Raw genomic sequence first — 72,089 nt, 5'->3', positions numbered from 1 at the left:
ATACTGTATCACATGTGACTACTGTAAAATATAACGATACAGACTGAAGAGTAATATTAATACTTGCTGCTGAATTTTCATCATGCATAAATATTAAAATAGTCCACTAATTATGATTATTTATTTTTTTCAGTAAACCGCATTCTATGCAGGGTTTAGCTTCGGGTGAGAAAAGTAAACCAATAGAAGGAGAATGACGCAGAGGGACGATGAGCGAAAAAGAGATGGAAACCAAGCAGGACTGGAGGACAGTGTAGTCTGAAAAACGCCCCCAAGAATGTAAAGAAGAAACAGATGGGCCAATGTCAAATCCTTGCTTGCTTGTGGTAGAGGGAATGTCTGCCTCTTGGATTTTTACCGTGTTTTGCATGCCTTGTCAACTCAACTCGATGGTGATGTCGTGCCCCTTTCTCCTGCATAGCCTAGATGATTTTCTACGAGATTATCAACCTTCGATGGCACGCTCACATTCAGGAGCGCAAGCGCATACTCAACGAGTGCAACATTTTTTGCATTAATATGTGCATTGCTGGATGCTACCAATTGTGTGATTCCCTTCACCCTGCTTCAGTGATGCAATTTGCAAGGGACACTTCATTATGTCAATTGGTCCACAGCCAGGCAAACATGTCATATACTCCCCGGTACCTGCATCTAGACTAGAGGTATTTTGAAAGGATTGGATAGACACTTCAGATTCAAATGCTAGGCCTACTGGTGGGCCAGAGATTTACAGGAGGATTAGTTGAATTGGCGCTGTACACATGGGAGGCAACTGATCCTATCCCGATTGAAGTGGTCCAAACTCATGCATGCAGTAAGTATGTGTGGAAGCATTCAGTTGTCATTTGCTCTAAAGAGAGAGAAAGATGTAGGCGCCAATTCATAGAAAAGTGTGCATAGGCCCCCACAAAGCTTGCGCGATGAGAAAGTCTTTGCGTGCCCCCTCGCACATGAGGCACCTGAACCAAATTGTTTGTTTGTTGTTTGTATAAATGAAAACAATTGAATAATCTCAGTAATAGTACAACATACTTATAGTATGTACAAAAATTAACCTAAACTGTTTGGCTCATTCTTTGAGCTTGTGAAAGTGTGCAGGGGACGAAAGTTCATCCATTAGGAACTTCTCTTGTTTGCATCTTCCACAACCAAGCCAACACCCAGCAACACTGTGTAGGGTCCACTGTAACTGTTCACAGCACCCCGATAAAATACATGAACACCATGTTCCATACCTCAAGTAATTTCACAGTCAATTTGCATGTGAACCCCTGTAAACTGTGCATGCAACCCGCTACACTGCTTGTGCACATCACTGAGTCTGATTGGAACCCCGACTGCATGCACACACCCCTCAATCCAACATGCAATCTTACCTCTGGGTGGTGATTCCTATGTGCAAGTGTCTGTACGCCTGCTTTCAGGTGGCAGTTAGATCGGGAGATTTGCGTGGTCATTTCCCTTATGTGAGTTAGCACGATCAGATTCGTGAACACGATTTGTTCTGCTCAGTTGAGTGGGCGTGCAACATCCTTGCGGCAGGTGTTTCTCGTCACGCCCACATTTTCCCTTGCTCTTCCTCATTTTGCATGTTCCTGCTCCCTATTATGCAATTTGCACAGGCCCAACCCACAGTCTGTGAGGAGTCTCGTGCAAGGTGCTCGACTGCTCGCTGAAGCATGCAAGACCTGCGCGAAGTCCACGCAAGTCCCGGAAAAGTCCTGTGCAGTCGATTCCATTAATTGACAAACAGGGTTTTGCGCACAGAATGGCACGCAAAGTCTTGATTTTCTGCACAGATAATTCCAAGAATCAGGGTCTTGGGAGTAAAGGTGATGCACTTTCTCCTTTTCACAGCAGCCACAGTAGGCTGTGCAGACTGTCACTGTGTTTGTGCTGCATCACGTTCTAGAGGTGATTGATAAGATAGAATAGGATGTATGTTTCCATAGGCTAGAGATGAGGTTGGCAGAATACTTTATAATAACCAGGCATATGGAGTCTGCTTTTGAATTGGCAAAGTCGATTGGATGGATTTCTGAGAGTAATATATTCATTTTCAGGAGAGATAACTCTTGATGTGATTCACTGAATTTGAGGAGGCACTGTGTGGCATAGGAGTGACTGTGGATGGTGAACAATAGGACCTTTAAATTAGGGGCTAAATGGTGGACATTCAACTGTGTCTGAGTTGTGCCATGGAAAATCAACCAGGAGAGAGACCGATGAATCTGGTATTGAAAGGCAAAGAAGGCTCATTAAACCACAAACAATATCACGTTCAATGAGAACTGCACATTAGAGTGAAGTGCAATAACCAAACTGAAAGTTTCCAAAAATACTGGAGATTGGCAGACCTTCACAAAGCAAAACTGTTTCAAGCCTATATAAGCCTGTAGTGCAAAGATTTAGAATCGAACCTGTGATCTTCCAAATGTTATTCTATATATTCCCTTCAAACAGAGCAAGCAAAGTCAACAGTGGGGAATTATGGGTGTTGTGGGTCATACCATCTGGAGTGAGGGGGGGGGCAGCCCCTGGGCTAGATAGCATTGAAGTGCACACTAACAACAAATCATATAAGGTAGCAGCAGAAACACCACCATCAAACCCCCCCTAATAAAGAAATTGCGAAAGTCTGAGCCAGAGACACATCCCGCACCGCGGTGAGGTAAGGCACTCCAATAGAGCACTGCTCTACTTTCTTTGCACGTTCATCGAATGGCTCTGAAGAGGTTACCATGCACACGCCTTGCTTTATACTCAAATACTTATTTTTTTGATGTGAAAACAAGTTGGCTTGCTTTGCTTTTTTAAAAAAAAAACTGGTAATTGCACACTTTCTGTCCTCGAGCAATTATCCCCTTTCACCCCAGCATAATTTCGTCAGTAGTCATAGGTGTGGAACTCGTCCCTCATGAGACGTAAATGCGCAGCATTCATAGTCATCAAGGGATTATAAACGCAGAAAAAGGCCCCTGAAAGCAACCTTGTAATTCGAAGGCATCTATGGCTTGAAGCACTCTATGTGCTGGTGGGTCAGCTTTGGCGGTGACATGATTTCAGACTCGCTTTTCATCAAGTCGAAATGGAAAACCCGTGCGTGTGAGGATGAAAAATGAAAGCGTTGCAGACGAGACGCAGTCCTGCAGGGACTGTTGTGGTTGGTTTGCAAATCATAAGGCGGGTACCCTGTTAAAACCAGTTCTTCCTGGTATGCCAATTACGCACTTTTAACAGTGACACATAGTACACTGCAAATCACGAAGATTAAGATGCTGATCCAGTGGTGCCTGTTTCACTCCGGAAGGTTTATTGGGGGGCAAACATCGTTTCCCTTGGACAGGTGAGGTGATGCACATGAGAAGTGTCTGTAAGTTTTGGTTGAAACGTCACAGTGTATGATTCTGTGAGAACAACCTCTCAGTGGACCCCAGGCACTAAAATCCTTTCAGCATACTCACCTCCTGCCCATACACGTTGTGGTTAGTCAGCGTCTGCCATTACTCATCTAACGAACACGAACGCAGCCACCGAATATCGGCTTGACATTTGAAAATGGTGGCCATGTTTACTTTCTAAAATCCGGTTTGACAACATTGTTACTGCTTGGGTGGCATCAGTAGCTCTGTACGCGGGCACGCTTACTGTGGTGATTGTTATGTCTGCGTGTGTGTGTGTGTGTTTACATTTGTGATGTGTATCTGTTAAAGATACAATATCGGTGATTCTTTCATCTTTTTCTTGTTGCACAATATGGCTGCCAATGTTAAGCCTCGGGACATGTTTCAAGTAGAATATTTTTAAAATAGCAGTTCCAGGTGCACTCCGAGTTGCCTAGAAGAGTCTACAAAACAAAATGCACTGTTCTTTATCAATCGGTTCTCCTTGTCCATGCAGAAACAGTGTTGGTAACATTCCTCAGAATGTGGTGAGACAATCCTGTTCTTTAACCTCTTCAGAATGTCCCTTGAAATGCGCAGGTCATGCTGCGGCCCTACTCTCACACTCCCACCCCTCCACTTGCCTACAGATGTCACTCCACCGTCCGCCTCATTACCCCTCCCACTGCCCCCTCCTTTTATCCATCACTGTCGTCCCCTGTCCGTTGCCCTACGCCCCTTTCCTTCCCACATAGAATGTTGCACACGATTAGCGTCCAGGTCGCCTAAGGTACATCAAACGTTCTGAAGAGGGTCATACAACTTGATGATCTGTTTCAATTGTATGAAAACATTTTCCATTAAAAAGTGTATTAGTCAAATAGTTTAGTACACACATATATGTTAAACACACTCATATATGTGTATATACATGTATATAATGTATAAACACAAACACACATATGACAGTGTGGTACTGAGGTCTGGTGGTTCATGTGCCAAGCTGACTCAGTTGTGTAGTCACAAGTAGGTTTATTGAAGACCAGGATAACAGGTATTGGATTCCAGGTAGGTAAGACAGGTAAGTAAAGAGGAGCATGAGAACCTGGAATCCATCACCCAGGATGGCGAGATGTAACTGCCCCACAGTTTTCGGCCATGCCCACACTCAAATTGTTTTAACACTACAACCTTCGACCATGCCTAACTCTCTATTTTTGTTCACACTAACAGGCCACTTGGGAGTATAGCTCAGGGGCAACATGCAACACAGGTTCGATCCCCGGGTCCACACTTAGAAACCTCTGGGTATTAAACGTGTTATAAATAACCTATCATATCATATAGCTGTATAAAGATATCATTTTTTTTAATTTAACGTTTTTTATATAACCATGGGTACATTACAAAGAACTACAGATACCCTTGGTTATTTGTAGTCATTATACCTGCAGTTATAGGGAAAATTGGCAAAGGATAAATGCTTCCCGGTCCATCCAGACCCTCATCAAGTGCCCCCCTCATGTGTGCCTGCTCCGCTCACTCCCCTGATGGCCTCCTCATATGGTCCCCTGCCATCTCCCAGTCCCCTTACAGCACCTGTTGTTCCTGTGACACTGTTCCAGTTGAAATGTAGGGTAGCTGCGGTTATACCCGAGGTTATGTGAAAAATGTTTGAGACTCATGTTGCAAACTTGCTCCATAGTCCCCCTCCACTAGCCTGGTGGCATTTGCATGTTTGTATAACTGCAACTGGCCTTTTTCTGCATTTTATTTTCCGATACACTGGGGTATAACCCGGGTTATAACCACGGCTATCACTCACATTGAGAAAAAGAATAGATGGTGGCTTTTTCATTTTGTATCTGAGTTTTTACATCTCCCCTATAGACTGGGTCTACTACTCCTGCTAACACATCTAAGCCATACCTCCATGCTAGTGCAGATTTAGGTGTTAGTCAGATGTATGTGCCCACTGGTGGAGTTCAGATTAGGCCAGTGGGGATTATCTGTCTCTCTCCTGACCCTGTCTCTAAAGAGGTTTCCCACTAGCTAATGAACTGACAGTGTCAGAATGTCCCAGGGTAAAGTTTGCCATCCTGTGTCCAAATCCTAACCTATCCCTCACAAGCTAGACTTAGTATAATGTGTTAAGGGAAATGTCTCTTTGCTATCTGCCCGTAGCCCTACTTTGCAGTGCACAATACAAATATCCAAAATATGTAGAAATCTAACAGAAGTTCCACAAGACTCAAGGGTTTGATTCCCTTTCCACAGAGTCTTTCCAGCGTCATCTAAAATGGTAGAAAAGAGGATATAAGTTCCAAAAGACTCCAGGGGTTGATTCCCTTTTTCCAGTGTCTTTCCAATCTTCTTGATAGTCCTGACTCCCAGGAACTGTGAAAAGGTAGAATGGTCTTGACACCATTCCAAGCCATCTTTTGGGTCCCAGTCCTTCATGAGCAGACTGTGACGGGTACAGGTACCGGTACTGTGACGAAGAAGAACCACCTGGAAGCCTTTTCTAAGCTGTGTTTTGGCTCCCAGACCCTAGTGAGCATACCCGGCTTCCAGGTACTGCGACAAAGAACAACATGGATGCCTTTTCCAAGCTGTGTTGTGGGTCCCAGACCCTTGTTCAGTAACCCCTTCTTGGTCCACTCTCCTGCCAAGTGGGGTACTCCACGTATTGGTTTTCACCATCTTTCCTCTCTGACTTCACCTCCACCCACACTCTTGGTTTACTCTCCTGCCAAGGTCTCTGCGTGTCAATCATGCTTATAGGTGTGGTTTTATCCTTAGAACTATTAGTGGTGCACCTCCCCAGCAGGGGTCCCAGGCACAATTCACTTGGTTATCTTCACAGTTCTCTTTATGCTACAGTCTTTGTTTACTTTCCTGTCACGGTCTGCGAGCACTATTTATGAGTGTAAAGTTTGTGTCCCTTCTTATTGTTACTTGGAATGTATTTTCCCAATAAGGGTCCAAGACCCCTTTCACCTTGCTGCTGTGCATCGGTAAATGTTCATATTTGTTAACCTCCTTTTACTTCAGGACTCTTGCCTTCTCTGGGTATCCCGAACCCCGGGATTGGCCACCTTAATACCCACATGGTCTTGACTATGCCCTCCAGTTGCCATTGGGTCTTCCAGGATCGTCTACGACTTCTCCAGCTACCCAGATCCTTTTCTGGTCCTTTGCAACCCTCTCCAGCAGCCAACAGTGAGTTTTCCTTGCTCTTCCAGTGTCCGTTCACAGCGAAAGTAGCTCCTCCTCTGTGGGATGCTTTCCACTTTGTAGGACCTTTGCAGGTAACAGAGGTAATCCTTAAACTGTACGCTCCTATTTCTTTGTGCACATCCCATTTTGTCTGCTTCTTGGATCTGACCTTGTTCACATAGCTTACCGAGCTCTGGGTTCATGCCAAGATCGAAAAGACACCATTAGCGGGCCAATCTGTTGATTTGAACAAATGGATTGCATGCCTTGGTTCTCAGCATTGATACTCATTGCTCTTGGCCTCTTTCTCCGCGTCAGTACTATCATTGAATACCTTATGGGTGTTTTCCTTCTCAGTGGTCTCTATCTGAGATATGCAACAAATGTATATGGGGCAGCTGCTGGAAGGGTAAGAGAAGGTTTTATAGGGAAGGTGGGGGGAGGGCTTAAAGGGATACTGTGTTCTCCCAAGATGATCACTACTCTCAATGGGGTGCTCCCTCTCCATGAGATTCTCCCACCGAGTACCACCCCCAAGGTGACTATCGGGTAGCGGCCCCACCTCTCTGGTCTCATGGAAAGGGGCTCTCCCATCTAAAGCAGTGACCCCACCTCTGAATTTGTCACAGGACCTAATTTCCTCGATTTCGGAGCAGAAAAAGGTAGCAAGATCTGAGGCAGTAAGAGATGACAAGCGTGTGGGGTGAGAGGAAGGAGGGGTGGGCAGTTTATTCATAGTAGAATGCAAATGTTTTGGGAAAGAACTTTGGCCTTTAATCAGAGATTGGAAATAATCCACTTTAGATGCTTATAAAAAGATTGCAGAAGCTCAGAGAATATAGAAACATTAGAAGGGCACTTAAATTTGATCCTGCTATGTTCCGTTCTATGGAGTTGGATCCTTCTTAACTAAAGGGACTCTGAAAACCAAGGGCAAGGAGGATTAGGATAGAGGACAAAGAATATCAAGAGATGAAGTAATGGCATGATGCAGATCATTCACAGCGCCATCAATGCTGGAAGAACAAAAATCAAGAGAGCAAGAAACATGAGAACAAATTGAGTTATAATTATAATTATGAGATCAGAATGATGAAGATTCTGGAGGTCACAAAGAAAGACAGTGACAGAAACTGGTGAAGAAGTAGGTGGAGGCAAAAGCGAAGAGATTGAAAAGGATAAGAGAAAATGCTCTGAAGGGGGAACAATGTGAGACTCAATAGAGTTACAGAGGGAGCAATCTGCCAAAAAAAAAGAACATGTCAAGAGCCCCAACCTTAACATGCGTGGGTGGGGAAGAAAGCAGGTTTAAGTTATAGGTAAGAGATGAGAAGACCAGAGCCCAAGAAGAAGGATTGACCAAAAAGATATACATGTTAAAATCACCAAAGACAATAAGAGGTGTGACAACATTAGAGAGTATGGAGAGCAAAGTAGTGAGTGACCTAGCGAGGGTGAAAGAGAAGGACAGTCCACCCGCCAGGGTGAGATGGGTGCAGAGTATGTTAAAAAGAGGAAACAGATGAAGCAAGAGCAGCTTCAGCTGTAGTATCAAAGCGACGGATCCAAGTATTCATGATAGCAAATAAATGAAAATTGTGAGAAAGAAATAAGTCAAGAACAAGCCCAGTTTTAAACACTATGGAATGAGCATTCCATAGGCCACAGTGGATAGGGGTAAGAGAAGTGGAATGAAGATCAAGGAAGGTAAGATATGAAGGATGAGATAAACAAAAAAAAAGTGATGACGAGGATAGGAGAAATGCACAGGGGTGTTGATGAGTATGAGTAGAAGCAGGGAAGTAACAGGTAGCATCATTGTAGATAGGTAGGTGAATCAAGCATAACCAGAAGAACAGAGTAGATAAGAAAAGGCTGATAGTGAAAAGGAGCAAACATGGGCAAACATGGAAAGCCAGCTCCCTTAGAGCATCCCCCCTTTGATTACAGATGTGCAGTGTAGGGATGCCCTACAGAGACTGCAGAAGAAGGACACAGAAGTCACGCGAGCTAGTCACGTGACCGGCCCTTAACAGCTGGAGTAAGTGTGGTGATCAGGAGGCCAAGCCAGCAGCAGTGAAATGGCTGAGGGATTATGCCGGGGTCTTCTTCCCAGGCAGGCAGAACGAGAGTCCAGATGGCAGGTCAAACCCCAAGACCAGAAGGTCCATGTAGGGGTGGACAGGCTGTGATGGCCCCCGTAAAACAACAGTGGCAATTCACCATCAAACTTCCAACCCACATACTGCCCACAAACCCAATTCTGCATGCTGCTGACAATAGAAACTGGAAGAGTCTTGATCTGGAATCCCTAACAGAATTGATGGAATCAACCAAACCAAACATCTTCCAGCTAAACAGAATTACTCCTGACTCAGAAGAACCACCAACAACCAGCACACCACCAATCGCAGGAACACTCGACCGAGTCAAACCCATAAATCTGGAAAAGAAACTGGAATAACGTCAAAAGAAGCAACTTAAAAGAACTAGAATCCCAAAAACAATCGATCACAACCTTGGACGCAACTGACCTAGAGGAAAAAGCAGACCTAATCCAAAATGGATTGCAGAAACAATTGGTAGCATCTCCCTGGAAAATCCCTCATCCCATCACAGAGGAAAGCAGTGGCAAGATGGTTTACACCAAACCTCAATTCAATGAAAAAAACAAACTGGAAACTAGTACATGAATGGAGGAAAAACTAAAACCAACCCAAAAGAATAATTTATCAAAAACAAAACCGAGCATACAAAAAAGAAACTCTTAAAACCAATAAAATACTATGACAATAGGGTCACAAAAGCCTCCAACACTCGGAAAGAACTATTCAACATTGTAAACGAGATGAGAAATCCCCCTGGATGCAATAACACACCAGTACCTTGTGTAAAAGTATGTGGTTATCTTGCAGATAATTTTAAGGATAAAATCATGGACATACACCAGATCATAAAAAGTAGACCGATCAACCAGACTGTGCTCCATCCGCTACCTATGCAGGGACCAGAGACCAGGCTGAAAGCTTAGCCCAAATGTCAAGAGAAAAACTTCTCAAACTGGTGAAAAAAAGCAGGCGATGTGCAAGACCTCTCAAACTACAGACCGATCTCAAACATTCCCTATCCAACAAAACTATTAGAGACCTATTTCTACAAACAAGTGCAACATGTGGAAAATCATCATCAACTACTGGACCAGGCACAAGTTGGCTTCAGACCCATGAGAGAGACAGAGATGGTACTACTCTCTATATGGGACAACCTAAAGACCAATGCAGACGCCAACACAAACTCGGCACTGATGCTACACAAACTCTCCACAGAGTCAGGCATAGCAGCCTCGAGACCGGAAGAAATAGGGATCCCCAGCACGGCACTGCTCTGGATTAAATCCTTATCTGAAAGAACAGAAACAGTATAGATAAAACCATTCAAATCTGCCCCACGGGACACCACCTGTGGCGTACCACAAGGATTCTCACTGTGCACATGTTCAATCTCCAGATGATGCCACTAATCAACATTATCAAAAGACACAACTGCACCTGCTACAACTACACAGATGAAACCCAAATCAACTACAAAATGGGCAATGCACAAGAGGAGAACCCAACGCTAGTAGACTGTCTCAAAGAACACTACCAATGGATGAACACTAACAACGTCACAATCAACCCGGGCAAGACAGAAATCATGATTACATCCAACAACCAATGAAGCAACCTGTACATCCCGTGGCCCACTGACCGGGAACAGCACCCACACCATCCAATGTTTTAAAAAACTTGGGAATCCTAATGGACATTGAGCTAACCCTAGAACCGCAAGTTAACGAGAAAATCAAGAAATGTTCCTTCCATCTACGCAAGATCAAAAAGATTCTACCATTCCTCACCTTCATGCTCAAAACACTGGCCATAGACTACACCAATAGATTATACCACGGAATGCCGGATTATTTACTGAACAAACTTCCAACATATACAGAAAGCAGCAGCCAGACTTCTTCTCAAACTGTCATGAAGGGACCATATCACTCAGGCGCTAAAGATGCTACACTAGCTGGCAGTCAAAAAACAAATCACCTTCAAAATAAGGTGCATAACACACAGAGCAATCCACGGACTAGGAGCATCATTTATACAAAAGAAAATCATCATTTACCAGCCAACTGGAAGACTTTGATCCAGCAATAACATCCACGTAGAACCTAACCCATACACGAGGGAAGAAGTTGGCAGATCAGCATTTTCTTGCCTAGCTGTAAAACTTTGGAACTCCCTCCCCAGTGAAATAAGTACCATGAAGGACCATCTAAACACCTCTCTCTTCCACTCAGAATGGGACAAAAATGAATGAACAACACCTTCGCCCCATGATATGAACACACAACTGAAAAGGACTGGGGAATAGGCTGGACCAGAGTGAAGTGCAGGGAATTAGAGAGTTTGAACAGGGAGGATGTCAAACCTTAGAGGGTCAAACCGAAAACAGGAGAGAGATATGGGCCCGAATGAATTGAACCTCGGATAGATGGCCTTAGATAAAAAAAAGGGGAGAGAGAGAGGTTTCCTGAAATCGGAAGTGATGGATCGCGGGACACATGGTGCACGGGGGCAGAGGGGTGGCTCAAATGTGGGTGTCTTATCACTCACTGCTGTATCTCAAATAAAGGTGTTACTGTGTTCACTGTTGAGTACCAATCTGGGCAGTTCTCCATATATTGAGGTAACTATGGTGGTGTAACCTTATAAAATGTATTTAATAATTGTTGCCATACTTTTCAGTCTGCGTTGCCCAGACATTCATCACGGTCTACCTAATTTCATCCAAATCTGTCCACGAGTCAAATATTATTAGCAATTCATTTTTTTTTAAATGTCCTATGTAACTCTGACTCACCTTCACTATACGGCAGCGACCGCCACCCTCTATATATATAGTATTCAAGTCTTTAAACCCACCATAACTTGGCTGGAACTTACTCAACATGCCCCAATGCTCCAACCATGGTAGCAGTTGTCTGAATCCTTGAGAGCTATATGTCTTAGGTTGAACCATGTCTCTGTCTATAGGGCACTGCTATTTTATATATATTCACACACATATATATATATATATATACATACATACATACACCCAACGAAGCCTGATTAGGGTGAAACACGTTATTTTTCCTGTCTGCACTTTCTGCTGCCCTCCTGTCAAAGGATGTTTGATGAATAAAGGACTTTTTACAGCAGAATTCGCCTCTTGGAATTTGCCTTCCTTTGTTTCCGTTTTTTATATTGCCTGAGTGCCGCTGCTACTTCTGGACTGCTAGTCAGCCCGTCGTGTTTCCCAATATATATTGATAAGCACGGAGGGCTGACTAGCAGTCCAAACATAGCAGCGGCACTCAAGCAATACTAAGAAAGTAAAAATCGAGGCAAGTCCCAAACGGAAAAATCTGCTACAAAAAAGTCCTTTATTTTTTAAGTGTCCATGGACAAGAAGGCAGCAGGCAGTGCAGAGAAAGTGACTACGTGTTTCATCCTATTTGGGCTTTGTCGGGTATATATATATACATATTTATAAAAATAGCAGTGTCCTATAGACAGAGACTATGGGCCTCATTCCGAGATTGGAGGTAGTCATGGCGCTATTTGCGCCATGACTGCTTCCAATAACGGGTCCGGCACCGGTATGGTTCAATGGGGACTTACCAGTCTAGTCCGACCTTTGCGGGACCAGTAAGTCCCCATTGAAAAAGCCATTCCCCATTCTCGTTTGAGCCCCCATAGGGCTCAATGGGAATGGGGAAGGCGCTAATAACGGTACCACAAATTGCGGTACCGTTATTGGCTCTGAATTCCCTTAACGGGTCCCGTCCATAACGCCCGATTAGACGAGTCGTTAAAGGAGGGACCCGCTAAGGGAACTCGTAGTAGGGCGGTAAGGGATTTCCAGCACCGGTCTCCTTACCGGTGGCCGGTATCCCTTACCGCCCCACTCAGAATGAGGCCCAATATATAAAACAGCCCTGCCCTATGAATACGAACAGGGCAGCGGAAGGCCAGTATGCACACGGTCTGTATGCGGTCTTTAGAATCCATTTCTTGGATTGCCTCTTAAAGAGACCCTGCATTTAGAAACTCTGCCCAAATGAGAGCATGCCTGAAAATGCAGTGCCCACAGTGGTCCAGAAGAGGGAAGTTACTGGAGCCTGCAGAGGAGAAGGTAAGTTTATGTAGGAGGCATCAGGATTTCGCGGTGTGTCTTTGCTTCTGGCAGGGTGGGTGTACATGCACACCATGGCCCTACTCACAATAAGTGAATAAGTCCCTAGATAACCATAGTTTGAATGCAGGTTTTGTACATACAGCACTACATGTTCCTCATTTGTTCTGCACGTATCCTTAATACTTCAGTCCAATATGTTCAATTCTAGATAACCATGCATTTGATCCACAATTTGCTCATATTTTTTTAAGAGTTATTCCTAAATGTTTTAGACTCACACAATATCTTATTTGATACCCAAATGTGCAACGTGTTTCTACTATGTCAGTTCTAGGCTGACACTTATTTTAATTGTTGTGCTCTATGGTCCTTCATGTTTCCACATTTCACTCTACTTTTCATTTAATGTTCTCTCCCTTTTTATGCTCACACAGCCCAAATAAGCCAGGAATGCTTAAACCTTGTTTACCATTTTCAAATTGCCCACAGAACCTAAGGTTATGCAGCCAATGGTGGCTAGCTTGCTACTTTAATGACAGCAGCTGTGTCACACACCACTGCTCTTCCCAACAGCAAAAAAGCTGCAGTCGCAGGGAGTATGATGCTCGGAATAGCAATGCTGGTATTTCCAAAAGCAGTGAGGTTTGCAGATGATAGCAACGGTAATGCAACATGTCAAAGCGTGCATAATTGCAGAGAGAGAGAGAGAGATAGCGAGAGAGAGAGAGAGCGCGAGAGAGAGAGAGCATGTTTTGTAAAAGGACTTGATTTCCATCATATGTCCATACATGGCTGGTCCTCTATGATCAGTGTGTAATTACCTAAGGATGCTGATGACAATTACATTTAACGCAAATATAAACGATAGGCCTTTTCAGGAAATCTATTTGCTGTGCTAAAGTACTATGTGATTAAAAGCTCTATTCAGGATTACTAAATGACCTGTGATGATAATACGTTGTCTTTCTGGCATGAAATGTATTCCAGTAGTCTTATTGTCTAACATATACTAATATGAGCCAAAAGGCTATTTGGCTCAGAATATATTCCCTGCAAAGTGAAGCACAGGCATTAGAATACTTTGAATGGGAAAGTTAATATATATGGCGTTCATTTCGCGAAAAGTATTTACTGACAAATTGTATTTTTGGTACCAAATTCTACGATTCTGGCTGATTAAAAAAGCAGATGATATGGATATAATGTGTAATGAGACACATGTCAAAGTTCTTGCTCAAATTGATGTGATCACTGTTGGTCCTGAAGTCCCCAAAACAACAGTAAAATGGTGTGAATTCAGGGGTAAAAATGTCTGGTTGAAACAACTAGACAGGCATAGCTCGCCATAACAGTTTGCCACATACACACAGCACACCATATCTTACTCACCAAGAGTCAATTATCAGTAAACAATGGCTACTAAATATTGCACATTTTGAGGACTGCATGTATCGATACCCAATACTCCTCTTCGTCCTCAAAGGAACCACTTACGATATAGAACCAACAGTATCACTACATTGGAGGAGGAAGAGTTCAGGTAGACAGAATGTTGAAATCCATCCTTAAGAAGGTGGCTGGGCACCATGAACACATATGTGGGTCACACATAGAGCTTTGGCGCTTTAAATCATTTGCTAACAGGTATAAAATGATATCTGCACACACTGAAAGCTTTCACAATGGTATTGCGGCAAATACAGCATCCTGCTCTTGGGGGAGCAGCACCATCATGAAAAGGTTCAGAGAGGAAATCCATCCACAGGAAATGTCAGTAGTGCACCATTAAGGCATCTGTGTGCAGCAGACAATCAGTGGTATTTTACTTATTATTTTTTTTCAGATATTGACGTAATCATTAGCAGGACCCTGCCAAATGGAAACAGCCCATATCTAAATATGTAAATGATCCCCCAATGTAGCCCTCAAATTGGCTCATGTGGACAGTCACTGTAGAAAGCACCCTGGCCACTTTTACTTTACCACCACAGCACCTATTACAAAATAACAAGATTATAGTGATTGCTGCAAGACTGACATTGCTCTGCTCAGACTGCATTCTGTCTGAAAGAAAACACAGAGCCACATGGTATCACTGCGGTGAATGCACACAAACACACACACACTCTAGAAACATACACCTGGATGGACATTTCATTGTATTATGTTGTTCCACTGTACAGTGCCTTGGTGTAAAGCGCTCTATAAATAAATAAATCAATCAATCAATTAGTGATTAGACTGTCGACTGCATAGTGCAGTGATACCATGTGGACCTACGTATACATTCAAAAAGGTTGCTGCCTCAGCAGAACAATGTCAGACGTTGATATTTTGTTGTTAAGGTATAGCAACAGTTTATTCAAATGAATGCCCATAGGATTCCATTGGAGTGCAACTCGGTGGCTAATGTGTATGTTTACGTATAGTCTATTGCTATTTGTTCAAGTGTCCCTGGTGATTACGTCCATGTTTTAAAAGAGAAAGTATGCACAATCCAACTCCTTTAGGCATGTGTCAACTGATAACCATTGTAGAGTAGAAGACACAAGTGTAATGTGTGCATAAAACATTATGCCTGCAATTATTCATGCTGCCACATTCGGAATGTGTTCTGATCTAAGTATCACATACAATAATAAACCAACATACACATGTAAAGATCGCCATTATGTTCAAATCTAGACGAAATTATGAGAATTATACTACAAATTCCGTTTACAGTACAAATCACAGTAATTATGCATATGTTTGAGATGAAAGACACAAGAACTAGTCATTGCAAGGACTTGTTAGTCTGGGGTTAGATGTTAGTGTTTCAGAAATATCAGGTTACGAACCTTGTGATCCACATTTGAAAAAGTTACTATTGGATGTTTGTCAACATTCCGGCAACAGAGGTTACTGTTGTCACCGGCTCTTGGGAGGAAAGCTCAGGGGCAACGCGCTCGCCTTGGAAGCAAGACGACGCAGAGCTGCACAGGTTCGATGCCAGGGTCCGGGCGTAGAAACCTCTGGGTATTAAGTGCGTTATAAATAACCAATCATAATCACCAACCTCCAGCCACTCAGGTTTACTACCAGTGAGTTAAATCGTTCTTGGGTCTGTGAACCCACAAGGAAAGCTCTTTCGAAGCACTGAGAGACTATGTGCTTTGCAGCTTCAAGCACTCTCTCCGGGTTCACACTTATAAAATATGCCTGTCATTAATATGCAGTAATTAAAGTATTTTGGAGACTATTTAAAAACAATCCCACTTTGAAACTCTTGGAACATCCAACACCCACAGACAGAAAATCACACAAATAGAGCTAAAAAAGTGAAATAAATGACCTAATCCTAGAAGGCAATACAATAAAATAAAATTGCCTCTCATGCCGCAAAGGTGTTCTGTCATAGAAATCTCACGAACAGTTGGAAAAACAATACCAAAAAAAATGGAACAGAGCCTAAGCGTTGAAATGCTTCCTCAAATTCTTTGATTTTATTTGCTGTGAGCAGTTCTTTAAAATTGCTTAGAAGGCACCCAAGAATAATTAATGTGTGAACCAAAGGGAAATATACAAAACTGTACAGAATAAATAATTCATACAAATCTACTGAGACTTTCTTTTGAATAATGTTGTAGTGCTCCACACTCCAAGAAACGTCCACCATTCGGCGTGATAAGTGCATGTTTATGCAAATGTATGGTGAATGACGACTGGATCCGAAACTGAAGACAATGGCAAACATTTGCCTGCACAGTACTGGCCACAGTAAACGTGTCTCTATCAGCAAATCAGCAACAACAAAAAAACAACAACAAAAAAACAATAGCCGCCACAGGAGCCAATGACATTGAAAAAAGAAATGAATATTAACTATAGAATCTGTACATTTACAATATATACAAAAAATCTTAAAAGTTCAGGTCTTGGAGCTCTGTGTGGAAACATACAAGTTATGAAGGTGAGTGTACAGTGGAGGTATCCATCCTTTGTATAGACAGATGCATTGGACTAAGACTTGCCTATGCTGCCTACGGTTGATAGGAGCCGAAGGCCAAGACATCTGATTAACCAAAGTTTGTAAACCTCTGGTGTACAGCAACATTGTGAGATGGGTTGCCCAAACCCATTTCTAGCTCCCCAAAACGCAAAGTAGAATAGACTCCGACATAAGAGCTTTCCCACACCTGACAAGAAATAAAAACAATCAAGGCTTAACATCGTATGGCTGGCAAACAGCAACCAGAACTTGCATATCCAACATATTATACCTCTGACATTAAATATACTCTTAGGTCTATCTGCAGGTACACGTTCTCAAATCTCACATCAGAGCAAGTGGTATGGCCATTGCAAAACGTCTCAGATAGTGCAGTGTAGTGGTGTTAAACCTTAAAGGTGACCTCTGTGTGCTGTGGGCATCAAACAATTAAATGAAGGCAAGGGACAAACAAAAATCAAAAACATAATTCAAATGTCTTTCAGATGGTAAAGAGGATGCTAAATGACACACACACACTTTTAAAGCAGAGTTATGAGAAGTAATATCACGGTCTTAAACAAAGTTGTACCATGGTCTTTCCTATTTTAATTAGTGCTTGACAACGTCTCGGCAAATATCCCAATGGCTTTTCACAGCGATCCCCGATTCCCTCGAGGATAACTGCTGTGCTTAGGTTCCAAATGATGACATATTCTTTAAGGCACTTGTATTTACAAGGTTTGGGCGATAAAAACAATATTTCAAAGCCACTGTTCCAGGCCAAAGTTAACAGTTTTGATATTTCTTTATGTTTGCTGTTCCAAAATTTCCAAATAGTCAGGCTCAGAATGCAAGTTGGCCTTCAGTTCAAAATATTCATTTTTTGTCTGTTCCACTAAGACTTTTCGAGGCCTAGAATACATAATTGTCTCCATTAGTTTCAGCTCTTCGCGCGTTCTTGGATAACGGACGTCAAGTTCCGGTTGCAGCTGGGCAATATTTTTCCTTAAATATTCAGTGATGCCAAGCTGCTGGAGCTCCCTTTCTTTCTCGAGGATGTTTCTATACAAGGAGCTTGCATCCTGAAATGACAGAAACTCTGCGGATGGTTCATCGCCTCTAAACTTGATGTTCGAACCTGTGAGCGGTGACTCATTCTCCCTTTCCATTAGGCTTTTGCGAATGTGCTTGTGGTCATTGAGCTCTTTTTCGTCGCCTTCTTCCTCCTGAGCGGTGTGCTTTGGGCTGAAAGGTGGATTCTGGTAAACCTGAACTGCGGGACTAATAATGTGCTGGTCGTAGAGTGTGGATCCTGGTCTTTCTGTGGTGTGATGGGTCATTTTGTGACCATACATACTATACTGGAGTCGAACAGGACTCGTTTCACGCAAGTGTTCTTCAGTTTGTTTCTTTTTGTGCCTTCTTCTTCGATGCAGAACAAGGACTACTACACCAGCTGCACAAAATACAATGGCAATAAAGAGAATAAGCAGGCCGAGGATTAGAACTGATAGCGGCACGTAGTCTGTAATGGACCGTAGTAGGCTACCAGCACTGCTGGTTGTTGTTGCGGGAGTTGACACAACCACATAATTTATTTGGGTTGGCAGAGCTTGACTCTTCATTAGGTCAGGACATAAAACTTCATTGTTAAGAGATTTTATTTCTTTTTTGGCCAATGTCACTGGAGATTTACATAAAATGTCATTAATCATCGTATTTTTACTCAGTTTTTGCACCCATTGTTTTAGGCCAACTAGGTCACATGTGCAGTCCCAGGGGTTATCCTCGAGTTCGATTTGAACCAGCAAGTCCAATTCATCCAAGACATTGCTTACAGGTAAATGGGAAAACTGGTTAGATCTTAGGTAGAGCCGAGCCAAAGGCACCCCTGAAAAAATATGTGCAGGCAAATTATGGAGGAGGTTATTATTTAGGTAAAGGACCTTTAGTTTTGGCATGGTATTAAATGTCCTTGGTAATATCTCCTTGATTGCATTGTACTCAAGGTACAGATACTCGAGTTGCAGCAGACCAAGGAAAAGACTTTGACTTAGTCGTGTAAGGTGGTTCCCATTTAGGTAAAGTTTTTGCAATTTGGTAAGATTCACAAACGATCCTTCTTCAATGATTTCAATGCGATTGTTGCCAAGGTGGAGCATTTCCAATGTCCCATATTGTACAAGATCCGATTTCAGTACCATCTGGATGATATTTCCGGCCAGGATAAACTTTCTTGGGTGTTGAGGTGGTGGCCCTAAGTCAGACAAACTTTCTATATTCCTCTCTTGGCAATGTATTAAAAGTCCTGAGTGGATTTGTGTAGTACTGGTACAGTGGCATGGCACAGGGCAGTATATGACTGGAATATGGGTTGCTGGCTTTGTGGCATAAGGAGCTAACGGGGCTTCCTTTGTAGGGGCTTTAGGGACTGGTAGTGCCTTGCTGGAGATCCGTGCATCACTTACCGATGTGGTTACAACCATCGGCAGCAAACCTGAAGGATCTTCCAGTTCATTTATTGGGTTGCTGGTACAGATTGCTTCTTTCTTGAGCCGGCTTAACATGCTCCCCTTGAGAATCGGAGGGCTGTAGCATACCACCTCCCCAATAATTGACTGAGGAGGCATATTTTCTAGCCATGTTTTCAGCTGCAGCAAGTCACAATTGCAGGCCCACTTATTGTCCTCAATCTGAAGGTCCAATATTCTGCCAATGTGCTCCAACAATCCGACATATGGAAGAGTCTGCAGTTGGTTCCCTCGAAGATCTAAGTGGGTCAATGGAACAAAGCGAAAAATATTTGCGGGGAGAAACTCAATGGCATTGTCATTCAGAATAAGCACTTTAAGTCTGTTGAGCTTGCTAAAGGCACTTGACTCGATCTCTGTGATAAAGTTGTTATCAGCTTGAAGATACTCCAGATTCTCCAATCCCCGGAAGGTGTCTTCCCTTAAAATCTCCAAAGAATTGTGATTTATGTGCAGCTTCTTTAGTAGGCTCAGGCCATTGAAAGCTCCGGGCTCAATCTCTACAATGTTATTAAATCCAAGGTGCAACGAGACAAGGTTGGCGAGGGAGGAAAAATCATTGAGGCGTAACTGGGTCAAACCATTATTTAATAAACTGAGATCAAAAGGGAGCAAGGGTGGGACTTGGATTTGGGATAAATTCTTGACTCTTTCCTCACAATTGACAAACAGCACGCTGTCCTTTTCCTCACAGGTGCAGAGCATGTCACAGGATCCACTGCCAGGCAGGGCTTCCGCTGCAGCGATGACAACTGAGCAGAGAATGACAATCCTCACCTCCATGCTGAAGGAAAACCGTGCTGGACTCTGGCGGGAAAAAAAAATAGGAAATATAAATAGGTGTATGTGTATAGTTTATTAATGAATAATGAGAAATGAGAAAACACTGCAAACATAATAATTCGATCTTTGTTCGTTTAAACTATTCTGGCGTGCTTCAGATTATATGTGTGCCGTTAAAAAAAAAAGAGATGCATTTTGGGGGCAGATTGGTCAAAATACTAATGTTTTAAAATGTAACCAAAAACAAGAAAAAAAGACCAACGCATTGAACCTCGAACATGCTGTAACAAGCACTGACTGGAAAATTGATGTCAAGGGAAACGGCAAATATTATGCCATCATTATCCAAGGTTCATCACAGCTCAGCAGTTTTTAGGACCGATCTACAGACTGCTAGGAAATGACTTTGCAGTCTGTGTGGAGGAGCAGAACCCCGAAGAGAGGCATTGAGAGTTGACTGCGGAAACTCACCCTCAGCTTGGCTCGACGGTGTGCTGTCCGTGGAAGGTCCTTTCAGTCGGCATCGGAGGAGCTCTGCTGGATCCTAGCGCCGGTCGCCTGCGCTCCCTCCCTCCCTTCCTGCAGCAGGGGCTTCTTCGGAATTCTAAACACCCACAAAAACATTGCATGCAGAACGGTGAGATGCAGCCAGGCGTGCATACAGACATTCACATGCGAGCACCATATGGGATCATAAAAAAACGGCAGTAATAAAGAGCAACACTTAGTTGAAACAGAAAAAGACCGAATTTGAGATTGGGTCGGATTAATGCATATTAGACTGAAATATTATCTCCGTGGGCACCGCTATCTCACATCGGCATGGCATGCAAATGTGATGTAATGAGCCCAAGAAACTTAACCAACGCTATAAATTTGTCAGCCACTTGGCAGCTCAAAGTCCTTCTGGAAGTGGGCTCTTTTGGCACTGCAATTTAACATCTGGCAACTGCATGAAGGGGCCGAATGGAATTCAATAAACGGCTTACTGCACCACATCAATTCAGGAGGGCCCTAGGATCTGGTGTGTGTTTTCTAAGTGCATTCTCCATTCGCCTGACACAGTTTGGAGAGGGAAGCTAGCATGCATTTTGTATTTCCTGATGCATTTGGAAATGTCCTTGCTTGAAGTTTGAACAAGCGAACCAGATGTCCCCATGCAGGAGTCTGCAACCTTTGGCTCTCCAGATGTTTTGGACTACACCTTCCAACAGCCCATGCTAGCAAAGGCATTGGAGCAGGATCATGGGAGTCGTAGTTCAAAACATCTTCTGACGAGCGACGTGTTGCAGATCCCTGTCTACAGGATAGAAAACAAATATTGGCTTTCTGTATATATACTTTATAGTGTGGTCGCCACACTACAGTTGAGTATTTCAATACATAGGAATTTGAAAAAATTAATTGCCAATATCTTTTGACTCCCATGACGGATTTAGCTGACATTTTGCAGACTAAATTGTACTGAGTCCCCCCCAACCCCCCGAACACACACATACACGCTTACCCCCCTCGCTCGCACACACACACACACACACACACACATCTTCCCCCAGACTCGACATTTGGGAAAGATCCATCAAAAAATAAAGACATTATTAAGAAAACAAAAAAATGCAGTTTCGGCCAAGAACCCATTCATTTTCCAATAGACAAAAAATTCCAATTGTGCTTGAGCACACAGCAAAAACTGCTGGACGGAATTGGACTAGTTATGAAACAACTTGGGCACAAATTATTGACTCAATTTCTGGGAGGATTTGGGTTTTGTGCATCGAGTAGTTTTATAAATATTTGATGGATTATAGGTGTATCTCCCATGGTGCATTGCAGCAGAAAGGCTTTTCAGAAATGAAAAAGCCATCATTTTCTTTGTCCGATGCCAGAGATATTCATGAATATTTGGGGTATTATTCAAGTTTATCTGAAAATGAAAAGTTGAAAAAATGCCATTCCGAGGAGGAAAAAGGAGGAAATGGCATTAGGCTACAGGTAGGGAGGGGGAAAGAGGACAACATGTGAAATTGGGCAGTTAGGGGGGCTGTGGACCAAGTTCAAAGCTTGAACATTTTTGCATATTCTAGGTTACTTATGATCATATGCAATGTTTTTTTGATAGTATGTCAAATATAAAATATTCTCGATTTTTGTAATTCATTGCGGATATAACCGCGGATATTGGAAAAAACTGATTTTTTTTAAAGGGAGAGTTAATAAAATGATAAAGAACGTGGAATTTTACAGTGAGGTGTGGGGTATCCTACTGGGGCAACATGCCAATGGGTGCAATATTGCCCTGGCCAGTTAGTACAAAGGATGTGCTCACTGGCTAGTGGGCCTGAAAGCATGTACAGCCGGCAGTGGCCATTTAGTGGGTCCAAAAGAAACATATTGGAGAAACATGTACAGTGGCCACAGCTGAAGGCCATGGGAAGTGGTCCGATAGTGTTTTAAAATATACAGTGGGCACAGCTCATGTCCAAAGCCGAAGCCCCTGGCTAGTGTGCCCCAATGACATCTATAGTAGTCACAGCCAAAGGCCGTGCCCACCTACTGGGTCCAAAAGAATCATATTGGGGGAACATGAACAGTGGAAAGGCCTTCGGCTGTGGCCATTGGCCATGGCCGAATGCCATGGCTAGAAGCTATTTTAATAGTGTTTTAAAATATAAAGTGGACAGGGCAAAAGGCTGCGGCCCCTGGACATGGGTGAAGGCCATAGCTAGAGGCCCATAAAAAAACGATGGTATAACAAAACCCTTTAAATTCACTAAAAAAGCTTTAGTTAAGGTGCAGTTAAGTTGCACAGATTTATGGCAACAAAACCCTTGAAATTCAGTGGATGAGGGTAGTCATGACCAGTTTATTTCAGCGCGCTCCTGTTGCAAAGCCCATGAGTACATACATATTATAAGATAAGGGATTCACAATGACATACAAAACAGCATTAAGGGTGACATGGCCTTATGTGGGATATCAACGGCAGTGTGCCAATTTAAGATGGTCATGACTTCCCACATCCACTGAATTTCAAAGTTCTTGGTGTGCTAAATCTGTGCAACTTAACTGCACCTTTAGGTTTTTTCAGTGAATATATATCCACAACAACAATAACGAAAAAGAAACAGTGCATACACTAGGTAAATAGCAAGCTATAGTAAATTACACATTTTAATTTAAGACACCCACCTTCCTTACACACCCAAATGTGCGAATGTACACACACACAACCTAGGCAATAATTGGACGCAGCTCATTAAAATGCAAGGCCCTGCTAGCTGTCTTCAGACAACGTGACATGAGCTGCTGTCATGCAGGCTCACTCATATTTCAGTAATTAGGACACATTGTGCTACAGTACTTATTTGTAGAACTCTTGGCATTGAACAACTCATGATGACAACAAGCACACTCAAGCTGGCCCCTTTCAAACTTGCTAAACCACATTCACGAACCCTGAAAAGAGTTACACCTTCAGAATACAGGTCAGTAGTAATAAGGAGATGTGAGTGGTGAGAGGCAGCGAGAGAGGGGGAGAACAGAGAGGTGGGAGGGGTGGGGGTTTGAGGGAAGGATATCATGTGAGTTATTGAGAGAGAGGAGGAAAACAGGGGAGTGAGCAAGAAAGAGCGGGAGGGGATGGACAATTACAGAGATGAGGTGTGAGCGTGATGGAGGGTAAGAGATTTAGAGAGCAGGGGGTGTGAGCAGGAGAGAGACATGAAAAGATGAAAAGACACAATCTTGGATGGGGGATATTGACAATGAGACATACAAAAGAGAGATGCAAGGGGTGTTAACATTGGCAGCGACCAACATGGGCTTGGGAGGGCTAAAGCCCTCCCACTTTGAGGCAGAAATCATCACTCTGCTGTAACGCCCACCCTGTGCTCAGACAGCAAGAAGTTGTCACGTTTCTCACCTCAGAGAGCAGGGTATTTACTTTTAAACTTGAAAAGCAGTGCAGGAAATTGAAGAAATGTACTGGTGGAACCCTCTCCTCCTTGGAGGGGTGGGACTGTGGGCACACTGGGCCGGGAAGAGAGGCCTGGCCCCAAGCCAGATTGCAACAAAGTATCATAGAACCCAATCATGTTGATTTGCATAAAAGCAAAGAGCATTATGGGAATGTATGAATGCCTACAATGTTTAATATGAAACCGTTCTTATAGTGGTAAGAAACCAAGTGAATTATTGTAGTTAGACTCTGCTGTTTTGCTTCATCACAATACTCACCCTAACAAAGAGGTCTCTGTAAACTGTAGGACACATATATCAGTTTGGACAACTACAACATTGTATGTGTCTGTATACCTCTGCTAAATCTACTGAAAAGCAAAGCTTACTTCAGAACAAATGTGGCTATCTTGTGTCCCTGAGAACAGGCCAGTACTCAACAGAGCATTCCTCCCCATTACAAGATCAGGCCAACAATTTCTCCACATCGTTTCATACCCTGCACCAACCCTCCTACACCAACCCTCCTACAAACGAGACACCATGCTCAGAACCCGCTCAGAGCCCAGTCCTCACCCATGCATACCCATATCCACTCTCCTTAGAAAACACTGTCTAAGCTCCTCCACATGCATACGCCCCCACCCCTCCACCCTCTCTCACTACAACAGTATCTCAGTCTCTCACCTACAACAGACACCCCCTCTCGTCTCACCATCCAGGCTAAACTTCCAGCTCCCACACCCTTCCTCTGACCTTTGCCCCATCCTCACCCCACCACAAATCCCTCTCAAGTGTGCCGCCCCTCATCAACACTCGTTCTCTCCCCGCCCCATGCACTCGAAATATCACATAACCCAACCTTGACCTTGCCCTCACGGAATCATGGCTCCAGCCAATCGCTCTAGCTATCCCAGGCGGAGGCGTAGCTCTTATCGCCAAGGAGACACTTTGACAGTAACGCTGACCTCATGCAAAACTTCCACTGTCCCACCCACCCCCCTCTTACACCATAAATATAGACCAACTACCAAAAACACTCCTCCACATCCTAGGTAACAACTTAAAAAGTTCCACTAAAACCAGCCTACTTGGAGACCTCAACTTAGGCCTGCTTGACCCAAAGGACAAAAAAGCAGCAGCCTCATTTGCCAGAGCTGACAGACCTAGGGTTCACACACAAGAGTCATTGAGCCAACACACATTAAAGGTTGCACCATTGACTGGATTGCAGACCACAACTGCTCATTTACCATCACTAATATAGCGCACTAATATAGCGCCACTCCCATGGACGGATCACTATTGCATCCAATTCACTATTCCTTCCAGACCCCCATAAAACACTATCCTGCAAGTCCAAAGCTCCAAAAAACTCACCAAAGCCAATCTCCTCCCTCTTCTAGACATACCAGAACTCAAACCCCCATTTGTGAACAACCCCTCTTCTCTTTGCAACATCTACTCTTGCACCCTCACTATCAACCTTACGCGCCAACAAACGCCAGGCCTTAGCAAAATGGCAATCCACACCTAACCCCTCCACCCCGACAGGATTCAAAGACATTGCATCAACTTACAAAAAAGCAATATTTAAAGCCAAATCCGAATCCTTAAACTTTAGAATCTCCACTGCCAACTCCAAGCCCAAATAAATGTTCTCGATTTTCAAAGAACTTATCACCCCTTCCACCAGCCCAGACGAAATCAACAAAGATGAAGTGTGGTGTTCTAATATCCAGGCAGCCCTCCTTAACAAAATCAATCTACTCCAGGATAAAATGCAATCAAAGCGTGAAGCGCTCCCCAAACAGGACAATATGCACGCCCGATCACCTCCACACCACACCCTGACACCCCTCTCTTCTCATTCAGAGAAGTCACTGAAAAGGAAGTAGCAGACCTCCTCCATCACATCAAACATCCACTTGTAAAGGAGACATCTGCCCTCAGCTGAACCCGCACTCTCCAGATTCCGCAAAACCCTCAAATCCACCCTGTTCATATAGCCTTTCAGCCCTCTTCCTCCCTACCCTCTCACCATCCTCCTGTCCCTCCACACGGCCTCCGACTCTTGTACTTAGCCTGGTCTATGCATACTCAGTGAAACAGCAGGTTCATGCATCTAAATGCTGCTCTTATGCATACCCTGTTAACAATAATTGATATGCCTTTCCCAATGTAACCAGCCAGTATTTCTGTAACAGCGCCACAATGCCTAAGGGCTGATGCGCGCTCTATAAATGCTAATAAATGAAGAAATAAATAAGAGTTATTGCACACCCAAACTCAATGAGCAGACTGCTTTCAGAAAACTAGGCAGTGCTCTGTGCACAGTCATCTGAAAGCAGGTCTGTCTAGTTGAAGCCAAGATCTGGGAGTGTTCTGTGTTAGCTCGTGGAGCAGGGCTCAAGGAAGATATTTTTTGCCAGAGCACCACACCGCCATGTTCCGGCCCATTTCCTGCACTGTTCAAAAGTAATTAAAAACACCACTCTCGCGCTGAGACAACATTTGTTAACATGACTGCAGCATCAGCAAACGTGCAGATAACAAAATCCTGCCCAGGAGACGATATTAATAGACCCCCCTTTGCGGACGCTAAAGGCTTAACTTGGCTCAATTTTTAGTTAGTCTATGCCTCCAATGACTAGCTATGCTTTGTTTAACTAAATAGGCTGTGAGATGCAGAGGCATTGGGCCAGAGCTGGTCCAGAGGGAAACGGGTAAGAAAAACAGCTTTTTGTTTGTTTGCGTATCTGGATGTGTGCGTGAATTGCATGCATGTATGAATGTATGCATGCATGCATGCATGTCAGGGAATGTGTAAGTGTGTGTATGTTTGTTTGCGAGGGAGTGTCTGTAAGCGCATGCGAATGAATGAATGAATGAATGAATGGATGAATGAATGAAGTGTGAATGGTGTACATGGGTGCGAGTGAGGGTGTGAATGAAAGTATAGTGTATGTTGAATGTTCAGGGTGCTTGTGTGAATGGCTTAAACTGTATGGTTCCTGAATGTTTATGAATGTGTGTATATCTGTATGTGTGTGTATATCTCCTGTATCTATTTGAGTGTTTCTATGAGGCTGGGGCCTGGCGGGGGGGGGGGGGGGGGGCATTGGAGCACGAACATTTTTGTCAGGATCATGGCATGTTTTACTGCTGTGTTTGGGCAAAGCAAAGCCAACTTGAGTGTTATGTGAATAAGGGGTTGGAGTGGTTGGCGGATACTTAAACTTCAATGGAGCTGGGTGGGTCCTACTGTGGCATGGAATTTTGGACTCGCATTAAGAACACTCTTAGACTGCAGCAGCAAGCGTTCAACCTGCTGAGCTACCTTAACAGCTAGCCACCAATCGCATGTTTTCTTACTGTTACTATGTCTGTTTTTTTTTTTTACTGGCATTAAGGCAAGGCCAACAGGAGCATGTTCTTAATTGGGGATGCGGCATACATTGGCAGTGCCCACATTAACATTTTGTTATAGCATCATTACGGGCATTATGGGCAATGCAAGCATGGGTATTTTCTTAAGTGTGAATACTGGTATATAATATAGGAGCACCGGAATGGACATGTTTGGGCACAATCAGGATCGGGAGGGGGAGAGTGAGGGGCAATAGCGCAAAAGATTTAATGGCCCCACTCCCTACCAGCTTTCAAAGCTGCCATCTAGCTGCCCAAACATATTGTGGCTGGCTCTGCCCCCGTGTGTTAGAGAATGAAAAACAGGGCCCAGAAGAATATGTGGAAGACATTGAGATGACGGAGGGAGCTTGTGTTCAGGGGCTCCCACACGCTTCAGCCAGGCATTCACTAATCAATAGTTACCTATAATTAGCTGTTGCTGTTTAAGTACAGCAATACTCAATTTGCCCCCAAACATCGGGTAAGACCTAGCCCATACAAGGCTCAATCTCCACTGTCGCGCTAATTAGGGCCCCTCTTCGGTTTCCAATGGTTACCATAGCAGAAAAAAAGGCAAGTGTGTAACTAATGAGACTGTTCAGTGAAACGGAGCACACGCCACAGATTTGTGCAGCAGTCAGTAACACAACCACGGTGCGTCAGAAAGCCACCCTCGTAGGCAGCCCAGAGCTGGCACGGAAATCTTAATTTCTGGCAGAGCCTTGGAGAAGAGCGTGACTGTTGAATATACATTAAGAGCCCGATGCATAGAATGTTGTGCATGATTCAAGGTGACTTTGCACCGCCGACGTAAACCCTGATTCGTGGAACTGTGAAAGTGTATTTTTGCAGTGCAAAGTCCGTATAAAGTCATGTTATACTGCAAAACGACCATGCACTGACTTAAACACGTCGCACAGTTCCATAAATCCGGGTTTGTGTCGGCAGTGCAAAGTCCCTTTTCAGCAGTGCAGTCACTTTGAACCGTGCAAAAAAAAATCCACGAAGTTTACTCGGGTATAGTCCGAGAGGTATATGGTCTATTCGGAACCTGGAGCTGGTCCGTCAAGGTATAAGCGCTGTCTGGAGTTCCGGGGTCTGTCAGGACTCCGTGGGGTCGTCCCTTCCGCGTCTGATAAGAACCAGGACATGGAATCGCACGAGCTGTCTGCATCTGGAGCGCGAGCATTAGAAAAGGCAATGCAGTTCATTATCTAATCATTTGCAGAAAGTGATAACCGGTGCATATGCGGCTGCGCCACAAACCTTCAGCCACCTGCACTCAACGGAGAGCAAGCAGCACCCCCTGTGGCCCTGAAAATGCAACGGACGCGCAATGGTCGAGCATATACGCATATATCTGCTGGAGAGCATTCAATGAGTAAAATGGCACGGGGACGACAGTTTCAGTGCGTGTCAGTTCTACTCTACGGTCTATGCGAATAACTGTGGTGCTACAGAATGTTACCAATGCAGCTCACTCGCAGCCGTCCGTGTACTACACCTTCTGGGGTGTGCTTAAATGCCACACCTGCACTGTTGACTGCATGCCTCAATGAAATGGGCAAACGCAGTTTAAGTTGTTAGGATAAACCGCACAGATTAATAGTCACGGGGAAATGCGAACACGGGGTTCGTTCTGAGTTAATATATAGTGTAGCGTGACCGTTCAGAGTCACTAATGCAGCAATCGCTCGGATGCCTGGATGCTGGGGTTTCTGCGCAGCACCCAGTCCTCCCAGCAGGGGCGCTATAATGAGAATCACATCTTTCTGGACTTATTTGGAGAACGCCCAATAAACATACATGTGTTTACACGGTCGATGCAGATGCAAGACACCTGAGGGAAACGTCCGCTATGCACCCTCACGATGGACCTCTATAACCCGAAAGACTCATACACCTGCATCCACCAATTGTACTCATCCCTGAGAAAGATACACCACCGAGACGCAGACATGCTCCCCGAAAAACATATTTACGCCAAATGAAACGCCCCCATGCCCCTTTAGGAATGCCTATGTATCCCCTAACATGCATAGACCCTGTGAGACATGTGAAGACCCCTGAGAGGAATGCACGCCTCACCAAGAGAAGTATGTAGAGATATTTGACAGCACCACTGACATATTTGCATTCACCCGCAGGAGACGGGCATGACACACAGATGTGCAGACACACACATATGCTCCCTCGAGACACGAGTGCAACCCCAAGTGGCATGTATACACACATGGGTACACGGGAGTAGCTCGAAAATACACATATGCACATCTTAGCATGCATGCATGTATGCACCAGGGAGAGACATATGTGTATCCTTCAGAGAAATACACCCACAAGATCCCTGCACACACACCACCGCTGTAATATACCTGCGAATGGCTAATTGCCACGCAACGAAGAGCACCCATTAAAGTGCCGTGCAAAGTTAGAGTCGATTAAGTGAATGTGCTCTACTGCCGTAAGGAAAAGAGTCACGCAGTCCACACACGCACGGGGCACATGCGGAGAAGTGTTTGAAGCAAGCACGGATCGTGAGTATCGTGAAAAAGGAGTCGCTCTTACCTGCGCGGCGCCCAGCTTCTCAGAAGAAACTGCCGCACATTTGCACAATCCCAGAGATCCTTAGCATTAATAGGGCAAAGGAACGGCTCCGGTCCAATCCAATTCAGTGTCTCCAAAATCTAAGCGCATGGAAAAAGTGGTGATCCCCCGCCGGTCCTCGGTGCGGCGAAAGTACAGCAGCACACTCCAGGTTCGCTCGGAGCAGATGATCCGCTGTGCACCGGGCTATAAACGCCAGAGAGAGGCAGCGCGCGGCGGAGAGTCGGGCAGCTTGCGCCGGTGGTCCTTAATTAACATTCACAGCGTAACGCGCAGCAACGCTGACTGTCCGGGACGGCGCGTTAACCACTCAGGTCCCCGGGCTGCCGCGTAGCAGCGGCGCGCTCTCGGCGGAGTGCAGCCAGGTCAGTTGGTGTTTCCGCATATTACAGACCCCGGCTGTGTCCACGCTCCCTGGCCGCTCCCGCTCGTCTTTCTCGTTAGCTCGGCGTGTTGTTAGTCACATTGCCAAAAGGCTGGGAGGTAGGCGGACGTATACAGACTTCTTGGCATTTGGCTCCGAGAGACTAAGCCCTTCCCCTCCACGGAGGCTTAACTGCCAGTGTCAATTGTATCCGCTGCGGCTCCACCTTGTTACAGTGAGCGCAACTCCTCCCCCCTCCCAGCGCACGTCCCCAATAAGCCCCGGAGAAGAGCTGTGCGGGTTTCGGCGAGGGCAAGGGACCGCAAGGGCTTCACCCGAGACTGGCACTTTATGGCGCATAAAAGGAGGTCCGGGGCACCGAAGCTGCCCACGCGCACTGGGCTCTTCTACCATTACCCGGCCTGCAAACTACGACGTGTTGCCGGGAGGGTTGCGAACCTTGTGAAGAAATTCCTTATCACTCGTATAACCGGTTATTTCTAAAGACGCAACCCGATAACGATAACAAGATTCTGTCCGATGTACTTATCGGCAAAGGAAATGCAGACTTGATAGGTTCATGTACGCCCAAGATATGCAGTTTTGTTAATGGCTACCCGGCCTAAGAGGCATGGGTGAGGAGTGGAGGGTCGCACATTATGGTACGAATTTCGTTTGTGTGTAATAAAGGGTTCGAAGCACTTTAAACTGTCCAGTATTACATTGAAAAATCAAGCAGCTTAAGTTACCCCCTTTTGTTCCAACGTATCCCGAAAGATTCGGCGTTTTCAGTCCCACTCTTGGCCCATCTCTGTTTTATGAACGCAATGATCCTGCTCCCCCCTGTCCCCCTTCCTCTTGCCACCCCTTGTAGGACGTTCTCCTGCCAGTCTCATTCTGCTCCTCGCTCAGCCCTCCTCAGACTACATCCTCTCCTTGGCTTAGAAATGACAGCCAAAGCAAGGCTCACCCCTGCCATTTCGCCCACCTGCTCAGAAAAGAGGAATCCTTCAAAAGCGATATCCTACATGGCCTCCCAGAGAACAGAGCTGCAGAGGAGAAGGGCGGGGGAGTCCTCTCCTTCACCGCATGGTCTGTGATGTCCAGTACTGAAAATGTACAAACTGTATGTAGATAACTCACCTCATATGGAGGTGAATGGCCATATTACTCACTGGTAATATTCAATACTCCAACTCCTGGGCTTCCTAGTCACAGTCCTTATTCTATGTTTTTATTATTATTATTTTTATTGTATTTATTGAGCGCGGACCTAGCTTTGAGAAGCAACAGAGCGCTTTACAGAGGTATACAACAATTCAGATACACAACAGAGCGCTTTACAGAGGTATACAACAATTCAGATACACAACAGAGCGCTTTTTAGAGATAACAAAAGAACAGATACACAGCGGGGATAGGATACAGAGGGGCACAGTTGTACACGGTGGCAGGGAGGAGAGGGACAGACACCGACTAGGGAGTCAGGTGGTGCAGGGGGGAAACATGATGGCCTAGGTGTTGAGGAAGAGAGACTCCTTGAAGAGTTAGACTCTTGTCACGCGAGACAGACTTCAGTATCAGCCTTCTCAACCAAACATGGACTGCATCCTTCCTTCACGTTTGTGTCTGTGTGAGTTTTTTTTTTTACTTTGTAAGGAACCTTCCCCCATTACCAGGCCTGATAGAATGTCCTGTTGACCGAGCGCTGGATGGGATGGAAAGAACTGAGGACTGTGACGAGCAAGATTATGGCTCGTAGAAATGAAGATTACCGGTAAGTAATTGGGCCATTACACCATCATCTTTCTTCTTCATTACAGTTCTTATATGGGGATTTACCAAGCCACTGAACGAAATAGTGTATAAACACTAAAAGACGCTGCAAACCAAGTGATTTAAATGAAATGCATCATTGATTTATGGGTGCCAACATCACTGACCCAAACTGATTGAACGCTGACCCTCCCAATCACAGCTAATAGTGCTCAATGAATATGGCAGGGCTGCCCAGGTAGATGCCTGGCAATTGTCTGCAATCAAAGTGTCTCCCCAATCTGCCCATGAGGGAGCAACCCTCCCGGACCTGCCTCCCTACCCCAATAACAGGAAACCTATACCTGGCATCCCAATTTTAGAAGATATGGCACAGTGTAATTAAATGATTTGTCCAGGGTCACATACTTTCTGTACAATGGTATTTGATCCCAGTCTGCCCTTTTGACACCTAACCAGATACTTTTTAAATTTCTAGCTGATTTAAATGTACGTTAACATACAGTTTGTAAGGTTCAAACAATGCTCGGTTTCATTATTATGACATAAAAGTACACCAATCACAATATAAAACTCCCTTACAAGTATATAAAACCTTATGTTCAATCAATCAGCTGTTCTTTATTAGCGATAATTATCCCATAAAAGTACATTTCAGCAGACATAACAACATCACAATCATTTATAAATACACATCTAAAAATGTAAAATCATAAAAAAAGTTAAAAATGCCCCTTTACCCAATTGTGAGTAATATGAGTGAGTATAGCTTTATTTTCACCATCCTTTACGGAACTCTACATGTACCAGCATAAAAACTAACGTCTGTATAAACAATCCCCTGTGCGCTCAACTGTAATTTCAGGACTTAAACACGCAACAAAATGGAGTAAAAAAGTCATCAGATACTTGTTATTTTTTCACACAGACGTGTAGCTGGTATTTGTGCACAGCTTCTAGTGGCGTGAAAGCCTAGGAGAGCTATCATCCATATTTCAGTAGGCACACAAGGTAGAGAAAGACATCATCCACATGCCATGGATGACGGGAGATTGAGGACAAAAACTAAAAGGCTGTGTGGCAGGTGGAAAGCTTTATGACTGGGCGAGCAGCCCTCTAACCCAAGACCAGTGTGATCTTCCACTGCCTCAATCACAAACTGGCTAGTATGTGCTTACCCAATCGCCACAGCCCAGGGCGAGAGTAGAAGAAATTGTTCTGGCATGCTCTTTATACAGGCATATTTAGGGCCTGATTCACAGAACCCGCCATTATGAAATGCGTCTGTGAATCAGGTCCTTAGTGTCCTTTGGTAATGGACACTCCCGTCCTCTGCACACCTTCTTTCCTGAAGTCACTCAAACAAAAATAAAATAGTAATAATTCTATCTGTTATCTCATTCTTAATGATTTTACAGTGGTTAATCTTCATCAATATTTAAGTCAGTCCCAGAGATGTGTGTTCCTCCCCCGCACCCATACAATCATTAAAATACTTAAAGTATTATGAAGTTCACTTTAGAAATTGGTGTGCAGGCTACAACAATCTCTGTACATAATCCTTATGAAATTTGCGCCATTAGGACCAGGAATGATGTTAGTTCTTGTTACAGGGAAAATCCCAATAAAAGCGTTAACTGCACGGCATTCCACGGTCCCACGTCAATCAAAATAAACAAGACAAGCTCCACATTCTAGGAATTATCTTTCATGGGGTATATTAAATGGATCATTGGTTTAGTACAGTCATACAGCACAATTACAAATAATACAGACCATTGGAAGGGTAATTGTTTTACTGGGGCGCCAAATGTTTGGTAAACCCTGTTAACAACGCTTTTAAATCTCACCATGTTTAAAACATTTGCACATGGTATCTCAAATCCTTCTAGCCGGCAGATCCCTCACGATTATGTGTCATTACTGTATGCGCCGTATGATGAGATTCATTAATGTGTATGTAATTATTTGCTTTCTAATTCAAAGAAGTGGGTATCCAATACACTAACTAAATGTATATTATGTGAATGTATAGTTGTCAGGGATGGCACTCTATTAAGAGTAGCACAAGACACCCAGAAAGGGTTTGGGTGGTTGTGCCAAAATAAAGTGGACAGATAAGTACATACACAGCAGAGAGGAAAGAGAACAAAGAGTAGACCAGAGTAGCAAGAGAAAAAGGTACAGAATGAATTCCCTCTTGGGGTGTATGCAGATCTAGGAAAAGAGTATTCCACGAACCTTAGGAAATACTCTAGCCTTCTACACAGTTTGCTATAACAGAGGCCCACGCTGTTTGCTCATGGCTTGGAACAGCAGCTATGGTTGTCTGTAATGTAGAAACGAAACAAGGGAAGGGGCAGAGGTTGACTGATGGGAACCAACAGACAAGCTCTGTACAAAAGGGTCTACAAACAGTACAAGAGAAGATACTACAGACAAATCCAGGAAAGGAGGTGATAGCAAACTAGCAGAAGGAAATGAAGGGAAAGTCGTGTAACAGGATAGGATAGCAGAGGACAGTAAGGAACAAGGTTGAGAGCTCAGAGGAGCAGGAAAGCAATGAGCGAGCCCACAGGAGCAGGGCTGTAAGTTAGAGATCCCAGATGAAAAGGGCTTAGGGCAGCAGAGTAAAGCAGGCTGCACGGTAAGGAACCCAGAAGGGCCGGGCGGCAAGGAGTGGGCCCTGAGGGGCAGGGCCGCTGACCGTAGAAGGTAGCAGAGGACTGTAGCGGGCTGCTAGGCCGAGAACCCAGCGGAAAAAGATAGGTAGTAGGCAGCGGAGCGTGATAAGCTGCAAAGTAGGAAGGCCAGAGGACAAGGGCTGTAGGCAGCCGGAGTGAGGTAGGCTGCAGAGCAGGGAGCCCAAAGGACAAAGGCAGCCAGAGTGAGGCAGGCTGCAGAGCAGGGAGCCCAGAGGACAAGGGCTGAGGCTGGAAAGCAGCAGAGCGTGATCAGCTAAAATGTAGAGAGCCCGCAGGGCAAGGGCAGAGGCTGGAAGGCAGCAGAGCGTGATCGGCTGCAATGTAGAGAGCCCGGCAGGGCAAGGGCGGAAGCTGGAAGGCAGCAGAGCGTGATCAGCTGCAATGTGGAGAGCCCAAAGGAGCAGGGCTGTGAGGCAGGGAGCCTGGAAGGCAATGGCAGGAGGCAGCGAAGTGTAACAGGCTGCAAGGCAGGAAGCCCAGAGGAGCTGGACTGAGGTAGGGAGCCCAGAAGGCTAGGGCTGTAGGCAGCAGGGTGTAGCAAGCTGCAAGACAGGAAGCCCAGAGGAGCTGGACTGAGGTAGGGAGCCCAGAAGGCTAGGGCTGTAGGCAGCAGGGTGTAGCAAGCTGCAAGGCAGGATCCAAGCAGGAGAGATGGTAAACAGCATACAAAGATCTGTAGAAAGACGCGAAAGGTGGAGGAAGGACTCTCAGTGCAAGAGGCTGAGCCACTGCAGGCAGCAGCCTTTATACTGCCTAGCCCAGCACAGGGGCAGGCTAATTGGTTGCACCTGGCGAAGCACACCTGCAGGCAATCGGCCACCTCCCTTTCTGTTCCTGGGCTGGTGGAAGCAGGGCAAGTCCCTAGGGCTTCTGGGGGGTGTAGTTCCTTTGATAACCAATAGGAACAGCCAGGAATCGATGCTTGTAGCCAGGTGCATTGTGGTATACGTAGTTTGTTGGAAAAAATAATAAAGCACCAAAGTCTCGCAAATGGGAAATAAAGTTCCCAAAGTAAATATAGATGGATCCAAGAGTCTGTTGTAAATAAATGATAAACAAATAGTCCATATTGAGCGTAAATGGATGCGCCCGTGGCGCAGGTGTGACAATAGTTTGAAAATGGAGATGCACTAATGGCAACTTTTTGTGTCTTCCTTCTTCTTTCTCCCCTCCCCTCAACTTTCTTTCTTTACCCTTACCTACCTTACAATATGCACCACATGCTTTGTCTTATGCCAATAATGTCTATACTAGCAGTGGTTTATCAACCAGTGACATACATTTTGAATGATTATGTTGTGAACTAATTAGGAATTTCATTGTGTGCCCTAAGGAAGACCGCACAGGTCGAAACACGTGTTGGCACCAGCAACTTTGTTCGACAGCTTATACTTCGTTTGGCATTCCTTTGTTTGGTTTTTGACATTTGCATAATCTGTTCATGGTTTGTTTGGATTACTGCCCAGCTTTGAATGCATTATCGAATGATAAGGTTTATTTGCAATTGGATAGAATAAAACTGTCCTATTTTGAGATATCTTCTGAATACATACTTTGGTTGTAGAGCGCATATTTATGGGACTACCAAACAGTTTCTACAATCAAAACATGTATTAATCATTCCCACTAAAGAGTAATGCCAACATAGTCAATTTTTCAACACATCTTTGTCTTTGAGCTTGGATAACCTACACATTTTATTTGGGAACGTCAAGATGCACAGTAATATCTAATTTCATTGAAAAGAAATATGTTCCATGATATCAGTAAAAGACAAATACATTAACAGAGTCATTTTTGGAATAAATGTACGACGGAAACGGGGGTGCAAGCGTGAAAGTAGCAGAGTACGCATGCAATACGCGCGCAAGCGCCTGTTCCCCTATTCATGAACACATTGCGCGCGGATTACACGCGACCTGCACCGAAACCGCGTGGGTCCTACACGTCATTGCGCCATCAGGAACACTCTGTGTGTGATGCCCAGAGAAGGCGCACACCGTCCAGCGCACACACCTAAAAAGGGGGCGGAACACGCGGAATGGGGAACAACACGTAATAATGTGGGTGTTACGGGGGAAATACCTCTGCAAAATCCTTGCAGCGCCCACACGCACGCTAACGACACGTATTCATGGAATCGAACAGGGCAAACTCGTGCATGCCAAAAGACACACAAAGTCGGGAACACGTACGCCAGGCGAAAAAGCCCAGTGCAGCATAAAAGTGCGTGCAAACAACAAACGCACGTATACAGCTACGATGAATGTACCATTCCTCGCAGCAGTGATCGTGGGACACCGCAGGAGGAGGAGGAGGATAGACAGGCCTGCATTTATTTACCCAGAACCAGCCTTTTTTGGAATGCTTGATGACCAGGTCTAGGGAAGGTATAGGTTTCCACCTCATATCATCCTAGAGCTGGTCATTGAGTGGGAGGATGACCTCATATCACCCACCCTGTGCTCCCAAGCACTGAACCCCTGGGAAAAGGTGCTCAATGTCCTGTATTTTTTGACCACTGGGTCATTTCAGCGGACAACTGCCATAGTTGGTGGCGTCTCACAGCCCACGCAGTCATGCTGCTTTCACCAGGTTTTGGCAATCATGACTGCAGGCCCCTCAGTCCGCAGGTACATATACATGCCCAGAACACCCGCAGAAAGGCAGGTCATGGACCAGGACTTTTGTGGGGTGGTACACTTCCCCAAAGTGCTTGGTGCCATTGATTGCACCCATGTGGCCCTATGTCCACCTAGGCCCACTGAGCACATCTATTGCAACTGCAAGCAGTGGCATTCCATCAATGTGCAGATCATAAGCGATGCCAAGGGAATCATCACCTCTGTCTACGCAAACTATACAGTGTCCACCCATGATAGTTTCATATTCAGAATGTCACCCCTAAACCGGGACCTGGAAGCTGGGAGGCACGGTGACACATGGCTAATTGGCGAGTACAAATGGCTGTGCACATGCATGCATGTCACACAAAGACAAATAGACAAACCAACTAATGACAACCCCCTCCCACCTCCCCAGGGGACAGTGCCTATCCTCTGAGAACATACATGATGATGCCAATATGGAACCCCACCACACCACCCCAGGTAAGATACAACGCAGCCCATATTGCAACCAGGGCCACAGTGGAGCGCACATTCAGAGTGCTCAAGTCATGTTTCTGCTCTGGTGGACAGCTACTATATGCACCCCCAGTAGTGTGCAGGATCATTGTGGCAGCATGTGTCCTGCACAACGTTGCAACACAGCGGCGCGTACCGGTGGACATGGTGGCGCCCCCACATCCTCAACCACATGCACGGCTGCTGCGCATGGGAGGGAAACGGCACGTGGCAAGGCAGCCCGTACCCAGCTTGTGGCTACATTTTTAAACCTAAAATTCCACCCCTGCAGAGTGCACACAGGCCTGGCACATACCAGGTGACAATCGATGATGACAAAGGGATAGTCAACTGTCACAACCTTACCACCCTGAGAATGTGTCCTTGGAAATGCTGCATTGTGTGCATCCCTAGCTACTTAAACAAAATACACACATTCATCGTGCATAATCCACTACCCCCTTGCAAAACAGCACATCCAAATACTGGTATGTCACCTAAATCCTCCCAAACTCCATGTCATCTGCCCGACACACCATGCCATGGCATGCAATGTGAAAGCAACAAAATAAATGCACAACACATGACACAACTGTCACAAAGTGCACCGTGACAAATGGAAACCGGCCAGAGACCATTCCCTCTGACACATCAAAATCAAACCGTACACATGAACATATACTTACCCGCATAACAAATCATGAACACAGGACCCAACAGTGGCAACGGCAGACAGTGACCAATCACAATAGCACAAGTGTTTCAATGTGACAAAGCCAACACATGGACCCCACCTATCTTGAGTGTGTTGCTGCTAGCTAAATGTGTCAGGGTACCGCATGAAGTGCATCAACAATGGAGACAGGCAAGGTAATACATGAAGATGCAACATGTAAATATGCACAATTAGCAATATTCAAACGAAAATACATGTCAACCATGCACTGGAGAAACCATCATGAATCCCCACTAGGGGTGTATACACAGTTTGAACTTCAGACTGGCCACACAACTGATGGAATCCCAATGCCTCTATGTAAGTTACTGTCACACAGTGCCCTCCTTGCAAGCCCATGGAAAGAGGAAGCAGGATTGGCATATGTGTCTGGACCCCAAGCCTCAAACACAAACACGAGACAAGCATGTATGGGCCCAGCCAGAACACACAGTGCATGCCTTTGGATGCCACACAAAGCAACACACTGAATGCACAATAGACATAAAAATGAAAAAAGAAAAAAAAAATGGCCATGGTTCACCGGGGGGAGGGGGAAGGACACCCAGGAGGGAGGAGGTGCAGGGTGCACCTCAACACCCACATGGGTGGATGTTGAGAAAAAAAAAATATCCTCCATGGGCTCATGACCGGCACAGCTAGCCTATAGCCAACATGTCCTGCCTGTGTGAGCGGCATGTGGACCGTGTTGCCTTCTGCTGGATCTCCACCTTCCTTTCGGGGGGAGAATGGAAGTGGCCACCCTTTCAACGGCCTGAGCCATCATCTCACATGATGCCCCCTGTTGCTGTGCAATGGCATATATGGAATTCTCCACACAATATTACCCGGTGGCGCATGGCCACTGCGTTGCTGGACACCACACCTGTCGGGCCCAAGAAGACGTGGTCCTTGCTGTGGTGGCGCTGCCTGTGGCTGCAGGACTGCATTCCTCCTTTGATCTGCTGCCCTAAGATCAGGAGCAAATAGTATGGAGTGTGACCCTGCATCCGTAACCGCCACAGGCGGACATTCCAACACTGAATGGGTCCTTGAGGGGTCTACCCCCAGTGGAGGTGTGTTGGACAGAACAGCATCCATGTCAGAATCACTCACCTGCAAAGGGACATATGGTTCAATATCCGATTCCACACCAGAGGCATAGAGATCCTCAAAGGTTTACTCAGAGACACTCATGGACAGGATGGTCTGTAGCACAAATGGATTCTCGTGCACTACCATGCCACGTCCTCCAGTGGTGCCTGGTTGGGGCTCTGAATATTCCTCCCCCTTCGCCATCTCCTCCTCCTCCACTGCTTCCATTGCCTTATCACCTGCACAAAATCAAAAAGAAGACATGACCACACATGTTAACAGCATTGGCCACACACATAGGTATTACAATGTTGACATCCAACACACGAATCAGACATGTCACACATGACACACACTCAGGCATGCACGCAGTGCCAATGAAGTGGAAGGGGGCCCTGAAAGCAGACACGGATGAGTGCAAAATGGCAAAACAACACATGTGCTGCATGGTGCATAGCACCTGCATCACACACAAGCCTGTGACTGGCATGGACCTTCAACAAACATGACAGATGCCAGCACTCAGATGGCATGTAGCATAGCCATGGCAGAACTGTCAAGCAGCCCCAGATGGGAGTGAATCACTACTGTCTGTGATCCATGTAAAATGCATGCCATCAGACAGTACATGGAAATCAGTATAACAAAACACACATGTGACACAGGATGCAACAACGCTAGGGTGTTGAAATACAGTGATGGGAGGCAGATCGATACATTAATGCTAGGTCACATTGAAATCACACTAGTGAATAGGCATGTTGAAGGGTGAAACAGGGCTCAGAAGTGTCCGGGTGCAGTGCAGTACATGTGTAGGGCCTCAACTGTCAATAAAAAGACAAAACCAGTAATTACAATGTCATGTCATGATGGCAGTGTAAGGGCAAGTGTAGTCATCATGTGCAAAGTGTTGGCAGTGGGTTGTAGGGATACAGTGAACCCCAAACCCAAGCGCGGGGGATGGCTTGGAGGCAGTGCATGGGTCAAAATGGTCACTCAGAGAACACTGTTGTAGCAGACAGTGTGGGCAGGTGTCAATTGCATTCTCACAGTAATCTGGGACTACAGCAGGGGAGAGGAGGACAGAAGGCACAACACACGAGGAAGCATCAGAAGTGCCCCCAGACCCAGAGAACCCACAACACCAGTTGCATAGAGGCAGGGAGGCTATACCAGAGGGAGGCATCTGCTCGACACAGACGAGAACCCCAAACAAATGATCATGATGATCAACTGACCCTGAGTGAGCAGGAAAGGGATGATGAAATACCATGAGAAGGAGTAAATACCAAAGATGGAGTCGGATGAGGGGCTTGCACCGGGCCCATAGAGGCTTGTTTGGAATGCACATGGTCCATAAATGAACATACATGGCCACTGTGAGCCTCTGCCATCAGCACAGTCCGAGTGACAGACCCTTCATCAAGGTGAAAGGATGTTCCACATAGTACAGGTCTGGCAGAGTTGCAGAGGGAAGAGTGCATATTCACAGAAAATTGAGAACAGGCCATTGCAGTAGTCCGCCATGGGAATCACCAGTCCCATGGAGACAGTGAGCTGCTGGGGGATAAAGAGGCAAGAAAGGATGCCCCTGAGGAGGATCAGCTTGCAACGTGACCTCACAGAGACGTCAGTCATGTGACGACAGAGGGCGAGTCTTCAGTGGAAGATCTTCACAGGCTATCCGCAAACATGTTTTGGAGCAAGAATATGGACAAGAGAGGCTGGCGAGTGATTGACATGGAAGGAGGGTGCAGGTATGTTGATGAGGATTGCCTCCGTGTGCAGCACATGGCCTGTATGCAGTCTGCATCACAAAAAGAACTTATCAGTCAAGCATCGCATGGGTCACACATGGCAGTCATGACTACATTGCCTGACCTGGCAGTCAATCACAACACATCACCCAAGCAACATACACATGGCCTGGACACAGACGCATGAACACTCACCGGACATCGTCTCATAATCCGAGAGGTCTCCCACGCCTTGGATCTGACCCTCAGCGATGAACCCTCCAGCGATCGCCTCACTTTCGATGAGTTCATCGTCCTCCGGTGCTGACCCATTGCCGGTCACCAGAGTAGAGGTGTAATTTGAAGCCTGGTTGTTTTTTGCTTGGCGTCGGAGGTCATTCCAATGCTTATAGCAATCATCAGCTGTGCGCTTCTCCAATCCCAAGGCGCTGATACATTGCGCAATGCACTGCCACTGGGCTCTACGCTGAGCTGGCACTGATTTGCACCCTGCCGTCACCAGCATGTCGCGGACGTGTGCTGACACGTAGCCCACAAGTGCGTCCAGTTCCACTTCAGTGAAACTCTTATTCCTTGACGTGCTGGAGGCCCGAGCCGTGTGTGGGGTCCAAGCCTGTATCGTAAGAGCACGCTTCTTCCTCTTAAGAGGTGGTGCGGACCCTGAGTTGCTTCCACAGTAGGGGCTGAAGCGCAGGTGGACTGACCACTGGAAGCAGGCAATTGCATGAGGACCGATGGTCTGACTGCAGGCATTGGCTGCTGGGTGCTGTCTCTAGGACCCAGCGCCACAACTGCCTCTGTGTGAGGGGCCGGGACCAACACTGTCCCGGCTGGGTGACTCAGAGCTGGGGTTGTTTCACCTTCAGCTGCCCCTGCAGCTTCCACACCCTGGCTGCTCCAGGCAGCAGATGATATTGCTGCCCCAGATCTACGTGGCCTGGTGAAAGCAACTTTCACTGCCACACGTAGCTTGAACTTCGTGACACGGAAGTCGGCCTCTAAGTCATTCTGTGCCTGTTCTGTGACCAATCCGGGCTAGCAGGCCCTGAGTCAATCCTGGTGGTGCAGGCAGAGGGTTTATCGGCAGCAGCAGTCTCAACGTAGGAGGCGTCAGGACTCGGGGGCCAACAACATCACAGGAGCAGGCATCGGCCATCGGGCAGGAGGACCCTGGAACAAGGATGTCTTCCGTGTGGCAGCGGATGGGCCAGCAGATAGATGCAGAGTGGCAGCGGGCACGTGGGGCATGACTCACCATGGCCAGGGCAGAGTACTTCCTGCGTCGGGAAGAGGATATTGCTCCAGGATATTGATGCAGAGTTTGATGATGCCCTGGCCCAGACGCTTGGTAACATTGGTGAGTCGTAGGACTAGCCCACTGCGCTTGTATATAGTTATGTAGTGTTAGGTTTACTTAATTTTTTTATTGTTTCGAGTCCATGGAGTTTTCTACACATTTTGTACATAGTTAGTTTTAGGGTTTTATAGGGTTTGTTTCTGGTTTTTGGGATCATGGACCCTTGGATGTTGTACATAGTTTGACTCATTTGCTATCTTGTTTTGTATTCATATCACCGTGGATTAATGTTTTATTTCTTATTTTTCTGAGGACATTCAACAGACATGGACCACTTTTATCATTTTGCCATTTTTCATCCTCACATATTTATTTTTGGATTTCAGTTTCGTTTGCATTACATTCATATTTTCTTTTTCATGGTTGTCTTTCAGTTCATGTGGTTTTAAATTTTTAATACATTGTATTGCTTCTAATCAAAGTGGTGTCTGCTTGCAATGGTTTGGTGCATGTGTCACTTTTCACTCTTCACTTGCTACGTTATGTGTCCCTGCTATTCATCAATGTTGGTGATGTGTGTGCAGACATGCATGTGATGTATTGTGATTCACATGGCATGGGATATATTCTTGGTATGACCAATGGATGGGTGTTTAGTTGCACTTTGGGGGGGCAGCGTGTGGTGGAAATTTGTGGACATTTCATAAATTAATGCATGTTGTGAAGATGTGTTGGGGGATATGTGTGTTAGGGCCTGCCTGCAGGTTGCAGTCACTGGTGGGGGGACATGATGCGGGCACTGCCTGCAGGTTGCCGTCACTGATGGGGGGGGCATGAGTCAGGGACTGCCTGCGGTGTATGGTCCCATGTGGGCTGCCTACGGGGCATGACTACGGGTGTTGGGGGGGTCCCCGGTGGTGTGGGTTGCCTGCGGGGTATGGTCATGGGTGATGGGCTGCCTGCAGGGCATGGTCACGGGTGTTGGGGGGTCCCCTGTGGTGTGGGCTGTCTGCAGGGTATAGTCACGTGTGATGGGACCCCCCAACACCCGTCACTACATGCGCAGCCCTTTTCACCCGATTTGGCTGGCGCAAGCGGGGTATGCGATTTCGCGGGCGTTCGCGAGGCCCTTTTCACGTGAATTGACTGCCGTGACGTGAAAAACGCTCTGATTTTTCACGCGATTACAATGGAGGGGGGCTGTGTGCTGGGCCAAGAATAGCACAGGTACTTGTGCCGTATTGGGGATTTCGATGGCTTTTTCCAATGCGCGGGGGGCGATATTGGGGGTGTCACTGGCGCTGCTGGATGTTCACTGCGCCACGGCTGGTAATGGCTCGGGAAATCCATGAATATGCGATGCGTGAAAAATGATGTGTTGCGCCTCAGCTGGCGCAGGCGCATGCACCCTCTCTGCGCGAGGCGCTTGCGCTGCTCCTGCGCCAGATTCTATGAATTGGGCCCTAAATAGTGTGAATGACCACAAACAAATCTTCTTTGTACAGTTTTTAAATTATGAGATGCATTTGCATGTAGTTTGACCACAGTTTGGCATAATTCCAATACGATATGTGAAAGTAGTATTTAAGCACCAATGTTGTAATTTGGGTAATCGATTAGGAAAATGAATATTAGTTCTAGGAATCCTAACTGGTTAGAAAAGACAGAGCTAAGCTTAAAAAAATTGTTCTCTTGAATATTAACCCTTGGATTAATTAGGCTAGTCTTTAAGTTTAGGTATGGCAGAGATTTGGTTGACACAGGTACAGCAGAGCTCTCAATCTTCATTTGCCCATTTATTGTACACAAAGCCTCTATACTTCAGAGGTGTGAAATCACTGAATGAGTCTCTCTAATAAGAAGTTAGGGTAGAAAGGCATTGAAATCGTTAGTTTGCATTCTTGGTGAGCTGGAGATCGGAGGAGACCACAACATCACATTTTAAGCGTTCTGCCCAACTATAATTTCCACTCTTCTGTTTTTATAAAGAAAACATTGTATAACTATTTAGGCACATTAAGTTTTAGTGCCAGTTCAAGAAAAAAGTGCATGCTGTAGGAACTAATACCTTTCTTTTGAAAAATGGAACTCTGATGTACTTCATGCAAGACCCTGTCAATGCCTCAGTCATGGCCACCATACAAAATGCTGTTCCTAATAATTCTAAAACATTTTAAGGAAGACCAGAAACCTGAAGGCCAAGGTACTTGTTATTCTGAATTTTGCAGCCATATTACCTTTTTTTTTTTTTTTACCATGCACTTCTTTGAACACCGTCTGCCTCCTTTCAGTATTGTTTCCCATTGCCATATGGCCGTGTCATTTGAGACTGGGCCAGTCTCTTAGCCAGTGGTGAAGGCTCGGTCGGCTGTTCCCTGGAAAGGAGCCCACCCTATCAGTTGCAAGGTCTATTGTTTTGGGGTGATTATCCTGGTGTCTCTTTCTCTGTTGTCCAGGCGGTGTGGTCCCCATTTGTTTAGCTTTGCTTCTGGGACATCTCATCCATCTGAAATTGAGAGGAGAACGTGGAAGGGCTGCAGCCATGTGCACAAAATGGAGGGAGAAATGCATAAACGGGTTCAGTGAGACAGAGAGGCCTATTACGAGGGGAAAGCTGCATCCATGTAGCACGCCCTGTGATAGGTGAATATCATAAATCTACATGAAAAGAAATGAAGACAAATGACACTTTCCAATACATTTGCATATATAATCCAAACAGCCACTTACATTAAAAAAATATATAAAAACGAACTACTGATCATCACACAACTGTAACACACCGCAAATATTTTACATAATGCGATGCTGTGGACGTTTGCATAGTGCCTGTCTGCCACTGATATATGTCTGCGGTGCTATCGTGTGTTGTAGGTCAGGCACAACCAAAGAGACGCATGCTTTAAAAAAAGTATTCTTCCTAATGCAATTGTTATTGCCTTCTTAAATAAACCCAATAAGGTAAATATCCGGGTACACTACATACACAATGCACAGGCTTCATTTAAAAAATGCATCTATTTTAAGACATAGTTCAAGGCCCCTTTCTGAAATAATGAAAACCTGTAACATTAATAATGCAGCATTATATAATTATGTATCTGCTGTGACTTGCAAAGCGTGAGCTAGCGAGGCCTCACTGGATTTGGAGAAGACCCCCGAATGGAAATAACACACAAGCAGCCAATGCAGGGATTTCACCTTCTCTTTATTTTATTGCTGTCTCCCAGGGCCCCCATATTTCCCTCTGCACCTCCCTTCACTGCCTGTCATTTCCGTCCAAACTGGATCCCACCTCACTTGGCTTTTCAAATTTTCTTTTAATGATGAGGTGAGGTATTAAGTGGGGCAGTACACTATCCCCTGGTCTTGTATAGAAAGGTTTGTTATCCCATTTCTTCTGTCCGTAGAATGGGTAGTTTTCTCGTGTGTCCCCGCCTCGTTTTGCTGTTGGTGTGTGATGATGTGATATCATGTTGACGTTCTTTTCTGCTGTTTCTTCACTCGCAGAATATTATCGCCTGACTATGCCATCTCTTCTTTGCTACTTGATTGTTCACCCATGGTGGTAAGTGTCTTTGTGAAGAAAGAGGAATTCCTCGTCATTTATCTCATGTTGGTATGAGCAGTTACCCGAGTTCCATTGGTCGGTGAGACCATGAGTACTTCAGGGCTGAATTGGGGGAACTGTCTTGTGCGTTCTCAACTCTCTGACCAGAACAGTACCACCTACAGCAATGAACAACTGCTTTGCTTGTCTTCAGGTATCGACATATTGTTTCATGTTGTCTTTGGCTTTTGCTTCCTTGATAATTAGTGATCGATCTTCACCATTTGTGTCCATGCCGGATATCGCTTATGGTAATCTTGTTTGAATAACTCTGACAAATATTAGCTCCATAGGGTGTAAAGCCCAACCCTCCTGCTGAAGGCCACACGAGACTGCGCTGAGAACACCAATCGGAAAGTAACAGCCTCATCCCAGCAACACCAGGGACAAAATGAGAAATAATTGTATTGTATTGTATTTGTCATTTGTATAGCGCCCTTTCCCCATTTGTATGGCCTCAATGTGTTTTGTGGTTGTAACGCCCTCAGGAACGGTATTCCATGTGTGGGAGAATTTACAAATTTATTTATAAGATGTGTGTGTGTGCAATTTGCCAGGTTAGAAATTAGGTGGGCTGTCTAAGCTTCGGTAAGAAGACCGGAGGTCAGGCACGTGGGCGGGTGATGTTGTTGGTTTAGGAAAGAGTGCTAGTGCCGGAGATACTTTGTGTGCCCAGCTAGACTGAATTTTATTTCTTGTAGGTTGTCGCTATATGTTAATGGCAGAGGTGTTGTGGTAAATCAGGGGTATTCAGCGTGGACGGCTATGTGAGCAGCTATACCGGAACTGCATAGCCATAGCTGCGTTCTAAAGTGCATGGGTGGGTGGCCGTGCCCGTTCACAGACGTGGTGCAAGGTATACATACCTTAAACCGGGAGGGAGTTCATCCTCAATGTCATTTTTCTAGGTCCAACACGATTGGTTGGTCTCGCCAGTTCTGGTCTCCCTAGATTGAAAGCCTTGCAGAGTACCAAACAATATATTCACTATGCAGGAGCGATCAACTTGATGTTGGTCTTTTATAACTACGGCAAAGGGTGACCCTGCTCTGCTAACATCCTCCAAAGCCTGGGTCAAAACTGCTTCCATGATCAAGAAGATCAGGCCACCATCATCCTCAAATCGCAGACTTTCCTACCCACAGCCTTTGCATATTCTCTGACGATAGCAGGATTGGATCAATGACATCACTCCCTTCAGCCATCTTGGATTGGTGATTTCACCTCCTACAGCTATCTTGGATCAATAACATCACTTCCTGTGGCCATCGTGCATCAGTGACATCACTTCCTGTGGCCACCTTGGATCATTCGGATCACTCTCTAGCTGAAGGCCACAAGAGATTCCTCTTGGAACACCAATGAAGAAGTAGTAACGTCATCTCAGCTACACCAGGGACAAAATCAGAGAGACCAACGCTGATGAACTAGGTGATCAGTCAACAAGAGCATGTGACATCACCTCTGAGCTCCCTAAGGTCATCCAGCCATGGGCGTCCGAGTTAAGGGCAGAACAGTGAAGGGTGAAAACCAGCTATTAATGAGCCTCTTTGCCTCTTCACCTATGGCCGTTTGCTTTAGCCTTCCCACTAGCTTCACCTGTGAGTACATCTGGCTTGCTAATTGCTGTGCTGTCTCCCCACTCTGCTGAATTCACATGTTATTCATTTGCTGCTGATCTTCCTACTCACCTCACTCTACGCTTTCACCAATCATGATACAATGTCCTCCTTTCCTATCACTATCATAAAAATCACATCTCGAAACTCTCACTACTCCATCTCTTTTTGACCTACCTAACATCTATCTGCCTAGCATCTCTTCCTCTGAGACTCAACCTCTCTGCTCTTCCTTACTGCATCAATTGAACATTGCATTGTGGAATACTCAGTCTGTATGCAACAAAATGTCTTTTATGACTGATTACTTTCACACACGCACTCCTCCACTAGACCTCCTTGCTATCTCTGAAAACTGGATTTATCCATGTGCCACTGCCACTCTGGTGGCCCTACACAACTCCAAACTATATTTAATTCACTCTCCTCATCTAACTGTCAGAGTGGGAGGTGTTAGACCAGGGGTCTCCAACCTTTACGTTAGCTAGAGCTACTTGTAGTGGAGGCCAACAGTGGAGAGCTACTAGCGGGCGATATCGGGGTGGGGATATTTATAAACCTTGGAATTTTTACCAATATTTTTTTGGCTCGATTATTTCCCCTCTATAAACAGATGGAATAACATATGCCTTCACGAATATATTAAGAACTTCAAAAACCTCTTTGTTGCATTATTTATTTATTAGTAGCTGTCTCAAAAAGACAGATATTTGTTGGACTACCTAACAAATATCCTGTAATTTTTGTGCCCCTTCCTTTGCGTTTTATGCAGGCTTTCTACATGCTAGGCAAACTATTGTTTTCCAAATGTGCATTTCACACTTACATAAAAAAAAAGTCATTTCCAAATTGAAAAATGTTGCTTGCGTTCACAAGTTTTCTTTGAAATGTTTTTTTTGTCAGACACCACACATACTCTGTTATTTGCCAGTAAGATAGCTCAGCGGGTTGAGAGCTCCCTGCTGCGATCTGAGCGTGATCTGCAGGTCGCAGGTTGAAATCCCAGCAAAGGCCAACTCAGCCATTCAACCTTCTGAGGTCGATACATGAGTGCCAATTTCAGTTGGGTGATATTGCATGTAAATATGTGCTCTGTAAAGCGCTTTGGATTAAGGCGCTATATAAATAACACATCATTATCATTATTTGTGTGCCCCTCTGTGTTTTAGCACAAGTTATATTTATAAAGATGTTATATGCTTGTGGAACTGGTTAATCACAAATAAATGCTTCTGTTATGCTGACAGCAGTTTTTAGGAAATTAAACTGTGGGTTCATGGGTGCCAACTTTTGATTTTCACAGGGGCAGAAATATACCCACCTCAGCCCTGAATATAAGCAAGCAACCAGCCCAACCCATACCCTGGCCAAACACATTGCATAGCACTTTTTTTATAATGCATTGCAAAAAGTCATACGATTAACAACCTGTAGTTTTGAATATATAACATCTCAGCATCGGTCTTTCAACCTGCTGAATTACCCTGGTAGGCTTCTACTGTACAGCGTGTCTATGGATTGCTTAATGTACTAAAAGTGGGTGTACTTGTGTCATGGAAGTGATTTAAAGTGGAAATGTATGGTGTGGAATTTTGAAAGAAACCACCTAAAAGAAATTGCACCATTTTTGAAATATTATTTTGAACATTTCCAGGCGAGCGGCAGTGCTACTGTGATATTTTCATTGCGTGGTCACAATGATCCTGATCCTGCCCCAGCCCCCCCAACATCTCTGGCAAACAAGAGCAGCTTGCTTAAGAAAGACTGTCGTGGTGGCGCACAAGGCCAGCTGTGGTACTACAGGTGGCCTGCAGAAGCATAACGTGATACTGACATTTGTCAGTGGATTTATAAGCAGTTCCAAGTGGCACAGTACCCAAGCTCTCTGCCTGCAATTGGGCTGACTAGGGTTCGGATCCTGAACACGGAACATGGTTGCAAAAAGCACCATTAAATAATATAACTTAGGATAAATGTTTATTTTTCGGTATCTTCAGCGCAGGCGACTGAAAAGCCTCAGGCGAGCTACTAGTCGCCCGCGATCGACTGTTTGGCGACCTCTGTGTTAGACACATACCCCCTGCCAGCCTCAACACCTCACAACTCTTCAATGCCTCCTCCTCTCCTACCTATTTTGAATTCACCATCTCCACTATTGCTCCACCTAACTCATTTCACATAATCTTCAGCTGTCGCCCTCCTGGTTCCACTGGACCATTCTTTGATGAACTCGGGCAACTCCCTCATTCTCTTTCCACTAAAAATCAACTCATTCTCTTAGGCAACTTTAACCGTCCGTCTCCAACCACTGCTCAGAAGTCTGAACTTCAGTCTTTTCTTAATGACCACACTCTCCACTCTAACCATAACCTGCCTACCCACCCAGGGGGTAACTCCGTGGATTTCTTATTCATTTCCACCTCTCAGCCACTAATAATAATGTCACACCATACCTATCTGATCACTCATTCATTTCCACCACCATCTCCTTTCCTCCCTCTGACTTCTCCTCACCACTTTCCTCACCTATCACTAAAAGCAAATTTAAACCTTCTGCCATTGCTCCCTTTCTCCCGGACCTACAGTGCTCTCCTGCTTCGCACCTGATGCCTCTTCCACTAGCTCTGCCTTCTCCAGCTTCCAACCCCTACTATGTGACTCATTCTCCTCTCACTTCCCACTGCTAACTTTCACCCCTAAGTCTCAGCTACCTGAACCACGAGGTACTCCATTCATGCTCTCTCTCTCTGCACAGACGTGTGTAGCCTGCTGGGAAAATGGAAGGGTACCTAATCACATGAGGACCTAAAACACTACTTCTCTACCCTGAACTCCCTTAATTCCTTTCTTGAGAGAGCAAAAACAGATTTCAACCTCACTCTTATTGACTCTCACTCCAACCATCCACACCGGCTGCAGGGCACCCTAACCATGCTCCTCACTCCTCCTAAACCTATGGCTATCAACAGTTGTGGAAATGGAAAAAATGTGAAGGGGGATCCCACAAGGGCCAGGGTGGGGGCGGAGCTTGGAGGAGAGGGTGGAGCTCTGAGAGGACAGAGTTGGCATTTGAACTCCACTTAAAGGAAATGTTCAAAATAATAGTTTTAAAATAGAGCAATTTCTTTCATGCTGCTTCTTTCCGTACTCCACACTGTACATCAATTGCACTTGAAATCACTTCCATGGCAGTGGTGCATCCAAAATACCGTTGGTAATGGAGTGATTTTTAATACATTAAGGGATCCATAGACACGATCTACAGTAGAAAGTTACCAGGGTAGCTCAGAAGGTTGAGAAACTGTTGCTGAGATGTTATATTTTTTTTAAAAAAATGCTTGTTAATCGTATGATTTTTGCAATTACTTATAAAAACAAGTGCTATAAAATGTCTTTGGCCAAAGCAGGAGGTGGACTGGTTGCTTGCTTTTATTCAGGGCATAGGTGGGGGCATACCTGCCCCCGTAGTGAAAATCAAATGTTAGCACCAATGAACCCACAGTTTAATTCCATAAGAACTGCTGTCAGCACAACAGAAACATTTATTTGAAATTAGTTGGTTTGACAAGCATATAACATCTTTATAAATATAACCCGTGATAATACACAAAGGAAAGGGCACGCACATCACAGGGTATTTGTGTGTTAGTTTGACAAAAAAGGAAACACATATCAAAGAAAACTAGTGAATGTAAGTTTAAGCAGCATTTTTGAGTTTAGAAATGACTTTTTTCTATAAAAGTGTAAGGTGTACATTTGGAAAACAATAGTGTGCCCAGCAGCTAGTAAGCCTGGTTTTAACAGTGATGGCTCCCACCCCAGAGATAGTCATGGCCCATTAATTCCCATGCTGTCCCTTTCAGGCCAGAAGAAAGAAAACAGGCAGAGCAAATAAAACTGGCAAACGGACGAGTGACGACTGGGGAAAGGAGGACAGAGCAGATTAGATCACTGAGCCCCCAGCTTCCCTCAGCAAAGCTGGGGGCTCGGTAAATCCTTGTCAGGCCTGAAGCAGGGTGGGTCCAAGATCTGGACACACTTCTGGTGCCGAATTCTGGACCTGGCAAGAGCCGGCCCATTGACCAGTGCTGGATACCAACTCCACTCTCAAAACTAATGACCTATCTGAATACTTGGCTGAAAAAAGGTCCACAATTAGAGACTTTTCGCCCGAGAGTCTTCATGCTCCCCCTCCTACATTCTATGCTCCACCTACTTTACCATCATTTTCTGCCTCTATCTTCCAGTTTGATCATGATAATACTAAAGAAGTCCTATCCTTACCAATGATGGCTAACCCCTCGTGGGTCCTATGAGACCCTCTTGTTACTCAGCTAGTCAAACCTATTGCCCCTTTAGTGGCCTCTCACCTTGCTGAATTCTTCAACCTTTCCTTCGACACTGCTTGCTTTCCTTCTATTTTCAAAATGACCACGGTCATCTCTCTCCTAAAAAAACCAAGGGGCTGACCAGATCCTACTTAAATTGTGCCATGTATTTCTCTTACCACACTACGCTAAAGTGCTCGAAAGAGTGGTGTTCAGCCATCTTGCAAATTTCTAAGACATCCTTAACCTTCAATTCCCCCTACAAGCAGGTTTCCGCTCCTGTCACGCCACAGGAACTGCTCTCATGAATTTGCCCAATCTCATCACCTCTGCTAAGCATTCCAACCTATCCTCTATCCTAATTCTCCTTGACCTGTCGCTGCTAATGACAATGTCTATCACTCTGATCTCCATAATACTCATTCATCTTGGGATTCGTGATCAATTCCTTCCCTGGTTTGAATCAAACCTGACACCTCACCAATTCTGTTTCGCCTGGAGCACCAACATATCTCAAATCACTCCCCTGGCGGTTATTGTTTCACAAGGCTCTATTATGGGTCCTTTCTTCTTTACACTCTACACCTCTACTGTTGGGGCACCAATCTCCTCCTTCTGATTCGTTTACCAACTCTTTGTGGTTGACAGCCAAATCTTTTTCTCTTTTCCTGAACTTTTTTATGATCCCTCTATTCCAATTTCAAACTTTCTCTCACTCATTAAATATTGGAAGGCTTTGCATTCTCTGATGTTACATTCTATCAAAACAGAGATGCTCTTCTTCTCTGCCAAATACTCTCACTCATCTCTTCCCCTGCCTATCCAGTTCCTACCGGATACCCTCTTCTCGTCATCTAGAAACCTCAGCATCATCTATGACTCTTCTCACATCTTCTCTTCTTTTATATCCCGAAACTGAAATGGCAGCTTGTCTCAACCTCCTAAAAATGAGGAATATCAGGCACCTTTTTCCTTTCAGCACTGCCAAGCAACTCTTAACCACTCTTGTCTTCTCTAAACTGGACTACTGGGCCAGCATCCACTTAGGTCTCCCTAACTACGTTTTCTCTCCTCCTGATAAGATCATTAATTTATGCTACTGGCACTCTCTTTGAACTCCCTCACTTCACACCTGCATCCTCCTGCCATCACCAATCTGGATGGCCGACAATGCAAAACAAGGACAGATTTAAATGTCTTCTTCTGGTTCACAAATCTATCCATGGTAAGGCACCACCATATCTATCTTCATCCATCCAAATCTAGAAGCATTCTCGTAATCTCTGCTATGCCTCCTTGACTACCCCTGTGGCACCTATCCCTCTCTGTGCTTCCTCTTGCTTCCGCTCTTTCTCTCTTTTTGCTCCACTTGCATGGAATTCTCTCCCACCTGACACCAGAGAAACAGTCTACACTGATTTGTTCAAAACCTTATGAAAAGTCTACGTCCTCGCCTCCAAGTTATCCTCTTAAAGTACTTCTCATCTGACTTCTAGATAACATTTTAACCTCGTCTGTAACATGCCTCTGTCCCTCACTTTCTCTGCCTCCACTCTAGCACTTCATCCATCATGGTCACATCCCTAACACAGCTGGCCGTACTGCCTACCTGCACTTAAAAATGTATAATGTTGTTTGTCCTTGATCTATGTATGTCCACCCATGCATTGTACCCAGTGACTGTTGAATTTACTCCACTTCACAACCTAGTAAGAATGGCACTCAAACTCACCCCATTCTAAGAAGCTCATTGATTCCCATCAAATCTGATTTCTTGTCTATTGTATGTTATTTTGTGATCATAGGAGCATTGTTCTTCCATGTTTATAAATAAATAAACCATTTGTACAGTTGGGAGTGTTTCTGTAGGTTCTCAGAAGTTGGTACAAATACTCCTATGTCGACTCCTATCCTACATATTAGGGCAATTGACAAATATTCTCGTTAACGAGACCTATACGTGGTTGCCTTGACAGCAGCCAAACACACACCATCTTGTTGAGATGTGCTGCTTGAGTGTCTCTCTATGTTCCCCATGAAGTGTTCGACCAGTCTATTCACTTTAGGCTGCAATGATGAGATACGCCTGTGTTGAAAACTCAATGTAGTGTGTGATTCTTTGGGATTCCTGGCTCATGAATGGAGGTCCATTGTTTGACTGTATCACTCACAAAATGCTGTATGCTGTGAATATCTTGTCAAGTGCTGAGATGGTGTGTGTTTGGCTGCTGTCGAGGCAACCACGTATAGGTCTCGTTAACGAGAATATTTGTCAATTGCCCTAATATGTAGGATCCAGATTATAGTGGTCCAAATCAATTAATCATAATTTCATCCTTAATTGCTTGGTGTACAGGAGATGTGTGGTCGTGGAATTCCCAAACCAGGACCTGTTGGTATTACTGACCCCACACTCTCCTTTGCTGTGTGGGATGTTCTAACCCACTAGTCCATGCCCTGCATCATCACTGTGCAATGCTTGCATCAGAAACATCAGAAATGGCCGCTGGAAAGCATTCTGCTCGCTAAAAATCACACAGAAGTGTGCGGGAGAACCTGAAAAATAGGCCGCCAATCCACTTCCGCCCATGTCAGTGGTATCACAGAAGACCACATACCAAAACCCATCATTGGGCTACCCACAGAGTAGCCTGAAACTACTTGAAAAAGCAATGCTGATTGCCAAAAGAAACACAGAGCTGTTTGGAAATCTGTTTTTCTTGGTTGTCAAATTTGAAAAAAATCATGGTTCACAAACCACCCAAAAGATCCAACCTCCTTGTTGGGTGTTAAACATCATTCTACTTCAAGAATCTACATAAATACAATATCAGCAGAAGTACATTTATCAGAACAAAATCCACATTTAAAGATGCTTGCTGGAAAGAAATATGTCAAAAATGGGCGCAGTACCATTACTCACCTCTGTCAGAAGCTGGCAATCTCTATACCTGTCATTTTAAAGTTGTACATTGAATCAAAATATGCCAAAGTAGAGACTTCTATCAAAATAAAGATGGGTTGTTACAATTCAATCTCTATAGTTTAAGAAGGCTGAAATTAAGAGATTTGTGGATATTGTTAAAAATGTCATTTGTATTTTAGGACAAAACTGTTAAACTTGGTTTTCAAAGTGAATTAAAGCCAACTACACTGGGCTTCAAAGACATTCCACACCCTTTTACCCAACAAAGGAATCTTTCCCCCTGCTCTCTGCTAAGAAACTGGCAGGCTTGTGTGAAAGGAACTGGGAGGGGGACTTTGGCCTGTTGTTCTGCTTTGAACTGAATGGAAATGCTAATTCGGGTGTGAACTGAAACCAGCCCTGGCAGGAAGAAGCCCATGTGACTCTCTAGTCCAGCCAAGACCTTAGAGGCAGAGACAAACCGTTGTGTGGAATCAGAGAGCACAGAAAATATTGTTTTGGAAAAGACTTATAAAAAATTGTACCAAACTGGCAAATATATGGAATTTTGAGATTATTACTTACAAGTAGAAACTACTCTGAAATTTTTGCGATGTTCAGAGACTGAATTATCAAAATATGGACTTTGTAGCAGTTATGATTATGTGATTATGTGAAAAATATGACAATGTACAGGAATATGTCCAGAGGGTATGTGCATGCATGGGGAAAAATTTGTATAGATTTAACATTGAGAAACCAGCCAACAGAGCAAAAAATTGTCATTTGTGAACCAAAACTCTTACTGGGACTTGAACAGAGACGTGCCTTAATTAATCTGTGATATGTATATGTAATATTAACAAGTTGGGGATATTGTGAATATGTTTTTTAGGAAAAATAGATTTTCTGGAACAGAAGCAAAGGGGAGGATTTTTCTTTGGACCATAAAATCAGTGTCACTCTGACACATCATGACACTCTGTTCCTTCTCAAATCAGAGGAGGGGGAATTCTCTGACCTGTCATATTCTTAGAGGGTTGGGCATAGTATAATCAGCCACCCCACCCCTTTGGAAAATGGAAAATAGGGACTGCTGAGGACACACACACAGACATTCACCCATCACTGATCGACTGGCGAAGTACTCTGAAGGAAGATCCAGACTCCAGAACCCATATCCAGACTCCATAACCCTGAAGCAGAGGCCCAACCCAAAAAGCTGAACCCTTCTCAGTGGGCCTTTAAAATCTTGCAACCTGATTTTAACCCGTAAACCTCCACGGGGCCTAACCTATTCAACAGCCTGGCTGTGCTGTTTTTGCTGCTTCTGGCTAAGAACCCTAACTAGAACCCAAGATCCAGATCAGTCCAGCAGAGCTGTAACCTAAAACCCTTCAGATCCAGTCCAAGAGGCCGTGCAGACCAGAGTGCCTTGCTGAGAGCAGAACCAAGCGCCTGAGACCTGTCCGGTGGCGAGCGAATTCCAGCCAAACCTTTGACCAAATCTTTGATGGGCCCATCCCATTCCAAACCATAGTTGTGAGTATTTAGCATAGAACTGTCCATAACCAACCTCTTAGTATTAAGTAATCCAATCCAACCCATTCCAACATAACCAAAACTGCATTGTAGAATCTCTTGTGTCTATCCTGAATCCTTCTCTCATTCATATTATTTTGTGATAATTGTAGTGATAATCATCTGAGCGCTGATATTTTTCTTAAGAAAGTCAAGTGTCCTGGCGGATAAAAGTCGGAGCGGAGGCGCCCTGCTCTGGTGGCTGACGTTTGGGTATCTTGCATCTTCATAGCCCCTTAGTATAAGCCCATCCTTATTGGTAAATCTTCAAGTTTTTCCGTAATCGCATTTCTCGCGCGCGGAAAGGTTGCCGCTAATTTGCATTTGGCTCAATTTCACTCCATGTAAAACAGCTATTTCTTGCTTTCAACTTTTAAATTTCGTTTTCAGTCTGCTAATCATTCAACAATCATTGCTTCTGTATAACTGAACCAATCCCAAGCAACTCACACTAGTCCTGAATCCTATTTAGCGAGTTAAAGTCATTTTTAGCATTTTCCCATTCATTCCAAACCACATTTAAAGCATTTGACCTGTTTAAAATCATTCCTGTTCTCTCTAAGCTTGCTGGGGGGAATCAGGATTGAAACTGCAATTGTTGATTGTTTTTCCTGAAACCTGTGTGCCCTCATTCCAACTTTTCATATAGCATATTGCGGGGAGTGAGTAGTGTCAGGGGGAAAGAGTGATTACATTGTCTTTGGTTGAATTTATATCAAGTCATTTCTGTGTTGCATTAATTTCATATCATTGCATTTCCTTGAACCCATACAAAGTTATTCTCTGCTACCTTATTCTTCCTTTTCCTACTCCTAATTGATTAAAGAAATTGTTGATTATTGTAATATTACCCATTGCTGATCATTGTATAGATATTCATACTTTTGATATTAAGATATTGTTCATATTCATAAAAGTGTGATATATATATATATATATATATATATATATATATATATATATATATATATATATATATATATATATATATATATATATTGTTTAATTGATCAAATAAATCTTTTAACTTGCAAAACAAACCGACTTCTTGGTTCAGTGAGACCGGGGGGATTCAAACAGAGGGGCGTTATATAAAGGTACATCATCCAGAAATAAAAGAACTTTTGACATAAAAATATATAAATAAGGGTTTCCATTGGGCATCCCATACTAGGCATTGACTTAGGTGGAGTGCTGGGTTGAAACCACTTACAGCTGCACCAAATGGGACTGCCACACTGTTCACATGCCACAACTGCACTGCGCAAATGTCACCACTGCTCCATGCCTATCTGCACTGCACCGCAGGAGCACCAACTACGAACTGAGATCCAGACATTGCTGCACTACTGTATCAAACATTCCTCTGTAAACCTGCACACTGTACCATTGGATTGCTGACTTTAACTGCATGGCAATAGGCTGTAGTCTTGTGCCACGGGATTGCTGTATTACTATTAACAGGTAACTGTGTAGTGTGATTTTACACTATAGACACTTATGTGTCTGTTCATCAATACCTGGTACTTCTTGCCCACCGCATTGCCGCTCTCTGCCCCAACTTCCAGTTCTATGCGGATGACACTGAACTCCTTTTCAAGCTTCCCTTCTACCATCTCTTCTCCTTCTCTCATCACTGACTGCCTGTCCACCATCCAGGAGTGGTGTGCCGCCAATGATCTCTGCCTTAGTACCAGTAAAGCTGAGATTCTTCTCATCAGCACATCTGCTCCCTCCTTTCCTGTCACTCTCTGGTTGGCCTCTCTTGGCCCCCTTCCTGTTCCCACCTGTGAGGCTAAAAACCTCGGGGTCATCTTCGACTCCACGCTTTCTTTCTCTCCTCACATCTCTGACGTCTCTAAGAAGTCACACTACCAGCTGCACCACCTCAGAGGCATTCTTCCCTTCCTCTCCTTCCCCCAGTAGCTCACGGTCTCCAGAGCTCTGTTTCTCTCTAGTCTGAACTACTGCAACAACCTCTTTCTAAATCTGCCTGCCTCTACCCTCCACCCTCTGCAACTCATCCAAAACAGGACTGCAACACTTGTCCTTGGCCTCAAGCCCAAGGATTGTTTCTCTCCAGGACTGAAATCTCTGCACTGGCTCCCAGTGGCACCGAGGATAAGTTCAAAACCCTCTACATTGTCCACAAGGCCTTCTGGGGCCTCGGACCTCAATACCTTCAACTCTCTCTTCCTAAATATCTTCCTTCTCAAGCTCTTCGCTCATCCTCCTCCAACTCCCTCAGGGTTAGTCGCTTCTCTAAGCAGCCAGTTGGTGGTAGATCTCTTTCTTCTGCCAGGGACTCCATCTGGAACAGCCTCCCTGCCACTCTGAAACTTGAAGAGAACCCTTTCAGGTTCTGGAAGCACCTCAAGAACTTCCTCTTTGCTTCTGCTTTCTCCTCTCCTCTCCCCTGCTGATCTCCTGGCTGAATCTGAAATTGCACTGGTTACCTGGCTACCCTCTGATTACAGGCCCAGCGCCCCTCTCCATCAGATGCACACCTAAACTGCCCCCTTGGCAACCCTTGCCGTTGGGGACTGTTTCTGTATCCCTACAACTTCCTACCAGCACTTGACACCTGATGTCTGCGCTTACCCTTGCACTTGCCACCAGCTGGACGTATTTTTATTTATTGTCTTTATTTCTTTACTGTTATCCTATGTACTGCACTGCCCCCTCCCCTTTCCCCCTGTACTTTTCCCCTTCCCCCCTCCCCTGAACTTGTGTGATCTCATTGGCACCTGGCCTAGTAGGATCATTGTCTCTGTCTTCCCCTCCCTTGCCTCGTCGCGCCATGATACACTTGTGTATATGCTCATTATAAATGCCATATCATATCATATCATATCATATGTGCCATGCATTCCCCACACCCCTGCCCCCATGCCAGCCTAGATCCACACTGTCCTGCACGCTCCATGGCATGGGCAGCCTGCAAAAAGCCTCCCCTGTGCATCCCCAGAAGCAAAGTACATGATGTAACTATGCATCCCCATAATCTTCCATTGGAACTACCTATAACTAACTATGGTCACTCCTCTAACACAGGCAGCCCAGGCTTACATTGGCCATGTGTGAGTTTACAGCACACCTGCACCCTATGTGGCCGCTTAAGGACCCCTGGGTCACTGTTTATTGTTCCCGGACAGCTGCTAGCATGGCCTTCTCCCCTCCCCAGAAGGGGAAGTGCTCTGTTTGTTTATTGCACCTACAGCCTTTGGAGTAGTATGCTTGTTATTCTTTCTTCACCAAGCCCCAGCCTAGGAAAGCGTTGGGTGCGGGGGTGGGAGGTGCTTCTGACAGTATAAGATGCTGACCACAACAAGGCTTTGGGTCTTCACTTGCCAACAACCAGCAAATTTGCTGCTGTTCCACCCTCAGCCCTTGATACCTGGACATGCAGCATATCCTCATGGCTCTGTTCTCCATCGCGCTTCTGACTACTGTTCCCTCTACCAGAACAGCAGTGATATCTTGTGGGTGCACTGACAACCTCTGCAATGACAGTGTGTTTGCTTGAGGACTCCATTCTTGAGCCGGGGAGGCATGGGGTAAGAAAACCACATTAGCGAAGGAAATGGTACCACCTGTGTGGGCCACCGAGGGACATGGCTAGAAACCAACCACAACACAGAGGAGCCCTGATTCGGTATTTGCCAGTAGCTGTGGGAGACAGTCAGCAGTCACCCCCCAGGATACCCGCAGTGCACGATCAGCCAGGCCTGCAAGAAATCACACCTCCCACAGGTGTTGCCATGACTTGCGGGGAGACTGGGGCTGCCAGCTTGTGCCAGTCAAAACACCAGTGAGAAATTCCTGAATCCTACCTGCCAAACCAAGCGACCAAGAACCAAGTGACAGTGCCTGCATGCCGCCTAAAGATAACACCAGCAACCACCAGTGAACCAATGAAGACCACGTGTGCTACCTCGAGCCAAGCATCCAAATCACCAACCATCAGCCCAGCTGTGAGCAGTCCAGTCCTGCACACATGCTCCGCCATGTTGGTGATCTGCCCTGACATCCACTTGCTGCAAGTTGCTGCTGCCTGACCAAAGATCAAGAAACGAGATAAGAGAGCACCTCATCAGTGAGGCCAGTAACATTTACCCAGGTGATGTAAGCATCTAAAGGGGGTTTGGTACAAAAAAGGAAATAAACACACACCTTCTGAGAAGACTGCACACCGCTCTGGACAGCTCAGCTCAGACAGCTTCTGTTTGCTGCCGTGACAGCTCACTATCAGTCCAGCAACTGGAACCAGACCTTTTTGTGGGATGGATTTCTGCCTGTAGGAGATCCCGTAACACCTGTCAGTCAAACTGAGCCCTAAACACAGTATAGTGTAGTGATTTCTAGAAATATTTACTTCCTACTGCATACCATCTAAACCTGTACTCTGAGTGGCCAGCTGCTAAAGGATTTAGTGTGCTTGTTTCATATTGCTACTACCTCTGAATACAATTTTAGCCCATTTGTTTGAAGAAGACTACCTTTGAATATGATTTTAGTGTGTTTCGTCTGAATACTAACCCTGAACTGCACATATTTAGGTATAAATAGTGTGCAGAAGTAAGTAGTATCTGTTCTGTGAGCCCTGGGGACCTGATCTGAACCTGAAACCAGTATGTTGTATGTGTCTGCAACATGACCCCTAGACACCTAGGGAACTGGCCTGGAACTGTCTGTAATAGCTGTGCTCTAGGACACCTAGAGACCTGTGTATGTCATCCATGTGTGTGCTGTAAGCCCTAGGGACAAATGTGGATCTGATCTGAATACATAGAGTGGTGAGGTGGTATCTTAAAGGAATGGTTCGGTCAAAAATGTGTGTTGCCCCTACGGGTCTGCCATGTGTTTTTAAGCCCAAGTCGCTCGATTTTAGAAAAATTTCCTATGGACCTTACCCGAGTTTTCATCCATTAAACTCACGCGAAAACAGGCACCAGGGAGCTGCCATTTTGTGATAATCCTATCACTCGCCGCATCGCCCTGGCTGACCTGCTTTTGCGGCACTAAATCATATCCCTGCCCCTGAGCCTGACATTATCAAAACATTCATATTCCCCGCCTCTCTCTGTGATGTTTCTATGCTGCGTAGGCAAACGCGCCCAGTCGTCTTCTACGCGACTTCACAGAACCCGGAAACCAACACAGATCAGCTCACAACACAGAGCGCCACAATTCGGAATATGAAACTGTACTTTAAAATCAAACAGCAACACAGTAAATTTGGTAAAGTACATTTATTTGACATTAAATGTTTATAGAATATTCAGCAATTGCCATATGAACTCCGAAAGTCATTTATTTTCTTTTATCTCTATCCGCAAATCCGTAAAATGTTATCGTGAGTCACGCGCTGTTCCTTTATGGTACACAGGGTGTTGGTTTTCGTGCAAAGAAGCACTTTTGTCGCACGTCGAACTGCAAGGCTGTTCCATCAAGTAGGCACTAGGCCAGCGTAAAGGTTGATATGTTGCTTCTAGCCACTAATACCGCGTAAGGGCGTATGGGCCCTTGGCGATCGTCCCATAAGATCATCAGAATGGTGCAGTTGTTTACATTAAGCTGCAGCTGGCGGCTGAAGAAACCGTCTGCCGGTGTCTGAAACTGGTGGCAGTGGCAAAATGGAAGTATATACCTGTTTTGAAAACATAAAATTTATAATTAGTCTCTCCAGCCGATCTTTATTAATATTATTCATTTTATTTATTACGGCCGAGCTGAAACTATTTGCTTTCAAGGATAGTCCAATGGAGTATGTTCGGCTCTAAAATCAATGTGAAAACTAACGAAATAAATCGAGGTTAGTACACAATGAGAAATGACTTTTTGTCTATATGCGTGTGGAATGCACCTGCATGCCCATGTGCCCGCTACAAGGACGATCCCACAAACATTTTCAAAGCTTTTCATTCATTCATTCATTCATTTATTCATGCATCCATTCATTAATTCTTCATTCCGGTATAAAAGCGTCTAAAGAGTTACTTACATATATTTGCAATTTCCATTGTGTCTCTGCGTAATGCAGCCCGTAAATCCCACTGTGCTCTTGACAACGATTTTTCGTATACTGAACTAACATGAAACTCGGTCTAGTTTAAGAATTTTCTGCCTTATCGTCTCTTACGTTATTGCACCCCCCAAACCCACCTTCAAATGAAGTTCTTTCGGCATGGTCCTTGTCTCTCAAGGTCAAAAAACAATAGAACCTTATACTGCCAGTGCGAGTTGTGGGCCTCTTCAGGGCGCGAGCTGAAAATCAAAGCCGCTGACCTTCACTAGAAATAAGCATACATTCTTTCTTTGCAACATCCAGTAGTAAAGCCATCTGTGAGAACTTGAAGTTTCAAATCCATCTATGTACTGCGCCTCAATGTGCAAATGCGAACTGGCTTCTCTCCCATCTGCAACAGCTCGCTTGGCGGATTCTAAGGCCCCCAATTTTGTCCTCGTTGTCTGCGAGCTTTGAAGCCCCAAAGAACCATAACTATTGAGACTTTTAATTTTTTGGGGAAGGTCGGGGAAAGTATAAAGTACCCCAGGAATTGATTTGAACGTGAGATTTATTGTTTGTTTGTTTTATTATTTGCAATACGCAAGCCTCCCCTCGGTTAACAGTGGCCAGCATTTATAAGAGATTGCGAAAATTAGTTACATCAACAAAAATATATACATACACATATAGACAAGGTCAGCAATATGAGGTGAATAGAGAGAAAATTCAAAAATGACACCCAGGTAGTTCGGAACCCAGGATGGTGAAGGTAGGGGTTAGGGTTAGCGTACTTTGTATGCACACTGTATAATAACATTTATTTACAAAAAGAGAATCGTATTACAATTATTTAAACCAGGATTTGTACTTCACAACCAGCTCTCCTTTGGGTGGACATGGCACAGTGGCAATGTTGGGTGGCAATGGATCAGTGCTCTGCACAGAAACGTTCAAAATTCCATATATGTGCTTCTCTAATACAGCAACAATAAGGCTTTTGACAAAGTCGAACTCCATTTCCTCATAGACTGGTTTGATCACCCATTGCTTACTTCTTTTTGAAAAGGCCTTAGTGTAGCGAGGCATCCTTACATTACCCTTAGTCCTAGATTGTTCACGGCCGAGATTCTCGTTATGGGCCAAGACGGCAAGTAGAGTCCTATGTCTCATGCCATGTATGCTGAAATGCAAGCGCTTTGGCCTGTACTTTAGGCACATATTGTGGAACACCTCCAAACCTCCAATGTGACAGAATTCTGTCAGTCCCCTCAAATCTCTTGACAGAGTTTTATCGAAAACAATCTTCTCAATGGCTTTGTGTGTCGGTGAAGATGGATTCAACCACTTCTTCTTCCGTGCCTCCACTGGGGATAAAGGGCCATGTTCACATTGGTGGAAATGCAGGTTTTCTGACCAGCGGTGCACGTTGGTACAGTGGTGCATCATGACCGCCATTTTTCAAGTAGTATTTCCACTGACCCTTCACAGGTTTTGGAGCTCCACCAAAGATGGTTGCTGATAGACTGGGACCACTCTGAAATACTTTCCAAACCTTTTTTTTTCCCTGCAGCCGAGATTTTCTTATTGATTGATTTAGCAAGATGCCATACGTCAAATTGATGTTTAATATGTGGGAACTGCTCTCTCATTGCCTTGGCAATTGAAACGTGTCTGTCTGTGGCTATGAGGTCGATGTGCATTCCACTCGATTGCAGATATTCCACTGATTTTTATAAATCCTAGTTTCTCCATGGCCAATGAGGATGTACATTGTGTTACCTGCACGACCACCAAACTCACAATTTTCTTACTATCCATGTCCTGAAAGTGGTAGGTGCAGTAGTTGGCAGAAAATCCAGGGCTGTCACACTGTCCATCGCTGGCTAGCCTGAATTGTTTGCCTTCGAATGTACTTGCTAGAGACAATTGTTCAATTTTCCAAGCATCACTAATGATCCCACAAACTGAAAGAAAGACTTTAACTTTCTAAAACTGGAGCCACTAAAAAGTGATGCAGCTGCACACAGTAGATTGCCTGCTGGCAGTTTTCCCAGCATTGGTTGTGCAGACCATGAGAACGTATGATGTAATCTACAGGTGGCATGTATTGTGACGTTACTGCCTTGTTTTTGACGAGTCACATGAATCAATGGCTTCCCATATACTTTCCCTCTAACGGAATGCCCACATTTCAGCATACGTATAATATCCATCAAACAACTGTCGAATACTATGTATTTGTCCTGTTTCATTAGACTGTCATCATGCGTCAAAGTTGTTTCGGCCTGTGACGTTGAGGACATATCACCACATTTGAAAGAAATATCGCTTCTATCAAGTTCTGATGCGTCAGTGAATGCTGCTGCTGGTTAATTCTGTTATTTCAACATCTGCTACTTCAACATTGATGGGAGAACACAACAATGTCGACAGCTTTTTTGGTGGCAATTTTTTGGCGGGTGTAGATTGTGTAAATTGATCTGCAACTACTTCAGAGCTATCTTCAATACATCCAGTATCATGTTGTTGCGGTGGTGCGGTCGTACTGTAGCAATGGTCCAATACAACTTTGCTGGATTCTCCGGACACATTAATTTCATTTTCTGTACATTGGACATGAGCATCCCGAGTCTCAACACGCCACGTCTGAATTAATAGTTCCTCCATAGCCTCCATAGTGTAAATGGTCTGGCAAGCAACATCTCTCATTCGCTTCACTGTCTGTGTATGTATAGTTCGTAGACCCACGGGTAACTAGAGGACAGATTGGAAAAGGGATGTTCAGTTTAAACACAAGATAAAATACAGTACAATTGACTTTAAAAAACATAAAATAGTCCCCAGCACAAAAAAATTTCTAAAGTTATGAACTGTTTGTAACTAACCTTATTTTTGTTTCTTTTCTTTGCAACTTTTTTGACTCGACCTTCAACATCTGCACACTGTTGCTCCAATACGTATCCGCATGTCTCCCCTTCCTCTTGCGCTGCAACAACTATATTTTCTGTATCCGCATAGACAGCACAGAATGAGGCTCCATCGACTCCCTGAAACATAGTATTTTCATTACTGTGTATCAAAATATTGTTAGCATAAAACGCACGTGAGGACGAACACACATGTACATCTCAATAGCCAAACACGATTTAAACATTGTGTGGAACAATGAAACGACAAGTATTCGAGCTCTGATGACCTAGTTCGATGGAGCTGTCAGTATCCATACCTCTGGCTCTGCATGGACTGCCACTAATGATTGTATTGAAGAGGAGGCATCAGCAACTCCCTGAAACACAGTACTTGCGTTAGTATGGTTTTCAATATCGTAAACATAACACACACTTGGGGTCGACGGCACAGGTACATATAAAGAGATAACCACAAATGTTGCATTGTCTAAAAGAATCAAGGAATATTTAAAAATGATCAGATTTAATCAACTTATTTCTCAGATTTCTTTACATCTGCATCATCTAAATGGGATCTTGTGATTGTAGTGGAAGCTCCATCATCTCCCTGAAACACAGTACTTGCATTAATAGGGAAGAAAGTATAGCAAATGGAATCACGTTATATGATCACGCTCGATGGAGCTGTCAGTATCCATACCTCATGCTGCTGAAGAATATCTAGGGCTGTTGTCAATGTGGTGCACACTTCCGAAAGCTGTTGCGCCGATTCGTATCCGCATGGTCCCGCTTCCACCGGAATTACTTGAATGTCAGGCTCTGCATCAAGTGCGTGGGTTGACGATTCAACAAATGCCTGAAACATAGTATTTGCATTAGTAAGGATTACAATATTGAAAACACAACACATGCTTGGGGTCGACCGCACAGGTACATATCAACGGCTAACCACAAATGAAACAGGGTGTAGAACAATCAAACGACAAATGTTCCAGTCCTGATGATCACGGTCAGTTGAGCGGTCAGTATCCTTACCTCGGGCTGCTGAAGAACATCTAGGGCTGTTGTCAATGTGGTGGACGCTTCAGCATCTCCCTGAAAGACAGTACTTGCATTAGTATGGATAACACTAATTATAACTGAAAACAAACACCAGGGGACGACAACTAAGGTGTATATCAATTGGAAAGCACTAACCAAACAATTGGTAAAATAATCACACGATACGTACAAACTATTACTTGACATGCATAAAACAAGTCTGTACCGGAATAGCCAAATATGATTACCTGATATGCGCTAGAAGTGGTTGATAACTGCGAGCACGTGACGGAAGTAGAATGTTCTTGCTTCAGATTCAAGGGATAGTCAAGAAGTTGTAAAGGTAAATTATTGTTTGATAATGAAATGCCAATATTTAAAATTGCCATGTAAGGAGACAGAATACTTGAGTAATGCGCAATATAGCACAGTTCCCTGTGCTCATATATAGATTTCGTTTGTGGGTTATGAAATCTAAAAATAATATATTGATAAATGTCATTATTCAAAAAGCTATACGCTCATATCAATGTTGAAAGTATTACAAATTGGAAACAACACCTAAAATATCAATGAATCCATTCGGCTACCTACACACTATCGCAAGGCCTAAAGCTAAAAACGGACACTTGACTCACCAGTGGCAGATTGTGGACGAATAGAGTGGAAATAGCATTTGCGAGCAATTTTCGTGTCGATCACCGTTTATTCTTCTTTGTTACCCAAGATGTGGTGTACATGTTCGAGGGAAAGTGCCGGCTGCAGATGCGGTATCGATCACCCCTCTTGTCCTCAAAGACTTGTTGGACTCTACTTTCCAGCTCATCCAGTGGATATCCGCAATGTCTGACCCATGTTCTTATTCGATCAACAGTTTTCGGGAACACATGCATTGTAGTGCCTTCAGATTTAGCATGGGTCTTCGAAGGGCAACAGCTAATCGAACAGGCAGGCTGAAATGGTCTGTTTATACTTAATGAGGAAAGAGGCGTCCTGCCATTTCCATGGCGACACGTCATTAGCTGAAGCGCAGCAAATGTTGACACGAGACGTGCTTTGGCGTTATGAAATGGGTGGTACGTGTATGCTGATGACAGGCTTAGGGGCGGGGGATATGATTTAGTGCCGCAAAAGCAGGTCAGCCAGGGCGATGGGGGAAAATATTATCACAAAATGGCAGCTCCCTGGTGCCTGTTTTCGCGTGCGTTTAATGGACGAAAACTCGGGTAAGGTTCATAGGAAATCTTTTTTTCATCGAGCGACTTAGGCTTAAAAACACATGGCCGACCCGTAGGGGCAATAACATTTTTTGACCGAACCATTCCTTTAATAGTAAGTCAATCTCTAGATACCATTGTGGCGGTCTGCCCTGATACCCTTCAGTGTTCTTGGCTGATTGGATGGAGCCCTCAGCCAGGTGTGAGGTGGCATCTTTATGGTAAGTCCACCCATAGATACCTTTCTGGAGTATACCCATGGCAGATTCTAAGAGATCCGACCGCGGCTGATTTTGCAGTGGGCGGAATGTTCCCATGAGAAAGGTACGAACTACCAAAAGTTTGCACTTTTCTCATGCGAACACACTTACATACTACGGGGGTTGCAGGGGTTTCCCCCGCAACCCCTGCTCACTATCCCACACAATATAGTGAGCGGGGCGTTGCTGGGGACACCCCTGCATCCCCCATAGTCTTTTTTATTTGTACTTACCTGCAAAGCTACAACCAAAGGTTCGAACTTTTGGTGTTCGAACCTTTGGTCGTAGAATTTTTCTGTCGTTTTGTACAGTCTGACCTTTTTTTTTCGGTCCGATCACACACAACCCCCATGGCACCCTTCATTTTGCTTGTCTGGGTGGCCCACCAGAGAAAAAAATGCCTGAAACATTTGTTGTGTATCTGCCATGTTCTGGGGTATTCCTGGGAGGCAAATAGAACTAAGGCTCTTTGAGTCATGTATTTATTTAATGTATTTACTTAGAGATTTGGAGACTGCACCAATCCCGCTGGCAGCTAGGCGCTGGTTACAGTAGAGAAGGGGGGAGGGAAGGAGTGGGGAAAAGAAGCTGCAATGTACAGTGTCAGTTGAAGAGGTAGGTTTTTAGTTTCTCCCTGAAGATATTGTAGGATGGTTCATTGCGCAAGTGAGCAAATACCTCATTCCAGAGAGTGGCAGCCTGAACTGGGAAGCTGGAGACTCTTGCCCTTTTCCAGTTGAATCTGGGGATTGACGGGAAAGTCTTTTGGAAGCGGATATTAGAGTCTTGTCGAGGAGTGTTTTTTGAGCTTGCTTATCTCTGTCTTCTCATCGTTGAGACAGAGACTGTGTGTGGCCATTCAGGATTGTACAGTTTCATAAATGGTGTTCACCTTGCTGGAGTCTTGAGTGTAACTAGTGTAACTACTGAAGAGGGGGGTGAGGATTTGCGGGTCATCAGACTAAGTGGTGTATGAGATGCATAACAAGTCCAGGTGATAAAAATGGTTTTGGTATACATATTGTATAGGGTAGGGGAGACACAAGAGACTTGTGGTACACTGCAGTGGGTGGTAGTGGGGTGTGCAGCAGCTTCACCGTCAAGGACCCGAGAGATTCTGTCTGCTAGGAAGGATGCAATCCACTTTGCACATCAGTTGAGAAGTGAGCTGCGGATGTGAGGTGGTGGCATAATGTGTAATGGCCGACTAGGTCGAATGCTGCAGAGTGGTCTAGGAGGAGGAGGGGGATTTTGAGGTCCAGGTGGACTGTTTCCATTCTGTGGATGGGGCAGAAGCCTGCTTGTTGAGTGCCCAGAATGTGGTGTGCTTCTAGGAATTCCTAAATGTTTAAGTAGAGAAATCTATTGATGATTTTCAGGTGCTGAAAGGTCGGTAATTGGTAGGTGCAAATGGGATGATGGATTTGTTTTTAGTAGCAGGGAGACCCATGATTATTGGGGATGGATGGAACGGAGCAGGAAGCGAAGGCAGTGTTGATTATGACAGTGATAAGAGGGAGAAGAGGATCTGCACAATCTTCTAGGCAGCATCACTTTCCCTGCTCTAATTAGTAGTGTGGTGCATGCATTTTGAAAATAATCAGTCTACCTGTGAAAATATGGGAAACACTGTCACCGGTAACGAGGTGGCTGGAATCCGTGCTTCCACCACCTCATCTGTTAGTATAGTGTCTATCCTGCATTGGGCTAAAATGGGTAAATGGCCATCTGCATGGACAAATGAAACTATGAAACTTGGTTTCCCTGTATGGCCAGCCGAAGGCTCCTTTGACCCTGAGCATAACTATGCTGTCTGCACTGTTCTACAGAATCTGATGTGGGCAGCTAAACAGTTTCTGTCTTTGGGCTCCGCAAAGTACCGTGCAAATGAAAACTCTGAAACATCAGAAAGAGCTGAAGAAGAAATTAGAGCATCAGAATGCCCTGATGAAAATAATTAATGAAATGCTTCCACTAAGACAGACCACCAACATGTACCCTGTTTTAACCCATGATCCCTCTGCCTCCAGTGAAGATGTTTTAGAGTTTCCTTTTCTGCCCCCGCCCCGGTATAGTGAACCTGCATGAGCCCCAGCCCTGACTGCAACCCCCCGTGCTCCCAGTAGCCCTGTTGCTGCGCCTCCAACCAGAGCTGCCTCTGCAACCCCCGTCACTGCAGCTCCTGTATCTGCCTCTGCTGTGACTGACTCTACCCAGCACAGCCTGTTTCTTCTCTGCCTGTTATGATCCCTGACCCATCCACACCTGCACCTACTCCTTGGCAGGTGCTGGCTTTGAGACGTTTGTCCCAGCACAGGCCTGACCCCTCTCCTTCCTGCATCACTGAGTGCAGAACAAGGGCAGTCACACAGAGGTATGGTTCGGAACCCCCTAGTGTAGAAGACTATAGGAAGAAGGAGAAAGACATGAACATATCACGTGAATACATTGCCCTTGCCCTGTCCCGCAAGAAAGTGCATGAAGCAGATGTCCTAAACTATCTGCATGACCAGATTCGGAACATGGAATATGAGGGTGATGAATACTCTGATTCTGAAGATGAAAGTGAAATGAACTTTAGACTGATAGCTCCCCTGTGCACCGTCGCTGGCCCTGAGGGTGTTACCCTTGCTACCATTCATCATCCCTGGATCCTTGCTGAGATACTGAGCTTAAAGTGTCAGCTCCCAAATGTGCCTAAGAGCCCTAAAGAATGAATTACATTCCTCGGAGATATAATAGTAACCTATGCCTTGTCCGAGAACTTGCCTGACCCCTGATCAGCTGACTGCTGTTATAACTACTGCAAACCAAACTTCTGACATGGACCTTAGGAACACGCGTGCAAAGACAGAAGGTAGTATACAGACCCCTGCAAATCCTGCCCTGTCTAATAAATCACAAGATATTTTAAAGGCTATTGAGAAAGTGTTCCCTCCCATCGCAGATTTGGAGACAAGGAGAGCAGTAAAACAATTAAAGAGTGAAGACGTTTCAGATTACCTGGAAATGTGAAACAGGCTTATCAGCAGTACTCTGGGATCGAGGATCCTGTTGAAACTGATAGACCCCTGGTGATAGCCCAATTTGTGGAAGGTCTGCATCCTAAAGCTAGTGCTGATATAAAACGAAGCTGTGTGGGATGGGACAGCATGATGTATTCTGCTGTACTTGCCCTGGCCAGACATGTTTGCCGGATGTCGAGGACAAGATGATGCATCTGTAGGTTTTGAATGTAGAGCAGCAGTCTGAAGTACTGAATGCTGCATTGCAGGCCTCCACAGACTCAGGTGACTGGGCCCTGTAGATGATGCAAACGCCCGGACACTCACAGTAAGGGGGGGTTTAGAGGTTAGCCAGGGAGAGGAGGTTTTGAACGGGGTGCTTACCAGTCCCCTGCCCCCTCATACCAGAGGCCTGCTCCTGTCTAACATCCGATACTCAGATACCATCCCAGGCCAAACCGCATTACCAGATTATATCAGTGTGCATATTGTAAAGGATATGGGCATTAGAAAACTGAAAGTCCACATTGTTACAGAGACCCTTTGGGCCCTGACGGTACTGGTTATGTGTATGTTACTTCCCCAGTCAGTAACCATATTCAATACTCCAGTCTGCCCCAGACAACTATAACTAGTCTGTTACGGTGCAAGCGCCCAGTAATCTCAAGCACCCTGTAC

General features: G+C 44.9%; 1 protein-coding gene across 1 annotated transcript; it reads right to left on the bottom strand.

Annotated features, from left to right (window-relative positions):
* Positions 1 to 16,287: 16,287 nt before the first annotated feature.
* Positions 16,288 to 30,650, bottom strand: SLITRK6 (SLIT and NTRK like family member 6). The gene is made up of 3 exons (XM_069639255.1): positions 30,054 to 30,650; positions 20,589 to 20,721; positions 16,288 to 20,141 (listed from the first exon to the last, which is right to left on the bottom strand). Exon 3 carries the CDS (start codon positions 20,115 to 20,117, stop codon positions 17,610 to 17,612), a length of 2,508 nt encoding a protein of 835 aa, XP_069495356.1. The 5' UTR covers positions 20,118 to 20,141; positions 20,589 to 20,721; positions 30,054 to 30,650; the 3' UTR covers positions 16,288 to 17,609.
* Between the last annotated feature and the right edge of the window lie 41,439 nt (positions 30,651 to 72,089).

Source organism: Ambystoma mexicanum, chromosome 7q, assembly GCF_040938575.1.
Source record: "Ambystoma mexicanum isolate Mex_15411 chromosome 7q, UKY_AmexF1_1, whole genome shotgun sequence".
Lineage (NCBI taxonomy): Eukaryota > Metazoa > Chordata > Amphibia > Caudata > Ambystomatidae > Ambystoma > Ambystoma mexicanum.
The sequence above is the reverse complement of the archived record's forward strand: the minus strand, read 5'-3'. Positions and strand labels throughout refer to the sequence as shown.

Bases quoted from the DNA above. Each gene is read 5' to 3' on its own strand.
- SLITRK6 (XM_069639255.1), bottom strand. From the start codon at position 20,117: ATGGAGGTGAGGATTGTCATTCTCTGCTCAGTTGTCATCGCTGCAGCG.